Genomic DNA, 72,089 nt, shown 5'->3' with positions numbered 1-72,089 from the left:
CCATAACCTGCCATGTTATTAGTATTGTAACATTCATGGGTGGTAAACTGGCAGCTGGCTTCTCTACGTAATTTAGTTTTTACCCCCAAAAAGACAAGTTTGAGCTCCTGTTTAGAGATGTTAGTGGCACTAGCTGGGTCCGCAAAGACATCAAAACCATGCACATCTTTATATGAAGTCAAGACATATTTAAGCCATGGGATCTTGCTAAATTTATCCAGGCCAAGGCAATCTTTTATTATTCTCCTTGTAAAACCAGTTTCCTCCTTGGCCCAAATTGACCTTCACACCATGAGGGGTCTCAATCCCGTTAAATCAGACAAATATTCCAACCCCACTTCTTTGTGGGCCAGCTCATTAGAGGCCGATGTTGGAAAGCAAAGAAGTCTCTTTAGGAAGACATTTTCGACAACTTGCAGATCCCCTTGTTGGCAATATCCCCAGACGCCCGAACCATAGAGTGCCAATGAGGCACATCTATGTCGGTAAACATTTAGCATATCTGGTGGGCGCTGACTACCTAGTTTAGATGCAAATCTAAAAACCCCTGAGACCGCCTTGCCCATCTTAGCCTTAAACTTGGATGCTAAGGCACTTGAAGGATTTTTAGGTAAATTCCATTGAAATGAATGGGAACTCCATGACGAGTTACCCTTGTCATTAGCATCCAAGTGGTTAATATTGAGAATCTCGGATACCCAAGTGCCACTGCTAGTGAGAGTGATTCCAAGATAGCAGAATTTATCCACAACTTCAATTGTGTGGTCCCTAAAGTTGAATGGTCTCAGCTTTTTCACCTTTCTCCCGCAAGCCATAATAAAGGTTTTAGAGTTATTCATTTTAAGTTTCCTCCCATTTATAAAATCGAAGAAACAGTTCATTAATCTCTGCAGACCTACAGGTGTTCTAGAAAGTAGAACAGTGTTGTCTGCATATAGCAGTACCGGGATCGCTAGGCCCTCAACTTGGGGGGCATCAGCTTGGACCTTCTTCAGCTCGGAGTCCATGGGGTTTATAAAAAGGGAAAAAAGTAACGGGGCTAAAACACAACCCTGCCTGATTCCAGATTTAACCTTAATCTTCCTAGTGCATTCTCCCGCTTGGCCAAAACGAATCTGAGCCGACAACTTATTATATAGTCTGGCCAGGAAATGAATAATTGCAACAGGAGCTCCCATTTCAAGCAATGTGGTCCACAGTAATGCATGATCCACCAGGTCAAAAGCGCTGGAGAGATCTGCAAAGCAGAGGAATAGAGAGCCCTGCTTGGCTTTAGTGTATTTACCAATAATTAATTCTAGATTAATACACTGTTCAATCGTGCCAAGGTCCTTGCGGAATCCAAATTGGGAATCCGCAAGGATACCATTTGCCTCGGCCCATTCCTCCAGACGTAGTAAGAGAACCCTACTCATTATTTTTAACGAAGAGTCAAGAAGGGAGATAGGGCGGTAGTTCTTAGCCTCTCCTCTATCTCCCTTCTTGTAGATCGGTAAAATTATGGATTCACCCCAGGTAGATGGAGTACTCTCTATTACAGATGCATTAAAAACCTGGGTTAGAAGGGGGCTCCATAATGAAAGATCCGTTTTATATAAGTCAACCGGGACCCCATCAGGTCCTGGGGCTTTTCCTCCCTTACTTTCCAGTATAGCCATATCAACTTCAGATAATGTAATCTCGAGGGGTAGTTTGGGCCCAGTCATTTTGATACTAGAACTTATAGAATCCTCTCCAGTCGGGTCAAAGATTCCGGTAAAGTAATGGACCCAACTCTCCTCGCTAACCTGAGCAGTTAAAACCGGGAATTCTTCCTTTTGGAGGAAAGGACTATTAACTGTGCTCCAGAAGAGCTTACTATCTCGTAGCTCCACCGCTTTTGTCAGGTTGTCCCACGCTTCTTCCCTTAGTTCCTGTTTTCTATGATTCAGATGGAATTTGTATGTAGCTCTAAGATGTTTAACGGCTTCCCTATCCCTAGGGTGGTTAGAGAGGGCGTTCTTTAGCTCAGATAGGGATTTCGTACAGGCTCTATCAAACCAACCCACGGTAGCCCTTTTATTTTTGGCATTAGTAATGGTAAGAGTCCTTTTAATAATAGCGTTTAGTTTTTCAAATTCAGAGACAGTACATGACGGAACAGCATCATCGTCTAGACACCGTTGCAGCTCTTGGAAACTGGCCACCATGATTTTACGCAGCAACTTTTTAGAATTGTCTCCACACCATTTGATCCTAATACCATTCTGCCTACAGGGTATTTGTGACAGGGCCAGTAGGAATAGGCAACCAGTGGGTCTTTGTTAACTTCTTATTTATTGTTTGGTACAGGAAATCAGTACATGACTTCTTCCGTTCTAATGTTCGGCGTGGGGAACGGCTCCGATCACGTCTTCGGGATTCGGGTCTTGGGGAGACGACTCGACGAATTCTCTCTCGAGTCCGTCTGGGAGGCTCTTCTTTCGTCTCCGTCTTTGCACTCGGCACAAGTGAGATAAGAGAGTATGGTATCAGTGTATGGTGCTGTACATCAGGTTTAGGGATAAGGGAGTGAGGGTACACACCACCCGTGCTCTGGTTACTACAAACCCGTGAATACGTGAAAGTCAGTGCTCAGGAGGGGGAAGTAACACCGGGACCAGAGATACCCAGGTCAGTTACTACTACTGCCCTTCCGCCCGGCCCAACCCCTGATTTTGTCCCGTACCTGGGAAAGCCACACACCTCTCCTGGGTGTATGGCTGGGCGAGTCGCGAGGTCGTTGGCCTCCTGGCTTTCCTCCCGGTTGGATCCTCGGTCTTCCTCCGTCAGGTTCTTTCTCGGGTCTTCTCCAGGCGTCCTCTTCGGTTTCGCTCCTCGTCTCCGCGTCGCTCTCCTCGCCAACTCTTTCTCTCCGGGTGAACAAGCACACTCCTGATTGGTGGCTACCTGTATAAGACGGTTCCGCCTCCTGAGGTAGCTCCGCCCACTCTTCGTCTGTTTCACAGTTAAAGGGCCAGTGCATTGACGTATTGTCCGGATCTTGAATCTCGACATTGATGTTCTGTAAGGAGCAGAGAGAAGGGGAGGGGGTGGGTGAACGATCATGTACTGTTACTGGGTCTACAATAGGGTTATATGGCAGACCCACGTTGTTACAGTATTATTTCGGCAACAATCCCACGGTTGGCTATAGGCTTTGCTCCCCATATAGATGTCGACAGTGATGGCATTGTGGTCACTGAGGCCTAAATCCACAATTTCGGGGATAATACAATCAGGGCTAATTTTAACTGAAACCAACAAATAGTCTATTACAGATGCAGAATTCCTCCCTACAAAAGTCGGTACTATGTTACCTTCGCTATCATCAGCTGGCTGAAATATTAACAAATCTAGGTTAAGCATGAGTGTATTGAGGGAGTCACCATAAATTGTGTGGACAAAGTGGGCCCGGTCCTCCCCATTTGCCCCATCAAAACCACATACATTTGTAAATGAACGAGGATATGTATGGATATTAAAATCCCCTCCCCATAGGATGTCATAATGGTTATGGATAGCCCGATCAATTTTCATAACAACAGTCTCTAGTTCGTTAACAACACAGGAGCTGGAGGGGTCGAACACATTATTATAATGGTTAATCAGCAAAATATCACGGCCCCCACTTTGCTCCAGCCATAGAACTTGCGAATGAAATCCAATGGTGGTATGGGATTTTACTCGGGCAGGGAAGTTAACAGACAGTAAAATCACCAACCCACTTTTTGCCCTTCCCATGATGGATTCTTGGGCAGGACAATTATAGGGCAAAAATCCATCAAAATAAATCTCTGCCGTGGACCATGTTTCTTGAAGGCAGAGGATGTCATAGTTAGTAATGGACTCCCTCCAACCAAGAGACTCCTCCTTCTGACGCCAACCAGCGATATTCCAGCTCATTAGTTTATAACCAGGATCACAAGGGGCTACCTTAGGGACCAATGGGTCCCTGGCAGGTGCTGGGTTCAATAGTAACCGCTCCATATTATTATTGGTGGTGGGGACTGATGAATGAATGGGATCCCGATGAACTAGAGCCACCAGTGAGTACTCCAGAGAGTTAATGCTAGTAGGATCTAATGGAGGAATTATCCCCGGTGGAGCTACAACTATAGGCAAGCACTCCACAGGGGTAATTCCATTAGGCTCATCAGATTCACCCGTTATTATTTTACTCATGGCGGGAGGTCCCTGCGCTAATAGGGGCTGGGCAGCTGAGGGTAGTTAATCAACTGCATCCAGACAACTGAACCGGTTATAACCACAGAAGGGTGCGTTCAGGGGCATTGGGACCGGTCTCACATCGTATCTTCTATTTCTGCCCTTCCGCTCAACCCTGGTCCAGTCATCCCTTCCTCCACCATAGGTCAAACAATTAGGTGGGAAAAAGGACAGTGGGAGAGTCTGGATGGTTGAGTCAAACGATCTATTAAAGCCAGCACAGATATGGGAAACATTTCTAGGGTTTCTAAAATTTAGTTATACAGTCCCCCATTATGGTCTTAGCTGTTTTACCCAGCCAGGGCACCCTTCTTACCATGATGATTTTGTTATGTAGGTGGGCTGGTAGAGGTCTATTCCAGTTTAGCCACCTGACTACCTTACTTTTTAGGGAGCTAAATGTTTCTTCTTCCCCTTCTTCTAGTGCGGGAGCTCCCGCCAGAACCACCATGAAGCGGTTGGCTTCAGGGGGGAGGTCAGGTAAGCGTGGTCTGGTGGCTCTATGCTCTTTGACTAGGGCCGGCGGGCCTTGTTGGCCAACATCGGTTTTCCCCTGGGCACAACCATCCCCTAAAAGGGGTACAGATATTATCTTAGATGGTACCTGGTTCACCGGGTTAGGCGCTGGAAGGCCTGTGGGTCTATCATTATGGGTTTGGGCCCCACCATCTACTTGAGTCACAGGTCCCCCGGGCTGAGATATTAGAACAGGGGGGGCGGGAGCACTCTGCTTACAGGGTTTATTAGGGTTCGCTAGTATGGCAGATGTAACCTTCTCTATATTTGTTAATCGGAGTTCAATTTGCTCCAGTTTGGCTTCTAACGGGAATAAAATTGATTTAAATAAAGCTCCCAAGCTTTCAATTGATAAGACTTTGCCCGGCTGGTTAATGGGAGGGGATTGGATTAAAACGACAGGCCCGTTTTTAGGAGCTATTAGCCCCTCAGTAGGGATTGTTTGGGGGATACTGTCATGTCGTAGCTTAGCTGATTTTGCCTTACTTCCGTCTTTCTTATTATAGGCCCTCTTTCTTTTTGGAATCGCTCCCTCATTGGCCCCCTGTGACAAAATAGTGACAAAATATTGTTGACGGTAGTACCAGGATCGGAGGAAGTGGATACAGGATTATCAAGAATTAGATTAATTTCCGGTAATATTTCATTTACTAAAATGTCCAAGTCCTGTGTTGCATGTTCATCCCACACAGGGAACTGCAATAACAGTAACAGTATCCTGACACCTTTCGGGTGTTTTGGCATTAGCAATAGTCCCCAGAGAGGATCTTTTAATAGCCGATAGTTCTTGAGACAAACGTTTTTCCAGCACAGTGATTTCCGTATCAATAATAGAATTTGCTCTGATCAAAAAATGTCCCATACCTCTAACTGTAGACCCTCTGGCTAACGACGATTTACTCCTGGTTTCACGCCCAGCCATGATTTACCGTGATTAGCGAATTAGCAGGTCATAGGTAGATACCAAATGTTAGGGGGGTGGCCCGGTCCGGTCTTAGCCGGTCATGAACGGGCAAAAACGGGCCCGCCCTTGGCCCGGGCTTCGTCCCACGCGCGTCCCGCGAGCGCGGTTGTGGGCAGACCTAAATACAGGGGAGGGGGTGGGGCGGGAAGAGTCACAGGTGCGCTGATGATTCGAGCGCTCTGCCTGCTGGGACTCGCAGTCCCGCGCTCACAATCCAGTCAGGCTCAGGTCTCCCCGATGTGCTAGAACAGTTACAGTCCGGTCCTCCACCTCATCGGTTGCTCCGCATTCATCCACTATCAATCCGGCAAGGAGTCTTTCCAGTAGACGGCTACGAGCGGCTCCCGCGAAGCGGGGGCCGCAAGCCGTTATCAACTGCAGGGGAGGGGTGTGGCGGGAAGAGTCGCAGGTGCGCTGATGATTCGAGCGCTCTGCCTGCTGGGACTCGCAGTCCCGCGCTCACAATCCAGTCAGGCTGAGGTCTCCCCGATGTGCTAGAACAGTTACAGTCCGGTCCTCCACCTCATCGGTTGCTCCGCATTCATCCACTATCAATCCGGCAATGAGTCTTTCCAGTAGACGGCTACGAGCGGTCATTCTTTTCTAGTACAATCCAAGAAGTTCAAACAGAAACACTCATCACGCTTGAAGAGCCACCTGTAAAGAATGAAGGACTGAGCAACAATGCTATGAAACTTGTTCCACTTGAAACGAACATTCAAATTCAAAACAAAATTGGAGGGGCGCTAGGTGGCGCACTAGTGAATGGACGCCTTTACGTAAGGCTCCCACATCCTAGCGACTTTAATCCTAAATTTATCCTGATAACGGCTAACGACCGGGCTGAATCTGCTCCCATCAGTAAAGGGGACCCCTCGGCAGCTCCGGTTCAATTTTGGAGGCGATCGCTAGCTGCCACTGGGCGGGAGAGGCTCTCCCGTCCCCAGCGATCCTGATCATCGGAGGAGACTGCGCATCTGACCGGCCTGCCTGACAACTTGAGGCCGGGGCTTCGGTGGTGGAGGTTGGGCCTTGAGTGGCGCGAAAACTCCCGCGGGCTGCGAGACGGCGGCGGAAGGAGAAGACCTCTGTGATCCTGGCCCGTAGAAGAGACCCGCGACGTGGGGTGCTAAGAATCTACTCCTGGTGAGATCTGCCCCTTTTGTGCTCTGTGTGCCTGCAGCCCCTACAGACCCTGGGTCATTGTGCTTCACACCGAGTACTGACGGCGCCCTGGGGGAACCAAGCGATTGTGGCGGCTATCTCCGGAGCTGGAGATCAACTGTTTGCGGAGAGATCTGAGGCCTACCTGATCGGTTTGCCCATATTGCACCAAGGAGTGGAAATAGGCGCATTAAGCAGAGCGCTGGTTCCGAGCGCTGGTGAGGACTGCGGTGACCTTTGCGGCTGGCTGGGGGTGCTATACTGACGCCTGCGGGATACACAGCGCGAGGTGCGCCAGACAGTGACCTGCCCTATACACGTTGTTGGGGAGCAGTGCTGGTCACTCGCAATTGCACTGAGCGTCCCCTGCTTATACTACGTGATGTACACTGTGCAGTGCATGTAGAGGAAGACCTGCAGCGGGAAGCGCGTTAGCCTAAGACTGGTAGCTGTGCACTCGGAAGGCACCTAATAACACAGCCCTCGGAGCCCCCCCCCCCGCGGAATTGGCTTGGATGCGTGCAGTATCGAGACAATACTGGGTGATAGTGTTGTCCACCGGTTACTGGCTGTACCCCTTCTGCTGGAGTGCGTGCTCCTGCCTGCTTGTGACCTGCCTGGTTGGATCGGTTGTAATTTAAAAAAAATTGCTGGTGCTCCAGTTCGGCCTGCACAGGATCTGGGAACTTTGCTGCCTCCTTGTGATATTCTCTGCTGGTGCACTGTGGGCCTAGAGCGTTGTTGGGGCGCTGGGATTTTGTCTGGCCCGGGACTGTAGGGCTATCTACTGCCAGGATAGTCTTCAGATACCTGCCTTACCCACACTCACGCGACCTACGCAGCACCCGGTCCCTGGAGGCGCGCTGGTTGGCAGTGGGGACATTCCGACCAGTCTAGCCTGCATAGCTGAACTTGCGGAGAGTTCTTGGTTACTCAAGGCATTGCGAACTGCGTCGCATCGAACTGACCGGTGGCGAAGATGGGAAGGCCGGATGCGCGACAACCGAAACTCACGTTTGATGCTGCCAAAAAAATGACTCGCACAAGCCCGGAGCCACAGAAGCAGCTGGATGCTAACGGCTCCGCTGATGGCCAGACGTCCACCTCCACGGATGTCCAGGAAATCCTCTGTGAGATGCGCCAGGGGTTCGCAACCATCGCGGACAAGGTAGACAGGATGTCGTCTCGGATGGATGCCGTTGTCCACAAACTGGATGTTCATGAGGGGAGGCTGAAGGAGGCGGAACAACGGGTCTCGGACATCGAGGACACCTCGACGCAACACACGACGCGACTTACAAGAATGGATGACCTACTGCGCACTATAGCGGCCAAGAATGAGGATTTGGAGGCGAGAAGTCGGCGTAATAACATACGCATAGTGGGTGTTCCGGAGTCCACAAATGTGGGTAAAATGGAGGAATACGTGGAGAAGCTCCTGCTGGCAGCGGTTGGTCCGGAAGCGTTCTCGCCCCAGTTTATAGTGGAGAGGGCGCATAGATCCCTGGGACCAGTGCCCTAACCGGGCATGAAACCGAGACCTATCATTGCCCGCTTGCTGAACTATAGAGACAGGGACACTGCCTTACGTGCGGCTCGAACCTCCAAAACGCTATCCTATGACGGCAACAATTTCACCATATACCCTGATTTTACACCCATGGTGCAAGAGGAACGTCGCAAGTTCTTAGATATCAAGGCTAAACTTCGCAATCTCCAAGTGGATTATGCACTGCTCTACCCGGCTCGCCTGCGGGTCACATGTCAAGGATGTCAGAGGTTCTTCACGAAGCCACAACAAGTGGAAGACTTCATCAAACACTATAAACGTACGGCACAGCACAATGGGGATAGAGATGATGATCCTGACCAACGACGCGAACATATGGCAGATGATGAACAGTGACCGCACGACTTTTGAGACTTTTGTTCCTGATCTGAGTCCTGTATGTGAATACTGATTTGTGGCCAAGCCTACAGCTGTAGTTGTGTTCAATTACCTCTCTTCCTCCTTAAGTTGAGATGGGATGGGATGGGGATCTAGCCCTGGGAAGGCTGATATAGATTCTTTTCGCTAGGTACCCCCCTCTCTCCTACTGGCTGGGTATGCACCGCCGTATGGAGCTGGTGGAGCAGAGGGGTGAATGTGTTGCCACCTGGAATGCTACCTAACGGGTATTACCCATGCAGTTTATGTTGGTGTAGGGTATGTTATCACCCTAGGTTTTTGAGGGAGTTGGGGTGGGTTGGGGTGGATGAAGGGACTGGCAAGTTGGGGATGCTTCAGTGGGAGGTTGGGAGGGAATGGGAGAGTGACGGGGGATTGCGTGAGTTGGTTGAGTGCGGTATACACAAGCAAGCAGACAAAGCGGTACGCTGGTTTATTGGTCAAGGAAGTTGTGATTGCGACGTGCTGATGACATGGCTGACGCATGGTAAGATCGTAAAGCTGGACGAAGTTACTATTTACGGGTGCAGGGGATATTAACAAATGTACCTTCATTTCGTGGAATGTACGAGGGCTTAAGGATGCGCGAAAAGGCAGACAGTTGGTGGCATATTGGGATAGACATAGTGTACAGGTGGTTCTGCTACAAGAAACTCACAACTCCCCGTCTGCCGCGTCTGCTTTCGGTAGTAGATGGGCGGGTGTGAGGGTCTTCTCGAACTATTCCTCCTATGCCAGAGGTACTGCTATCCTTATGCATCGCGCCCTTCCGTTTACGCTACAAGGTCAACGAATAGATAGGGAGGGGAGGTATGTGGTGTTGTGGCGGGGGAGATTGGGTGGGGAGACAATCACCATTGCAAATTGTTATGCACCTAATGTTGATGATCCAAATGTTTTTACTGTACTCTGGGGAGTTGTGATGGATATAGGTTCTAGTCATCTAATCTGGGGTGGAGACTTCAATGTTGCTTTAATCCCGGGGATGGATAGAGCGGATGGATGCACGACATACCATCCCAGGGCGAGAGATGTCCTTAGGGGTATAGTGGATGAGGAAGGGTTAGTCGATGGATGGAGACATCTTCATCCTGACCTACTGGATGGCACACATTTCACATCATACACTGGAACATGGGATAGAATTGATTATATTTTTGTGTCAAGAAATCTAGCACCGCATGTCCTGGATGCACAACACCTACCCAGGACACATTCAGATCACTGCCCGGTTCTGCTGACTATAGATATGCCTGGGTATGATAAACCACATCCACCCTGGCGATTGCAACCTAACATTCTTGTGGATGCGGTTTTCCGTGAGGAACTCAGAGAGGATATAGAAGACTTTTTTCCCCGTAACAAAGACACTGTGGATAGCGTGGAAACAGTTTGGGAAGCCTTCAAAGTTACAGTGAGGGGGTGGTGCATTGCAAAGAGCTCTGGGGTTCTGAGGGATATACAGCGCACGCTCCGCAGGTTAGAAGAGGACTTACGGGCACTGGAAAGAAGCATGGTACAGGGAGACGTAGGGATGGTACAACAGGAATTCAGGGCTAAATTATCGGAATACGAGGCAGAGGCGCACAGGGAGGTACATTTCAAGGGCAAACACTGGAAAGCCCGTGCTTACAATGAGGGCGGGAGACCGGGTAGGGCACTGTCGATGGCGGTTCGCATGGCACGGGGTTCTAACACTATCTTAGAGTTAACTACAGCTGACGGGGGATATGCAAAGACTCAGAAGGTATACTGAATACTCTCCAAACGCATTACGAGCAACTCTATACATCACGGGCAGCTGGGGACTTTGACCTGGACGGCTTTCTGGGGGATATCGCACTATGTTGGATAAGCGACGCCCATAGACGGTTTCTAGGAGCGCCACTTGAATTGGATGAGGTTCGAGACGCCATAATGTCCCTGAGCAACGGGAAGGCGCCTGGTCACGATTGGCTTCCCGCAGAATTTTATAAATGTTATGTGGATATCATGGCTCCAGTGTTGCGTGAGGTGTTTGAGGATGCCTTGGAGGTGGGTGTGCTGCCGAGGTCCATGAGAGAGGTCGTAATCACATCTTTACTTAAGCCGGGTAAAGATGCCAAGCAGTGTGACTCGTATCGTCCCTTATCGCTATTGAATTGCGATGCCAAAATCCTTGCCAAGGTTCTGGCCACGAGACTCTCGTTGCTCATGACCACACTCATATTGCCTGATCAATCAGGATTTGTCCCCACGAGATCTACCTCACACAACCTCCGTACTGTCTTCTCCCTAATCCAAACTGTGAGCCCTGAGATACCACTCGCTGCTGTCTTTCTAGACGCATCGAAAGCTTTCGACTCAGTGGAATGGGGGTATTTATTTACTGTATTGCAGAGGATGGGTTTCCCCCCGATCTTTGTGGACTGGGTGCGTTTGCTATACACGGCTCCAAAGGCGAGAGTCCTCGCGAACGGACGCCTGACAGATACCTTTGCAATTACGAGTGGTACCCGCCAGGGGTGTCCTCTCTCCCCTTTACTATTCGCCATAGCGATTGAGCCGCTAGCCTGTCGCATTCGACAGCTACACAAAGTCAGCGCCTTTAATTGCTTTCAGCGTCAACTGTCTATTTCATTATATGCTGACGATGTCGCGCTTTACGTCAAAGAGCCCCAGACCACCTTGAACACATTATTACGGGAATTTGTCTCCTTTGGTTGCCTGTCTGGCGTCTCTATTAACTGGGGTAAGTCCCAGTTCTTCCCACTAACGCCTGCCGTCTCGGAATTCCCGCTCGACTATCCTCTGGAGTGGTGCTCTTCGGATTTGCGCTACTTGGGGATACAGATCTCGAGAGACAAGGGGGATACATTACGAATGAACTATGGCACGGCTATAACCAAACTGGCAGACTTGGTGACCCGATGGATTAAACTACCCTTGTCCATGGCGGCTAGGGTTTCCCTCATCAAAATGGTGGTCTTGCCTCGTTTCCTATATCTGTTCCTCAACATCCCTTATCACCTGGGTGCCTTCTTCTTCAAAACCTTGCGCTCTGAACTTATACGACTGGTATGGGGAGGCAGACAGGCGCGCCTTCGTTGGGCGATCATGACACAACCTTATAATGTGGGAGGTTTTGACATCCCCGATTTTGAAGTTTATTATTTGAGCGCACAGGCGCACTACCTGTATTATTGGATGAAACCTATTGCTTTCATGCCGCAGGTTGCAGCGGAAGACTGGATTGCCCACCCATTACCGTTGGATGGTGTAGTTCATGCCCCCATATCGGCGTTGGATATGCAGACTAACACGGTGACATGTACTATGGAGGCATGGCGTAGAATAGGGAGACGGTTGCAAGCCTCGCTATTGTATACGGCTCGACTGCCACTGTCATATTACCCGCAAATGGCGCTCTTCCAAGAGTTGGGTTTCCGACACATGGGTCGCCGGCTACACATTCAGACATGGGGCGATCTATTCCACGATGGTGTATTTCATTCGAGAAAGTTTTTTGGGGGAATATACGCCTAACCCCTTAGAGGTGTTCTATTTTATACGGCTGCGAGAAGGCTTAAAGGCCTTACTACCGGAATACCCTCGGGAACCCCCCAGTGTCGCCCCGCTTACGGTTGTGATGAATAGCACGGATGGTGCACATCTAGTATCCAATATATATATAAATGCCTCCGGAGAGAATTGCCGGTTGTGCAGAGTACAGCTAGAGCACACTGGTCACAGGACCTGGGCAGGGAGATTACAGAAGACCAATGGGAGTATTGTTGTGATCTATCGGGTGCAGTGATGTCTAGTTGTTGCTTTAAAATCATACATTACAAGTTCCTCCATAGGTTGTATTACACACCTGGTAGAAAGGTGAGGTTCAACTTGGCTGACTCGGAGATGTGCGAGAGATGCGGGCGGGGGGGGGCGGACTTCCTCCATTTGGCTTGGAACTGCCCGCGGGTGAAGGAGTATTGGTCACAAGTTTGTGAGGGCATCTCCCTTATGATAGGGATTACATTGAATTTGGATCCGCTGTTGTTCCTGCTGGGTTACACTGCACAGATAGCGAGGGCTGTTCGGAAATACACTAATGTGGCACTGTTATTGGCAAGGAGACGACTGGCCTGCAGGTGGGGGAGGGGTCGTGCCCCCAAATTCAAAGACTGGTTACAAGATATGTTATACTGTCGGGAGCAATATGGAATATTCTCAGAACTGCAACCTCTGACCTCTAGGCCGGCTGACATCTGGGGTCCTCTGCAGGCATATCTTCTTTTAACTGCAACACAAGGGACGGTGGATGCTGACACTGCGGAGGTAGACAACATGCCCCCTGTAGCAGACTCTGAATAGGCACATGTGCTACATATAGGAACGGGGCGGAGAGGGTGGGATACCGGCTGACCCTACCGTCATGGATCTATTGAATGTAAAGGTCACTGCCCGGCCAGTTTTTTCTGCGGAACTGTAGGACTATATAGCAATGGCAGAACTATGGGGCTGTGCTGGATAGATATCGTAAACTGTAGTGCTAAATTGCTGTGCTTCTCAGCTAAGCTGCTATATACAATGATTGCGATGCCACTAATGCTAGGAGGCGCTTGTGCGCTCTGTGCCTGATTGCCACTGTGGTGCTCTATCAAATGCTGGATTGCACCGATTGTACTTATACAATTCCACAAACTTTGTTTACAAGGATTACCACCTACTTACATGTCGGCTTGTTCTGAGTCCTGTCGCAAATTGACTAATAGGTATTACTGTGATGTTGGGTGCATCCGAATAGTTATACTGTGTTCATTACTGACAATTCTGCCACTGCATTCATGACTGTGTATCGCTGCCGGCCTGATATGGTAGGCACACTGCTGTGTATATGAGCACGAATGACAATAAAAGTTTATAACCCAAAAAAAAAATAATAATAATAAATTCAAAGCAAAATTGAGAATTCACAAGTTGCAATTCGGCCAAACACAGACGTCCACATCAACTTCCTTCATCGAGAGGAGAGTAACATTTCAACCAATCCCGATGCAATTCCTTCAATTGATCGAACAGCATCTGGCTATTTCATTAACTTTGATACGTTTTCACTGGATCCAAGTGAGCCGGAAACGACGCCAGCCAAAACACCATTCAAGCAAGAATTAAAGAACTTTCTTTTCTTTCTTCAAAAGACATAGCTGGTATCACCTTGGATTGAACTCTGGGTTAATTTCTGGGATAATATATTTTTTCTGCCTAGGTTTAGTATTGACTTTTAGTATGCTTATCAATGGACATTATCTTCAACAAGATTCCACAGCCCGAAAGGTAAACATTCTTCTGAAGCCACACACATCGTCATCACTCCACAACACCGGCCCGGCATACCTTAACAACCAACTATCATTCTACGCACCCAACAGAAGACTCCGCTCCGCCGACCTCTCCCTGGCCACCGTCCCACGCATCCACAGAACCACCTCCGGAGGCAGGTCCTTCTCCTACTGCGCCACCAAGACATGGAACTCCCTCCCTCTCCACCTACGGCAGACAGAAGACCTTCAGGAGACTACTCAAGACCTGGCTCTTCGACCACTAGCTGCAGCCCCCCAGCGCCTTGGGACCCTCACGGGTATGTAGCACGCTTTATAAATTGCTTGATTGATTGATCAGTGAACATCACAGCTGGTCCTATACCTCATGGTATAGTATGGGACAAAGTTGATTTTAGCATATTCGGACCAACCGAACTAAAAAAAATTAATCATGTATTTAAAATCTCATTAAGGAATTTCATTACTTCCAGTATATTTTACTGAAACAATTAATAACATGTTATCTGATCTGGAAAAAACTGCAGCATTTTCGAATACTGAAATGTTAGAGGGTTCATCATACTATGACACATTGTACTGACAACACTTTGGTCATAATTTTCTGCACAAATCCATTGCACCTAGGAATGTATTTGAATTTAATCAGTGGGAACATTGCCCAACACCACCAAAGAGTAGTTCACTAATGTTTGTACAAAAATGTGCATACGTTCCAGGGATTAACACCACAGATCAAGCCTCATTTTATTAGATGATTGCACAATCATCAACACTGAAAATTATGTTAACCAATACTAAACAGTTTTATTCTGCTTCCTTTTTGGCTCAATTGTATGAACAGGGTTTTTGCCTATGGATAGACGAAATTGACACAAAATCGATTTTGGGTACAAAGGACTGGCAAGTCCAGGGTACAGAGGCACTAGAGCATACCTCATTCTACAGCAGATCTTTTTAAATGATACTGTGCAATAGACATCCTGTCTTGGAATAGCCAAGATAAAGGACCTGAACACACCAACATTTCCTACACCATCACAGGGGTGGCAGAATTCTTCTACAAAGGAAGTGGCAACATTTGATGACATACTAAAGTACATTAGATCAGACCCCAATTGGAAGGAGTGGGTGGTTTGGCCTTTAGACACAAACATATGCCATAAACGGTTCCTGAACATCACTGAGGGACTTTGTACATTTTGTGGGTCTGGCCTATGTAAACTGAGAGAACATCCAGGGGTAATGACATCCTATAGTGTTGGGAAGTTGAACCTACAATGGCTAGAGGCTCACCACGTGCAGAAGTGAAACAACACTTCTCTTTACTCGCTAGAAATGGATCTTAGGGACTTTTTACTAGGACCTAGGAAACCACGTCAAAAACGTTTTTTTATATACGCAGGTATTTATGCTGCCTATAATGAAATCTGGAAGATTTCCCAACAAGAAGCCGCAGAGAGAATCTGGGAAATAGACCGTATTAACTTAGAAAAAGCTTTTGCTGTAGTGGCTAATGGGTTAATAACTTTGATCTCCAGGGTATATACATTGATCAACATTGTATCTTCTGCTATAGACATGCTGGAACGGGATTTGGCAATCATGGCCAATTTCAGTTACATTCTATTATGTTATTAAGCCGTTATTAATGCTACAATCCTTGCGTGCAGGCTTTGTGCCCTGGCGTTTCATAATCAGTACGTCTGTTTTCAGAATACAATCCAACTGATACACAGATAGAAATGGCACAAAGGGGAGCTAAATATAAAATGCTGCAAATTGAAAAACTGGACAGGCTAACATTGACAGTAGCTGAATTACCAGCCACTCTTCCGATCACTACATTTCAGTTTCACTATTGCCTTGAGCAAAGGCAGGCAGATATGAAAGGTTGGGTAAAGAATACATTAAGAAATCCTGGGATTTACCATAAAAATTTCGATGCCGGAGTGGGGAATCGAGAAGTGTTTCTTAGTTGCACCAACTGCAAGAACGCTTTAAGCGGTTCTCTCATATGCCAAGACATTGTTTTACATGGAGCATGTAATGGTTCTGTTTCGAATCTGTCCTGCCACATGAAAGGAACACCAGCTGCTGTGATTAACAGTTACTTTTACTTGATGCTGAACGATCAAGGTTGTTGTGGCATGATTCCAGGCATTGCATATCTTGTCACCGTGAACACCAGGGTTACTTGCTGTTGGCAAGTATTATTTCCTCTGACAAATACAGCCAGGGAGGTGCTAGTATGGCCTTCACTGAATGTTTTGCTGATACAGTTTGATGCTTTGAGCAGAATGAAAGCCATGCTTTTACAGTAAACCGTGCCGTTAACCTCAGTTCGAGATACCTTTGAACTGCAAGTTGCAAGGACCTCGACAGAAATACAGGCACTAATCTCCACCAACTAGCCCCTACATTTCGTAGAAATGGTGGGACATACCTTTAACATGCCCGATACGAGTGGCATTATACACCTATTTAAGATTCCCTAGCACTTTCCAAACAATCCTCGGAGTTTCTCCTAACTTCATACCCTCCACGTTTGGGCGCATTTTCGAGCGTCTACCTCCGATACTGCTTGATGTAGCTGGAATCCTGATTGTCGTTTACTTGCTTCGCAATGGACGGACCATCTGCCAGCGAGATTGCGAGAGCTCTCCTGGAAAGATATTACCGTGAGTGCATGGTACAGCATCTGGGTGCACCTTGCCTACAGAAACTAAGTGCTTCTTGGTTCCTATCCTTCAGACCAGTCTTTGAGGACTGCGTCGTATCGGTCTTCAGATGCCTGTTCTGCGGAAGCAAACAAGAGTTGGACATCTATCTGACACCTCTGACGGAGACACTAGCGGACGTAAACTCCAGGCTGGAACCACTGCAGTACCATGCTCGACTATCCCCAGAGTATTCCCATCTTGACGCATGCCTTCCTTGAGGAACCTCAGGTGCCTTTTGTCGACAATTAAATTTCAGCTCCAACATTGACACAGAGGTTTCATATTCAGCAGTGGAAGCCCACATGCAAGCTGTTGGCAATGAGGAGTTACATCTATGCGCACTTGCCGTGCTATTCGAGGAAGTACAATGTTTGTCCCCTACGACAGCTGGCAGCGAAAATGTTTCCCAGCCAGGACATTTAATCTAAATCTGGCTCACCATGTGCTGGGAACAAATATGTAACTTTACCTTTCCCTTCGTTTACTCTCAAAATAATTTTTTCTTGCAAATTGACACTTTCTGTCTCAGTGCAAGGCCTTCTAAGTACGCTTACAGTAGTTTAACTTGTATGATCAAACTCATTTAAAACTGTGATTTGCAGAACTTTACCACAATGTCAAACACTACCAAAGAAACTTGTTCCTCGTTTTTTAAACATTCTAAATGACTGCTTGATAAGATTAAGCACTGACACGGTTATCAATGAGTATTTCGAAAATGTGTATTAATATTGTTAAGTATTAGGTGGAGTGGACGTTCTATTTCATTTCGCTACCCTAATATAGGTCCAGGGAACATTGTACACTTTCCCTACATCAGCTTCCGTCACTTCTTATGAACAAGCCTTATAAGGACATAACTCCAAATAAGCAAAGACTGCCTTGTATGGACATAACGCCCTATATGGTCTGCAGCCTTTTATGGACTAAACCTTTCACCTAGTTCATGATGAGGGTGGGTTCTGCCCGATCAATACTGCTAAGACGTCATCCTTAGCACATATGAATAATTAATGAGTACACTCTCCAGGAGGTACACTTCACCTCTCCCATCGACGCACAAGGTTTAATCCCCAAACGTCATCCTCATACTGAACAATGGGTAACACACGTACATAGACTGTATAAATACAGCACCTCTTGCAATGAGTAAGCCAGAGGGAACCGGGACTTCAAGGCCGACACTGACCAGAGACTTTGCGGCTCCGGCATGCCATTGCTCCAGCTGACAGTGGTCTGACGATCCCTTGCGGGGTGTCCAGCTCAGGTCCAGGATGAAGTTCCATACTCTCACTAATCAGGTATGGGGTTTGACTAAAGCCTAGCGGAATTCTTGGCTCTCTAGCACCTACTCACATGCTAGGTACACTTAGGTACATCTAGTCAGGCATCTTAGGAGTACGCACTTTATTTTATAAATGCATTCTATATTCATGTATATGTTCATGACTGTTGCAAAATGGTATAACAATACTATTCCCTCTTAGTGTACTGCTGGTTCTATATCTCTGCTACTGTCGAAACAGCGCACTTATTCTACATGAGAAGAACAACTGTACAATAAATTCTTATTGTAAACACGTCCAACCGTTTCTTCTCTGTATCTCTCTGAGAGCAAGCACAAGCGATTGGGTGAAAAGTAATATATTGTTTCCACGAGTCTCAGGTTATTGTGTTCTAAAGTTGCAAAAACTAATCTCCCAGATAATAGGAGATTCCAGTGGCTCTGCGAGCTAGCTAATGTGAACCATAGGCTAATATATGCGGCTGGGTGTACAGAGACAGTCTGCCACCAGACCCACAGTTTATGTTATCTGTAATCGTGGAAGGTCCTGCATGACAGGGTACTTTTTGGGACTACACTACATTACTTTCCAACCTCCCCTTCAATAACTTTGTCTAAGAGTTTTAATAGTTAGTCTTTCTTCTTCTTAATCGTATTTTATTAATTCTATTGTTTTTTTTTCTTAATCTTCTTAATTCCTGCGTATAACAAGTATTTGCCAGGATACATTCAGAGTTGAGGTTGGTTGGCACTTGGAATGATAATGGTCCACCAATGAAGTAACTGAGGCCCAAAATGACTTAATTGCCAATTCCCCACCCTACTTCCTCTGTGCCTCTAGTTGAGTTTTTCCATTAGCGAGTTACCAGTCTTCATACCTTTCTTGTGAGTGCATATTCCATCTTATTTTGCGCAGTACTGCCTCCTCATCCTCCACTGAAGTGAATAATTATAATCTAGTTCCTAATTGATACTTATCACTTGCTGATAATTGTCACTTATATCGCAGGGTACTATCTGAAAGGCAGCAATTCATTCCAGGGCAAGCAAGACCATTGTGCAGTCTAGGACATTCGCAGATTTTACAACTGTGTGTTGCTGCGGCTGAGATCTGGCATAATTATGTCCGTTAAGGTTCATGTTAGCCTGTTGGAATAGTGTTGCCTAAAACATTTAGCGGTTTCTGCCAAATGATGTAGTATGGAGTATCATATTCGGGATTTTATAGACGTTAAGCTTGCTTAATGTCACATCATGTGGAGACACTCCGAATTGAGCACCTCGTTTAGGTAACCCATTATAATAATTTCAAGATCAGGATAAATCACCTGTTAGCTCTTTACTTAATATATCTTGAGTGGACTTTCTTAATAATTCAGGAGGAGAATTGAGAGTCTGAAAGGAGTAGTTTCTGTCCTGTAACTCCAGTTCTGTAGTAGGGGTATCGGTTATAGTCATAATCTAGTGAATAGTCCCGCTCACGAGCGTGGGCCCTGGAGCAATCAAAAATAAGCTCTTAAGTTGTCTAAAAATGCAGTCATGCACAGACACTTAAGAGAGAATTTAAAGACAAATAATGCAGCCTATATCCACAGGCTACACTGTCCAGTACTTCAACTAGACATTCCACCAAAACCACAAACAGCATAGCCTGCCATGTTATCATAGAGAAAAACTTCCCTTTTTACCAACAAAGCCTCAGGAATGATAGAGAGGAAGGGGAGGACAGACAAGCCCCATAGGCTGCCATTATGTGGCTCTAAAAGGGATACCGTGCCTTTAGGAAAATGTTCTAGAACTTTCTCAGTATCCCAGAAAGCCCTGCAGGTCCCATTTACTTTCAGTTCTTTTTGAAGGCGTACAATGCTAGACCTGTAGCATTCCGAACATGAACATCTTTCTCCACCGGGGAGGAGGGCGGACGCTTATGACTATAACAGAGATGCCCCTACTACAGAACTGGAGTTACTGGACAGAAACTACTCCTTCTGTAGTAGGGGATCTCTGTGTATAGTCATAATCTAGTGAATAGAATGGCAAGCCCATCCCCACACCAAGCGGCGGTGGAGAAACTGAAGTACAACACCACTACTGTGCGAACAGATTTCGCAGCGAAGCCTGCCCAACCTGTGCGTCTGCCCTGGAATCAGTGTCCAGACAGTAATGCTTAGCAAAGGTATGGACCGACTTCCCAAGTTGTCGCCCTGCAGATTTCTGCAATGGGAACATTACATAACAAAGCAGTCGTGGCAGCTTTGCCCCTGGTGGAATGAGCCTTAGGTTTACCCCCTAAGGTCTTATTAGCCTTTTGATAACACAATTGTATACAGGACACAATCCACCTCGAAATGGACTGTTTTGAGGTGGCAAGACCTGTCCTGACGGATCAATAATTGATAAACAATTGGTCTGACCTACGAATATCCTTGGTTTTATCCAAATAAAATTTCAACACCCTCCTGACATCCAGGGAATGTAGACCTTTCCGCTGGAGAGGAAGGATTCTGAAAAAACGTAGGTAAAGTTATGGTCTGGTTAACATGGAAATCAGAAATAACCTTAGTTAGAAATTTAGGGTGAGTACGCATAACAACCTTAGCAGCATGAAATACAGTATAAGGTTCTTGGCAACACAACGCCTGAATTTCACTCACCCTGTGGGCCGATGTAATGGCCACGAAGAACGCCGCCTTCCAGGACAGGTGCTGCAACGAAGCCTTATGAATAGGTTCAAAAGGTTCCTTCATCAATCTGGACAGCACCACATTCAATTCCCATGAATGCGAAGGAAGCCAAACAGGAGGAAACACTTTCTTCAAGCCTTCCAAAAAATCTTTGATCACAGGGATCTGGAAGGAGGTCTGTGAAGGGCATTTCCTGTAGGCAGTCAGCGCAGCGAGATGAACCTTAGTGGAATGAAAATTAAGACCAGACTGCGCCAAATGTAAAAGCTACAGAAGGATGACATCTTCCTTACATGTCGTTGGATCATAGTTCTTGGACTTGCACCAGATGCAAAATCTCTTCTACTTGTACGCATGAGAAGTCCTAGTGGAGGGTCTCTTGGCTTCCTTCAGTATGTCCATACAATCTGCAGGGAGATTCAAATGGCCATATTGCACTCTCACAGGAGCCATGCCGCCAAACTCAAAGACGAGAGATTGGGGTGCACCATCTGCCCCCCGAACTTCGTGAGAAGGTCCTGCCGGCACAGCAGCCGAATGTGAGGAAGGAGAGACCAGTGAAGCAGGTCCGTGAACCACCACTGCCTGGGCCATTCCGGGGCAATCAGGATCATCCGCGCCCTGGACTGGGCCAGCTTGATGAGCACCGCCGGATTCAGGGGAATGGGTGGAAAAGAGTACAGAAAGCTGTTCGACCAGTTGATCCATAACGCATTCCCCAGCGTTCCCTGCTGGTAGTACCTGGATGCGAAGTCTCGTCATTTGCTGTTTTCGGCGGTGGCGAACAGATCCACGTCTGGCGTGTCCCACCTGGCGAAGACGTCTCAGAGTACTTCGTCGTTTATGACCCATTCGTGGTTTTCCTGGATCACTCTGCTCAGTGCGTCCGCCTGAACATTCTGCACACCTGGTAGATGAGTAGCCGTTATCGTCAGTTCTCTTGCCAGAAGCCAGTGCCAGATCGCCTGCGCCTCCTGCGACAGGGTGCGCAATCTCGAGCCCCCTTGCTTGTTGAGGTAATACATCGTGGTCGTATTGTCCGTCTGTACAAGCAGAGAGTTGGTCTGGAAGGACGGATGAAAGGCCTTCAGCGCCAAGTGAACAGCTCTAAGTTCCAGAAAATTGATGTGATACGTGGACTCCGTCTGGGACCACGTTCCTTGGATCTGTAACTCCCTGGAATGCGCTCCCCAGCCGTGGAGAGAAGCATCCGTCACGATAGTCTGAATGGGAATGTCCTTGTGGAAGGGGACACCCTTGAGGAGATTCTACGCTGAACACCACCATTTCAGATCCTCCAGACACTCGTGCAGCGGTCGCATGTGTAGCCGTGCGTGTGGAAGATACAGGAGGCCATCGACCCCAGTAGAGAAGACACTGTCCTCACTGTCGTAGATGGAGCGGTCATAAGAGCCTGAGCCTTCCGAAGGAGTGATAAACGTCTTTCCTCCGAAGGAGACACGCTTGCTGACAGCGTATTGATGGAGGCTCCCAAGTACTGTAGGCATTGGACCGGAGTTGGGACAGACTTGGACATATTGATGTGCAACCCCAGCTTGTTTAAGAGAACGGACGTCTTCTGGAAGTGCGCTTGAGCTTCCGAGAAGGAGGATGCCTTGATCAACCAATTGTCCAGGTACGGGTAGACAAACACCTTGTTCTTTCTCAGGTGTGCCGCTACCACTGCCATGCATTTGGAAAAGGTCCGGGGCGCAGACTTCAGCCCGAACGGCAACACTCTGTATTGATAGTGATTGGCGCCGACTTGGAATCGCAGGAACTTCCGGTGTTTCTGTGCAATAGGCACGTGGAAGTATGCATCCTGTAGGTCTATCGCGCACAGCCAGTCTCCCCTTTGCAGTTGAGGGTAAATCTGGTGCAAAGACAGCATGCAAAATTGTTCTCTGCGAACCCACTTGTTTGCTTGTCGCAAATCCAGAATAGGCCTGAACTCGTTCTTGTCCTTTTTGCGGACCAGAAAGAACAGTGAGTACAGACCTCTTCCCCTTTGAGACAGAGGGACGTCTATCGCCGTTTTCCTTAACAGGGTATCGGCCTCCGCCTGGAGCTCACGCAGCTGAAACTGCGAGCAAACCGGTGGCATTGCTGGAGGCGGGCTGGTGAACCGAAGACTGTATCCATTGCAAACAATATTCAGCACCCACTTGTCCGGAGTAATTTTTCTCCACTCTGCCAGGAAATATTGAACGCTTCCCCCCACCGGAGTGGGTAACAGATGACGTGGAAATAATCGCTCAGGGCCTCGACCCGGCCGGGCCTTTGGTCACGGTGGCCAACTGCTGACCAAACCTGCCCCTCGGACGTTTCTGGAAGGGCTTCCTCTGGAACTGCTGCTGTTGCTGCTGTTGTTGTCCAGACTGTTGACCTCACCCTCTGCCCTGTGCCCCGTACCGTCTATGGAACGGGCGGTAGCTCTTCTTCTGGTCCTTGGGCTTCTCCAAGCCCACCTCCGTCAGAGTCTCAGCCTCCACCTTCATGCGGGCCATTTCATCGTCTGTATGTTTCCCGAATAGGGTCTCGCCCGAGAAGGGCAGGTTGGCCACCCTCTGCTAGGTTTCAGTGACGTCAGTCTGAGCCAACCGTGGCGCCTCTGATTAACTCCATGGCAGTACCCGTGGGCTGCCAGGAGTGATGAGTCTGCAGCTGCGCTGATCAGCTGGTTCGACACCAGCAATCCCTCATTCAGGATCTCCATAAAATCCTCCTTTTCCCCGAGGGAGGAGGTCGGCGAACTGTTGGAGGGACTCCCAAAGCGCCCGATCATAGCGCCCCAACAGCGCAGATGCACTGGCAGCCTTCATGGAGGTAGCGGCTGTCCCGCACACCTTCCTGCCTGCCGAGTCCAACCAGCGACTCTCCTTGTCCGGAGGCACATTTGAGGACGGGGTGGTGGCGTGTTGCTTCCTTGCTGCCGTCACAATTACAGAATCCGGAGTTGGATCCAATCGGAGGAAAGCCGGGTCCGCATCAGGAGCCTTGTACTTCTATTGCAGCCTAGAGGGGGCTGCTTTCGCCACCGCCGGAGTGAGGAAGAGCTCCATGGTGGGCTCCACTAATCCAGGCACTAAGGGCAACAGAGGCCTAGATAGGTGCTTCTTGTGGAGAGTCTCAAATATTACGGAGGTCGTAGGCGTGGGCACAGTCAGTTGGATGCCCAGCTTGCTCGCACCCCTCAACAAGACTTCCTGAAAGGAGACCACGTCGTCCACAGGGGATACCCTCGTCCACAGGGGATACCCTCGTCCGAGGGGATTCTGATAGAGTTGGCGAATAATCAGTTGCGCTGGACGAACCCGTGCTGTACCTAGACCGACCCTTCCTATGGCGTTGTCTGGATCTCGTCGATGAGCGACGGCGACTCCTTGATCTCCCTCTCCGTCCGGAGCGAGATCTAGGTCTCCTAGGCCTTGGGCGTTCCACGGGTGCTTGCGGCAGAGCCTGTGGTGGTGGCCTGACCGGGGACCTCGGCTGAGGTGCCCCCTTAGACGGCGTATGGAGGTTCGTCAATGAGACAGACTTCGGAGGCCGTGGCGGTGCATGTTGAGGAACAGGAGGAGGCGGAGGTGAAGGAGTGCGCGGCAGCGGCTCCTTCGGCAGTGGAGTAGGAGTAGGAGACTTCGGCTTGGGGGTCGTGTACACCCCAGAGAACACTGTTTCCGGTGACTCGCTCATCTTCCTTGGCATAGGCGATCGAGAGGCAGCGCCCCCCGTCGGTGACCGACGTCGCTGTCGTGCCCCGGAGGATCCGGAAGGACTCCCGACTCCAGAACGCCTCCTGGAGGATGATCTCTTCCTCTTAGGCGCCGAGCGCCTCTTCGGCGTCGAAGAACGCCTCCTCGACGCCGACTAACGTCGTCTCGGCGTCGATGACCTATGCCTCGACAACTGGCTTTGCCGCCTCGACGCTGAAGATCTGCGCCTCGATGCTGAAGATATGCGCCTCGACGTCAAACGTGTCCTTCGACGCCAATCGCAGAGTCGACGTCGAACGGCGGTGTCGCCTCGACGGCGAGCGCCGAGTCGACGCCGAGGGCCACCGGCAGTGTCGCCTCGACAGCGAGCACCGACGCAGTCTGGAATCCTTACGACGTTGAATTGTCGACAACGACGATGATGATGATGATGTCTTCGGCGGCGGTCTCGTCAAGTCTCCTCGACGCCAAACGTCGATGTCGCCTCAACCCAGAGCCCTGGGGAGACGAAGAGCAGATCGCCGTCATGCCTCTCGACACCGTCGTCGATGGTATCGACTTCGACGGAGAACGGCGACGCTTTCTGGCCTTGACGACGCTGGGGAGCCCCCCAGAGGCCTCAGCATGGGCAGAGGAAGTAGATCCAGCCTGCCCAGACCCACCGGGACTCTAAAGCCTTCTTTCTTCCAGTCCTTGGAGCCTGATCTTCTTTCTGTCTCTCAGGGTCCTGAAGGAGAAGGTCTGGCAAATCTCACACTTCTCAGGTAAATGAGTAGAAGGGAGGCACAGGATACAGACAGGGTGTGGGTCCAACTTGGCCTTCTTCCTGGAGCCCTCCGGGCATTTATCAAACAATGCTGGCATTTTTTGACAAAAAAGGGGTGCTCAGAATACTAGAAGAGGAAGAGGGCACTAAAACACGTCGAGTGTAAACACTCACACACTTTAAAAGTGTAAAAAATTCTTATAACAAACCCAAAAGAGGGAGAGCTCAATGCTCCAGGGTCCTGCTAGCAGGAGCCGGAAAAGAGAACTGAAAGTAAATGGAACCTGCAGGGCATTCTGGGATACTGAGAAAGTTCTAGAAAGTTTTCTTAAAGGCACGGTATCCCTTTTTGAGCCACATAATAGCAGCCTATGGGGCTTGTCTGTCCTCCCCTTCCTCTCTATCATTCCAGAGGCTTTGTTGGTAAAAGAGGAAGTTTTTCTCTATGATGAAAACTTGGCAGGCTGTGCGGTTTTGGTGGAATGTCTAGTAGAAGTACTGGACAGTGTAGCCTGTGGATATAGGCTGCATTATTTGTCTTTAAATTCTCTCTTAAGTGTCTGTGCAGGACTTCATTTTTAGACAACTTAAGAGATTATTTTTGATTGCTCTGGGGTCCACGCTCATGAGCGGGACTATTCACTAGATTATGACTATACACAGAGATCCACTACTACAGAATATTAGTTGCTAAAATATTATTTGAGGATACTTCCATCAATTACCATGTATAGTTCACTGTTGCTCTGATGCAGTTTGCCAAACCACTAGAAAGCCTGCAGTGCTCATGGAGCTTTACTGCTGGTTTTATTTTTACACTAAAGCCTTTTAGAGACACTTCGCTCTTAGTCCAAGTTTCCTGCATACAGATGACAGAAGTTAGTTAGGCAAGCTTTGAGTTTGTTGTCAGTTCTAAATTTTTCAGCTCCTGCCATTTTCCATGATACAAGTGTCTGCTGGTTACAACCAAGATTTTTAAGCCAGAACTCCTCAGCTAGTTGGAACTTTTCTCTGAAGGGGACTAATATTCCTGGAAGCCTTCCCCATTCTTCTAGGTTGAATGTATGTGGTTCCTCACAATACACACATCCTCGATAGGCAGATTTCCCCCCTCATCTTTTTATTGACTTACAAATTCTCAAACTTGTGTATTGTGCTCCACATGCTCACCTCAGGATGGTCAACCTGACATCCTCAGTTTTGTTCTCAGTAAAGCTCTGTTCGGCTTCAGGCCTGCTTTAATGTTCCGGGGTATTTGTGCTCTGGCTAATGAAGGATGTCTATTCCAGATTAGTGAAACATTTATGCATGAGATGTAATCAAATTAGCAAGATCTATTTCAACACAGCTTACTTATTTCTGACTGCGCTGTTAGCTTTAATGCTATTCTCAATAAATGCCACGCACTGAATGTCGCTAGACGTGAAATTGGATAATTCTGGTATTGCTGCAGAATTGGAGGAGTACCACTGTAAAGTACGTCATGCTGGTCCACTCTCTCTCCCCCCCCTGCTCCTTTTGTCTACTGGTGCTGAATTCATCGTCCATGCAGTTTATGTACTTTTAATTGATGGTTGGTTTGTTGAGAATCAATCCGCTAACAGCCATATTTCTGGCCACAGAAGTGGGATTCACCACTATTTAATTCTCCCTCCTTGTGGTTTCTTTTGCTTTGCTGTTAGGCATATAATTGCTTTTGGTTTCACCTGTCCTCACGGCTCCACTATTGATAGCTGCTTTAGCATTTGATTACTTGCTGCCACGGTTGACATGTACCGCCTGTACTCAGCAGCCTCTACTCTGTTACCGGGGTGCATTTGATCTTCTGTTAACTTAACATCTCTCATTGCCTTGTCTACTTTAACATGATTATTCCCTGTATGGTATGCCTCCATCTTAATCATTTCATGTTGCATCAGGAGATATCTATTGTTCATCAGTCCCCTAGTTCTAAACCGCAGCAGATGGAATTAGTATTGCTGAAAATTATGCAGTTGTCACATCAGCATTGCTTGTTTGAGTCCTAGGAATGTCACCATCTAGGTGTTGATGCGTACTTGCTTTATCTGAGAAAAACTGCAATAACTTTAGTATTACTCTTTTTCTTTTTATACAATGCAAGTCTTTCATTTTTCCTACAGATGGTTACATTTCATTATCCTTAACAAAACGAATCTCTTCTGATGTGCTGAGTCGTTCCTTTTTGCTTAGGAGGCAAGTCTTTTTTCCCCACTTTCCTTAAAACAACCCATCATGTTTTGAGTTTATTCTTGACATCCCAATCGTGATATTCTTACATGTTTCTTCTTCCCAGTTTATAAGACACAGGGTTTTGGTCGCTTGCAACCTGGTAAATAGTTGTTTAGATCCCTTATATCACATTGATACCGATTGACCTCTGACAGATTTTAGTCAATTACTTCTTCCTTTGCGTTTGATCCCTCTTTTTTTGATCCGTCACGGGTCTCCTAATATACCTTTTGATCTTCAGCCAAATCGAGGTAATGGCTTCACTTTCTCTATATCTCCCCAAAACCAGCAAGTGGTTTCCTGACCCATTTTTGCTCAATAATTCCTGCGCCCATGGGTATCTCCACCGGTAGCTTATTATCTAATTCCCATAACCTTAAAACTCCTCACCCACGTATACAAGGTCCTTCACAACATCGGACCCGCATACCTGAACAGCCACCTCTCCCTTCACACACCCAAAAAACACATCCAATCAGCCCAGCTCTCTCTGGCCACCATCCCTCGTATGAACAAGTCCTTCTCCTACCTCACAGCCAAAGCCTGGAACACCTCTGGCAACCTCCCACATTGCCAGATCAGGAGGGACCTGGATCTTCATATGACTCCTGTACTCAACTGAGACGCCCCCAAGCACCTTGAGACCCTCACGGGTGAGTAGTTGCGCTTTACCAACCCTGACTGATTGGTAATTGTGTTGCTATTGTCAACAGAATGTCAATTTAAGTGTCCATTTTGAGAGGCAGCCTGCTCAGAGCCTCCACAGCAGACAGTAATATTGTCATGGAATTTAGCATCAAGGCTAATGGGTCTGATTTTTCTTCTACCATCCTTTCAGGTCTTATGCACCCTTCAAAGCTATTGAGGCTCAATATATTCATAACTCATGGCGAACAAAACTGGGATTAATTTTGGGTTGCACGTTCTCTTACTAAGCCGCCATTGGCTATTTTGGGTAGCTTGATCTTTTTAGGTCTCGTGACCTACAATGCGCGCAAGCGCATTGAGGGATCGAGAATTCAAGTGCTCAAAATCCTCATGAAACCACTAGCTTTTTGCTGCGGTTTTCATGAAGTTCATGTGGCCACAGGCACGCGCTTTTGGGCCATAAACTAGCATTTCTCCTCCCCCCTCCCCAGCCAGCTTCCCCCAGGCCGTAGCAGCACTCCTCCCACACCAGCACCTCCCCTCTCTCTCCCCGCAAACACAGCCTTGCCCTAGCAGCACTCCTCCCACACCAGCACCTCCCCTCTCTCTCCCCGCAAACACAGCCTTTCTACGTACATGTATTCCACGTCCCAGCGCTCCTTTTCTCCCCCTTCCTTGACCCAGCTTGCTTTCTTAGCCTTCCCTTCCTCCTGTTCGGTGTACCCTCTCCCCCAGCTCCTGTCGCTTCCTCCCCCCACCCCTCCCTCGAGCACGTTTTCAGCTCCTGTTGCTTCCTCCCCCCACCTCAAAGGCAGCGGCGGATTTTGGACAGTACACGTAAATCCCAATCACGTGACTGTCTCTCATGCACGAGCCTTCCCATCTGTTCCTCACACAGCTCTGCTCCCCGCCCCCCACCATCACCTATTCACGGCCACAGGCCGTGACTCGTTTGGCAGTGGCTGCGCTGGCCTCCCATCTCCTCCCCTTTAATTGCTTTTTTTTCCACCCTTCCTTTGATCTCCGGCCGCTCTTTCACTAATTTAAATGCCTGGCGGGCTTCGGGTGGTTGGATCCGTGTAATCTTGTTTCACTGGCAGGTGAAGTCTTTCTCCTCGGCCCGAGAGGTGCACGCTCATTGTAACTTGTGTTATTTTTTACTTTTTTTTTTAACAAATGAACACAACCTTCAGACTTACAGGACATTAACTTATTTTTTTAGCAAGGCTGTTCTGTGTGACCGTTTTAAACATTTTCATTTGTGACTGGCACGTTTGTGCATGTTTTATCTCCTGATGATTGGATCTTTTGTTCGCGCCGTTTAATTAGTTGTGAAGAAACATTCCTAACACATCCTAACTTCTCCCTGCCCCCTGCAGTGTTTCATCCTTATTTGTCCCTATTTGCTCTTCATATTGTAGGAGTTGTGAGCAAGGTCTCGCGGACTTCACGATGAGGGAATGGAATCCGTTGTTCCTTTTTATCGGGTAATATGATGTATTTGGGAAGGGAAGTCAGAGAGCGGCTGCCATGCTGCAGAATCGTCTTTGGTGTTTGCAGCGTGCCCAGCTGTATTGATTCTCATCTCTCGCTGACCCCACGCTCAGCAGACGCACTATTAAATTTTAAATGACACTCAAGACTTTTACTGCGCAGTGTAGCTGCTGGGTGTGATGCGCCAGCTTCTTTTCCACCGATGTCTTTAGCTGGTCGTAGAGCCATGACCGTATTAAATAAACATTTTGTCATATCCGGCCAATGATGCTCTAGCTCTGTCTTGGAATTTTATATTCTTCATTTTTACTGAGGTTTGTAGTAAAACCCAGGTTTAAAATTACCATTTTGGCCCGCTTCATTTCATTGTGATTTATTTTTCTTTGATAGGACAAAAATGTAAGCTATTGACATTACAAATTAAATAAATTATTCAAGTATTAATTATTTTAAAAAAATAAAAGCATTGTTATTTGTAATATCAATATATCTAAGTCACGTAAATACAAAACATGTTCCACTCACTCATGCAAAGCCACCCACGCAGTGCCACTTTCAGACACACGCCGCTCACACCCACGCAAGCCCACTCTCACCCACGCAATGCCACTCACCCACACAATGCCACTCACCCACGCAACGCCACTCACCCATGCAACGCCACTCACCCATGCAACGCCACTCACCCATGCAACGCCACTCCCCCATGCAACACCACTCCCCCATGCAACGCCACTCCCCCATGCAACGCCACTCCCCCACGCAGTGCCACTTTCAGCCACACAGCACCTCTTGCAGACACGCAAGGCCAGTCACCCACGCAACGCCACGCAACGTAACTCACCCACACAACTCACACAATACAAAATCAACTCACCCACGCAACGCCACTCACCCACGCAACGCCACTCACACAAAACAAAATAACTTTGACCTTTTACATATCCAAAACTCAAACGTATCTATTGCGAGACCTATTGCATTTCCAATGCTTGTTATTCTCTCCTTCCTCCGAGTAAAACCTCACTTGCTCTGAATCGCTAACTATTCTGGGTCCATTATAAACCATTGTTTTCATATTTGTCTCCTAATTGTAGTCATGTGTTACATTGTAATTTTATTCTGTCCATTTGCTATCTGGCTGCAGGCATGCAGGGTTTAGTAGTCTAGCAGAGGCCGCAGTTATCGCTCGCTGTGGCTTGTGATTTAGACTATTTACATAACTCGAGCGGTCTGATTTCTTCATGATCCAGCTGGTGCTTGTTAAGCAGTCCCAGTCAGTTAGTATTGCGCAGAGAGTCCAATACCGGAGTACAGAATTCCTATTATGAACTTGAGCCCTGACAAAAGACGATAGTGCACGCTCTGGCCAGTTGAAAGGGGTTCATTGCTTCCTTTGGATTCCAAATTGACATTAGAACCCCATCTGCTGGATATCGTCAGGCCCCGATTTACAAATGTTTTGTCTCCTTCTGCTTTAGAATTCCAAGACAGATGGTCATGCAACCTTGCCTGTGGTGTTAATTCACACAGCACCCCCTTGCTATGATGTTGCCTTCTTACTTCTGATGTGTCCCTTATTTGCTTACAGCCTCCACCTAATAAGGTTGTTGGGCATTTCCAGTAGGTTTTACGGGATTCCTTCTTCCTCCCTCCCCCCTGCTCCCCTCCCCCGATGTTAAAGTTGCACGCTGCAGCCCCCCTTCCTCCCCCCTTTTGAAGGTAAGTTTCGTCTCATTCCTGTTGATCCTAGAACAAGAAAGCAGCCAGGGAATTTGAGTCTGCACTGCCTTATATAGTCATCACAATAGATATATGAGAAATTGTTGCCCACCTCAATGGTCAGCTGCCAGTTGACCATACATTTGACACTTTTAGTACAAAAAAAATAGAGCGGCAACACAAAAACTTAACAGAAAACACATTCAACAATAGATATTGGGCATTGAATCAATGATCTTAGATCTTCGTTGTAGAGATATTTCTTATACTTTATTGTGAGTTTTCAAAAGAGCACAGGTTCCATCAATTATTTTAATGATTGCCCCTGACCTTCAAAGCCTGTCCACTTTCCTGATCCCAGGAAATTGATGCCTTAAGCAATGTGTATTATGGGTGCTGTAGACTCCATTAGTTCATATGGCCTTTGGCATCCACAACAGCTGTTTTGTGGTAAGGATTCATGCAGTTACAAGGCTCGAGAGTGCATCCAAACTTACTTTACACCTCACAAGGGTAGCCCCCCCCCCTTCATATCGAACACCTCACAAAGGTAGCCCCCCCCCCCTTCATATCAGTGCACTTTATTAGCTCCATATACTTAATGTGGTTCACACAGACCTCTCCATATATGGAAGGTAGAGGCTTGTGCATCATGTCGATCATCAGAAGTCTATTACACAAAATGGTGTAAGTAATGTGAGGGGTGGGTGCAGCAAAGGGTGCTGTTTAACACCCATATGAATCCTTGCCCTCAGCTTTCACAGGGAGTCACATAGCCACACAGGCCCAACAACCAGAATTCACACTACTGATCTATCACGAAAGCATGATAGGCCTTTTACCTCACTGGGCATTTCCCTGGTGGGTCATAGGCTTATTTTGATGCCTGTCACTTCCCCCAAGCACCCCTAATTAACTGCAGCAGACATGAGGCTTCAAGAGAAAAGGGAATGTAGATCGGAAGGAGAATTAGAGACCGAATGGATGAAAAGAGCTTGCAAGAGGAGACGAAATGAGAGGGGCTAGATTAGAGCATTTTGGCAAGGGCTGCTTTTGGTTCCACAGTCCAGCTCTGTGTACCCTGCATTACCCCACTCTTCCTTCCTCACCTTTTTTCCTCTTTCCCTTACACACATTTTTCTTTTCCTCTAAGAGGTCTCTTTTTTATCATTCGATGTGTCTATTACCTCTCTCACGCAGGTCTCGCATTCCATACCGTTTAGCTATTTTCACCTCTCACATCTGCTTCTCAGTCTCAAATGTCTTTCATACTGATCTGTCTTTATCACTCCTCTTCCCATTCGCCCCCTACAGCTGTTACTCAACAGTATATCGGTCTCACAACTGTCTCCTCCCATCACCCATAGCTGTTTCCTATCACTCATACCTGTTCCTTCCTAATCCTTTCTATGGAAGAAAAAAAACGATCACCCCCCTGTATCTCACTCACATCTCCGTCTCACTATCACATGGCCAGACCCATCTCACTCCGCAATTTCTGTATTTCCTCTCCATGGCCTCTTACTCACCCGTCTCTCCTACTTCTCTCCGATAACTCGCCTGTTACTCACATGCACAGCTGTCCCACCTTTCTTTCACACTTCTTTACCTTTGTCTCAAATGTCCATATCAATACTGGTCACGCTCAACTTTCATGCACCTTTCCATCTCTCGAACTCCGAGCTGTCCCTTTAATACCTCATTCTCACACCAGTCTCCTGACCGGTCTCTTTATGTACTCTCTCATCTGCATTTTGTTCTGGTCAAAAGTAAACAGTGTTGTGGGTCCTCATCTGCTTGCAACATTTCAATATTTTTCAACATTTTAACTTGTGCTTCCTGACAAAGACATGGTGCTGCCGGGGATATACTGTGCTGCAGGAGGCAGAAATAGATAAGGGTCCTCGTCCATGGGGGCCTTGGGTTACACTACTGCCTAAACCGATTAGAAGATACAGCTACAAGCTTGCTTATGACTAAATTCCAAATCCACAGGAAAACACTTCAAACACAGGTCAGACTGCACTAACATACGTGTATACTTCAGTTAGAATGAAATGCTTAAGCAACATCTCATGCTCATTTTCTCTTCAAATTCACAAGCAGGTATAGCAACATTATTAAGTGCATACATCTGTTGACACAGGACTGCAAAAAAAACTCCCCATATGAGTGAATCAATGAACACACACTTCCATCTAAGGCACTCCATGGAGTGGGGTGTTAGCCTTCCACTAATGTGACCGGGTAGGAGTATGACGCATTGTATAAATACAACTGTAATACAACCTCCTTGAGAGCAATTGCACTACAAGGCCATGATATGGGCAATACAGATCAAGGCTACTGTATTGACATATCCGATCCCTCCCTTCCATAAAGATACGTGCACCTCAGTTCAAAGCTGTATTTTAAATTCAGATCCAAGCGCAAATGGATACTTGCAAACAGTAATTCTGTGCTGTACACCAATAATGAGACTCCGCAACAACCTCCTTATAGATTCCACCAGAAAAAGACATAGGAATTCTCAGGATAAAACGCCAAGACATTAAACGCAAAACATGCAGTAATCAGTGAGATAAACACAGGTGGAGATGTTAGGTTTCATTCTGAGGTTGGGTACACAGAAGTTACTGTTACCCACTAAATATCCCACACCAGGCTAGTTATAATTACGGTGTGCACTAATTATCGCTAGAATTCAGTTTTACTTGGAACAAGGCCCTGCATCTCTTGGAAGGTGGGGGGGAAAAAAAAAAAAAAAAAAAAGGAAATAGAATGAGCTCACTCACGTAACAGATTAAATTGGCGAAAAGGGCCATCGTCTTGAAACCGCTTCGTCTTGAAACCGCTTTTCAAAAATTGTTATCTTCAGAAGCTGCTTCTTAGTTGTCAGATTACTCATTCAGTAGCCTATAAACATTGTCGAATTCACCAACACCTTTTTGCTATAATTTTATTAGATTTGATCAATGGTTAAAACGCACAATTTATCACTATTTTCTTGTAATGGCTCCAAGGATAGCATTGTCCCATTGTTTGAAGTATTAGCCCTGCCTCCTTTGTGTGACTTGTTAACCGTCCCCAAAGATCAGGGCTAGTTGCGCCCCTGCCCATTCTTATATGCATTAAATATTACAAAGATGCATCCTAACTGTCCACGTAAGTCACCACACATCCGTTCCTCCACCATAGTCTTCGTCCACAGCAGATTCCTGCTTTCCACATTACTACTCATTTGGCTTCACAACCTCAAATTAGTTGCTGTGTTTCCCGCAGATTTAGTCAGTCCAGCTTCTACCTCCTCTGAAACTGCTCGCCTGCAATTATAGGCCTTCTGTTATCTTCAACTACTTAATAGTTCAGCATACACAAAGCACACAGTTTAATTACAGAACAGAGTCATCACAGTAGACAGCCAGTTGGAATATTTATTTCATGGACATAAAATTGAAGGAAAATGTAATTTCCATTATACGATCCCAGTTCTGGGAGACTTTACAGACAAACCAACCAAAATAAAAAAAAAGTATAGATCTATGCATGGACGAGGATGAGAGCTGGGGCGAGAAAACCGCTATAAACCCCCAAACATATGTTTGGTCCCAGTTTAAATAAGTGCAATCATTAAATTCCATCCTGAGCCACCATGAAATGCTGACTGCAGAGATGAAGGACTCTCAAATGAAGATGAACTCTGGGCTAAAGGCGGCATGGCATGCCCTTGCCACCAGCTGGCTGTGGAAGATTCCTCTGTCATTCTCCACTACCGAGTGACGACGATTCAATCTTATCAACAAGGCAATAAATATAGAGAGGCTAGGCACAATAAATCAAAGGCATAAAGAAGGTCATGCAAGACAGTTATATATAGCTACCTGTGGCAAGCCACGATCTGTGTGGCATGGGTAACCTTCACATGGGGGTTTCCTGCTTAGAACATCTCTGATTTTATTCCAGAGATCCCCAGAAACATACATTTTAAGGGTATTCTAGGTCTAGTCTTTTCTGATCACCTTTTACAATCATCTGCAATTCTGAAGTCTCACAAGAGAGTTCTCGAACTGCTAAGAAGCAGCAGTCTTCCTACCACAACCAATACCAGACGTGACAACGATAAAACAGGACTTATATCCAAGGCTGTAAGATCACAATCTGGCAGAAAGGCTTGAAGATCTTTGAGCATCATTGAAATCAGCATGTAGAATCCTTCCTGCAGTGCCGCAATCTCGGTCACTAACCAAGCTGACATACAAGGCATTCTTACACAAACTGAACCGGTCACAGGGAAGCTATAAAGCTTTTAGATTGGACGCTGATTTGGCATAACAAAGTGCTACTTTAGGGAAAGAATGGAAACAATGGCACTAGGATCCATACGAAATACAAGAGTTGAGCTGGGTCGTATACAGTCACCCGAGGATGAGTGTTGACGCCACAAGCTGCGGATCGTAGATACTGTTGGAATAACCACATGATTAAAAAACAGACCACCAAGCATTCCAGGTCACTGTTGAGGTCTTTATCCAGACATTTAGCGATAAATATCTTAAGATATTTAGCCCAACACCTACATGCCATCGGTATTCAAGAGACGTATACTAAAAAACACAGTCCTCAAGCTCAGCTGTAAAACCGACTAGGAGTTCACACCAAGGCAACACTGGTGTGAGGCACCAGGACAAGGTTATCCCATAATTTCTCAGAAAGGATTAAGCCAATGATCCCTACAAGCCGCCATGTCAGATATGGACTTAATAAGCATTGGTTTAAGTCTAAATACTGCCCCCCTCAAAAGAGAAGAGCCACCATGATTAATTTTCAGGGCAAAACAGTAAAGCCATCAAACAATTAACTATGCCCCCTCCTCGATATCCTACATGTTCCATCTTGTTATCTTACGATTCAACTAACATGGAGCACCCAGATTCCTCATCTCAACTATACAGCCTACAACGAAGAGGCCCTTTTTAATAAAAGTGAAGCTTTACAGGCCCTGTAGGAATTGCCATTTTGAGGTGCGACTTTCAGCCACCACCAAGACACTTTTGCAGATAGTACTGGCCAATTGTGAAAACTGGACATTTAGAAAAAGTAATGCAGACAATTTCAGTTTTTTTAGACAATTTCAGTTTTTTTAGACCATTCCCTTCCCAGGAGCACAGAATTAAGGCAACACGGTAACACAAACAGCAATGGATGAACAGACAGTATCACTAGAAACACTGCAGAGATTACGTAATGTGCAAGAGTAAAAAAAAATACGAATCAGATGAAGAGGCAGCTCCCCATAACACAATATTCTGATAAGTATTCAATTTTCAAGGAAAGGAGGCGATTTGAGAGAAAAAAAGGCTGCTGTGCACTCTTCTCAGTCCTTCCCATTAACAATCAGTGGGAAGGTAAGCAAAATACAAAAAGGCTTGGGACTAAAACACCTCAAAACCAGATGAATTCCTAGGGGATTCAGCATATCCCTCAAACAGCATATGGACAAATCCGCAGCAGAATCAGCAACAGGGGGGGGGGGGGCCTGCGACCACATAGTTTAAGGTTGGGGGAGGGAAGGTTCCACCAGTAGATAATTTTTTTTAACTATGAGGTATCTGGAAGAAGAAAAAAAATCTACTGCTTTCATCTGTGGAAAGGGGAAGCAAGGAAACTAATCTGAGCGCCAAGGGCTTGGGAAAGAGGCGCTAGCAAGGATGACAACGTAGAGCTTGGAATATAGATAGGAAAATCAGACCGTGGTAAGGGCAGAACTTGGAGGAAGGAATACATTTGTACTTTGCAGGAACTGGATTCAGAGTGAGGGACGTCGGCACTCGTAAGCAGTTTGGTTCAGAGGATAGGCATTACTTGTCAGTTGAGCTTGGTACAGCATTAGGAAGAGTGAAAACGGGGGGGGGGGGCTTAAAATAACATACGCCATTAACACTTGTGAGGAATGTCAACACTTGGGATGGTCTGGAATAGAGTCCGAGGATATCGGCACTAAATGGGATGGGGTCTAGATGGGGAACCTGTTAGGGAGGGGTTCCTGGAGGACTGCTAAATTTCTTGCACTCTCTCGCCCCTTGTTGGCAGCTGGAAAATTCAGTTTTTCCATTCCTTGCAGATGTTCAGGTTCCACTCCCAGGAAAGATGGTCTGTTTTGTCGTCATCTGTAAAATAGGATTTGATGTTGTAGCTGCCCCTGGCCAACATGCCCTTCGGTGCTTCTTCTATGGGGGTCAGGTACTCGTACTCTTCCAGGCGTGGCCCGTAACTGCCAACCATGTATGTTGTCTTGTCCACTAGAAACAAAGAAAGCAAAGAATCTGGTTACGTTCAACAAACAATTCTGTCAGACAGAGGACTACACCCTCAGCACTTCAAAAAACCCACACAAGGTAAACAGTATAAGAGGAGATTCAGTGCCTGCAATTTTCTTCCATCACTGAACATTCCCTTCTGCCTGCTAGTCCCCGCTCTAGTGTCCTCCATGGTTCCCGATCCAAACTATGCCCCTTTAGGCACTAAAATACTGATTACCTGCTTTAAGTGTCTAAATCCAGCCAACATTAATTATCTTTTGTAGCACTGGGCTAATTTGCGATCCCAACTTCAGTTCAAGCATGCTGGATAGTGTGTGTTGATGTATGAATACATTTTTGACAAGTATGTTAGACATTTTGTCAGCCTTCTCGAGTAAATAGTTTTGAAGTCTATTCTCATACTACCCAGTTGGAACGCTATTATACTGAAATCACAAGTGAGGTAGAGGGCACAAACCTTTTCCACTTCGGAGGGCATTCTAGTAGAATTTTAAAAGACATCGAATCAGTTATGGTGGACTTAAAATGGGCAGGTCTCTCACAAGTGCAGTAGCACTTCTGTAATTGGCTTTATAGAGATAATCTTAGTAGCACCTGAAACAGAAATCACTCGCAGACTAGCATGAAGGCACCGCTGATTTGCTAGGCTAAACTGAAGGTACAGTTTCTATCCTACTCTATCGCACAGTACTTGATAGTAAGTGGAAGGGGGATGCTCAACTACTGAAGGGAGACAATTCTAGATATTTAGGGGAAAGGAGGGCGGATATATTCTTCTGATAGGAGGAAGTGAAGATGCGCTACTACTGAAAGGAGAGAGCCAATTCTTAAACCTTTTACTGTTCAGCCTCAATATTACCATACCCAATTTGCACCCTCACAGTCCTTCTGAAGTAGCTATTTTCACCCTACAAATCACTCATCCATTCACAGCATTTAAAAATGAATGAGTACATAATTTGAGGACATCATTGCCTAATCACACATTGCAAATGCCCTAAAATACACATGACATTCATATTGCAAGACTAAAATAAACTGGAGAGGGGCTAACATTCAGACGTGTTTTCATGAAAAGAAACAAACATACTGTAGATACATATGTATCTATCTTTTGACTTCACTTACAAAAAAATGACATTAATAGTTCATAGCAGCATTTTAATTATATGTACATCACACCACGCCAATGCCTTCAAGGGGCATCTCAGGACAGAGATTATTCTTAAAAAGAACATTAAATCATGCGCCATACGGGAGCTGTGGCACGTGTGGTAGGGGTTGTGGAGAATAGGAGGGGGTGGGGGGTCGAGGTTTGGCCTTTAATTTCTCCCTCTAGAAGCACGACTCTTTGAGAAACTGTATAATTGGTATGTGTCACTGCTACATCCCTACAATCTCCATGCTGTATAATCGGGCATATGTCAGTCACTTACCTTTAATCCCTTTCCTATAGGTCTGCTGCAGAAACTTCAAACCAGATACAATCTCCTTTTGCACCTGAAGAAAAGAAAATCATAAGAGCGCTGCACCACCTTGATACCTAACCATCACGAGAGTAATATCAATTCACCCACCGACACCAAGACCCCTAGCCACAGTTTGTAGAAACTAGGCACCCCAAAAGTTTTTAGTACCCACATACATTCAATAGAAAGAAAAACAACTGTAAGAGCAATTGAGGTGAAACCTCACGTCTATGCAAATCTGTCAACGGCAACTGACTACTACACGGTAAAATGTCTGCCTTGAAATTGTTAGGGTCGAAAACAACCGTAGCACCAATACAGCCGTACCACCATATACAGTGATCCTGCAGCCAGTCAGAGGCTCAAGAATACATAGAATGGCCCACAAGCTTGTGACATGGCACGCTGACCATCACAAATCAGCAGTCTTATTAGTGTAATAATCATAACCATGGAGAGCAAATCAACTCACCTTAAAGCAGATTTTTATCTTGTATTCTACACCTTCCTTCAGCAGGAATGACTGTTTCTTAAAGCTCTCTAGGTCTCCTAAGGAGAGAAACACAAACATGGCAAATGTTCAGCCTCAAGCACAAATCACCAGGGGCAAGAAGATGTGGGTTAAGGAAGTAGGGAGAAGAAGCATAGTAAATTGCGACGGGTCGGTGTATATAACAAGCATTTACAATGCAATGGTTTTGCCTTTGTTAAAGTTAGAGCTATTGGCATTGCTCTTGACATTATTTTTATTTATGTTTTTTTAACATAAATAAATGGCATTGTCATTTACAATGCCACTAGCTTTATCTCTCGCAAATGACACCCACAAACACACACACAGAGCCCCCCCACACACACACCCACACAGAGCGCCCCACACACACAGCCACACAGAGCCCTCCCACACACACAGCCACACAGAGCCCCCCACACACACAGCCACACAGAGCCCCCCACACACACAGCCACACAAAGCCCCCCACACACACAGCCACACAAAGCACCCCACACACACCCACAGAGCACTCTACACACATTTACACAGCACAAGCAGGCAACAGGGGCACACGGAGGCACAAGCAGGCAACAGGGGCACACAGAGGCACAAGCAGGCAACAGGGGCACACAGAGGCACAAGCAGGCAACAGGGGCACACAGAGGCACAAGCAGGCAACAGGGGCACACAGAGGCACAAGCAGGCAACAGGGGCACACAGAGGCACAAGCAAGCAATAGGGGCACGAAAACGGAGGCACAAGCAGGCAACAGGGGCACACGGAGGCACAAGCAGGCAACAGGGGCACACGGAGGCACAAGCAAGCAACAGGGGCACACGGAGGCACAAGCAAGCAACAGGGGCACACGGAGGCACAAGCAGACAACAGGGGCACACGGAGGCACAAGCAGGCAACAGTGGCACACGGAGGCACAAGCAGGCAACAGTGGCACACGGAGGCACAAGCAGGCAACAGGGGCACACGGAGGCACAAGCAGGCGACAGGGGCACGAAAACGGAGGCACAAGCAGGCGACAGGGGCACGAAAACGGAGGCACAAGCAGGCGACAGGGGCACACGGAGGCACAAGCAGGCGACAGGGGCACACGGAGGCACAAGCAGGCGACAGGGGCACACGGAGGCACAAGCAGGCAACAGGAATCCTTGCAAAATTTGTTTGTGTGCTTTTCGATAGCATAATTTCTATGGGCATGTATTAAAAAGAGGAAGCAGGTTGGCACATAAGACGACTTAAAATTGACTTACATTTTTACTGTATTATGTATATAGATTAAATGATTTTTAACTTAATCTATATGGTAGCACTCTTAAGACTCAGGATTTAAGCTATCTTTTATAACGTCTTTTTTCTAAAATGTGACTGTAAATATTTTTAGGATACTTTTATGATCTGTGTAAGATCGAATAAAGGATTTGATTGATTGACTACTGCTAGTCCACTGAACAACATTAGGCCATGTGTTAGTTGACACCTACTTTGGTATTATAATCCCCAACAGAACTGAGCCAGAAGAGTGTCCGAAGCTTAACTGCAATAGTGGATAAACATTTCACATTAAAAAAATTAAAGTTGGCTCAAAATCAGTGTTTCCTGCAAAGTGTCTTTTGCATAGAGACCATTTGCAGTTTGAGTTGTGCAGACTAACGAAAAAGCATTGGAATAATGAGCTCCAGATCATGCTGGATTTCAGATCCTGTATTTGGAAGGTTATCTTCGATGAAGAAGCATCATAGCAGCATTAAAAAACTTAAATGTGCAAAGAGAAAGGACCCTTCAACTTGACAGCATATTTTTCTCTTTTGCTAAATATGGCGAGTATGAAATGTAACGAGTCTTAAAACTGACCTGAATGTTTACCTAGACAGAAATATGGTAAGGAATGTGTGCCCTCTCCTTGTATCGAGATGAATCTAGTAATATGATCGCACCACCGAAAGACGCGACCTCCGTCAGCAAGCACTACTCTCCAGCCATGTAGCACCTGCGTGACTGTCCCTAAAGCTGGAGCAGCAGCCTATGAGCAAAATATTTATCCGGAGAATAAACTTCTCAGAAGAAAGTTCTCACTCGAGAAAAGCAGCCCATGGGCAGAAATCGAAAAGCACCCTCCAAGTTAAAAGGCTGTTGCCAGAGATTCAGTTCCTGATCATAACTTCAGATCTCTCTGTACCGGAGAGAGAAAAAAACAGGCCAGTCAGCCTGAGGGATTTCACCACCATAGAAGAATCACTTGGCCAAGCTCCCTGCACTCCGTCCCACAGCGGGACTTAAACACCTGAATTATCGATAGCAGCGAGAGCCGAGAAACAGCTCATCGGTAATGAAGGAAAAAAAGCACACCATGGCCGTCATATAGGAGTCCTCTTAGTCACATACGAGGCGGCTCAGACAGAACTCAAAGAGACCACTCAACGGGAGGTCACAAAATATCACGGGAGGGATGCCTGTCCCTATGAACTTCACCTTTAGTTCCATATCACATAAGACACCGAAGATCACAGAAGAGAAGCCCTGAGAGAAAACATAGAGATGAGAACCTTAACGGTTCGGTGCTATGTGGCAACTGCACACACAATGAGGAAGTCGTCTCACCCTCGAAGAGGCGCACGAAGACGGCTGTTCGGCAGCGCCCCTTTGCTCAGCACCCCTCGTCTCCTCCAGCTGAATCCCCAACACCAAGGAGGGGTCCCAGTTCCAGCCCAGCTGCTTGCACATCCCACAGGCAGTGAGGGGAGCGCGAGGCGACACACCCGGACGGCTAAGCCTAGCTGCTAAGCACCTGTTCACGCTCCTGTGCTTCTCACGTGCTTGTTTGTCTCCCCCGTCCCCTCCTCCTTGGCGCTCACACTCCCCTAGGCATACCTCGGTGCACACAGTCCCCTAGGTCTGCCTCTTTCCGTTCCCTCCTGGGGGTCCCGGGAAGCTGCCTCCTCCTCCTCCTCCGTGGGCTCCTCTCCCAGCGCTGCGGCCGCACACCTTTTGCCCAGCAGCTTCTTGGCGGCCTCGTCCTGGCCCAGCTTACAACAAACCGCAAACCGAGGGGAAAAAGGCAGCCAATCACCGCGCAGGTCGCCCGGCGAGCCTCCCGCAGCCTGAAGCAATGGCAGCGCGGCTCCCGGGTGACGTCGGCGGTTGTTCCCTCGGCTTCTCCGCGGCCGCGAGGCCAGCATCAGGCAACAAGCGGGAGGGGGCGGGAAAGGGGGGTGGAGAGACGCAGAAGTGCCGGCAATGCCGGACCAGACTCGGGGGCGTTCCCGGCGTCGCGTGACGTCGGCAAAAGGGAAAGAATGTCAGGAACGCCCCCGTGTCTGGTCCGGCATTGACGGACAGGCCCCTCGTCCAATGGCAAGGCTCCGTTTACGGAGCCAGCCAATCAATGACGAGGGCCGACCCAAAGCACCCTACAGTTCTCAACAGGATTTCGCCTGCGCGAAAAAGCTGCGCAGAGCGCAGCTTTCGCTAGGCAAAACCTAAAAAGGTACATTAGCTTTCATTTTTAAACTAAAATGTGTCCGATGGGATTCAGTTGGAAAAGTGGCAACAATACAATTAAGAACAGGTTGTGGTATTCATTGCACGGAAATGTCACAGCACAGAATTTCAATTACCTCACATCAAGAATAGCCTTCAGATTGTGTGGTAAAAAGTATGACCGTGTTGCTTTACCTCACAAGAAACAAAACTAAAGAGAACACAATGATTTCTACAGTATGGCAGTACATACGAAGATCGTTACGTGAACTAAAAGGCTGTGTGAGGGCTTAAGATTGGTGGAAAGTTACCATGTAAGAAAGAGGTCAAACACAAACTGTATGAATATTTCTCAGTTGAAACCCGTGGAGCAACGCCCATACTTATCACAACCAAGTCATAGACTGCTTTCCAAACATCCACCCTAGGCTTCCAGTCCAAGTAACAAATGTGGAGTCAGAAGTCGCACCTTACCTGTAAGGTCAAGTTCCAATGGACCTGGAGCTTCACTGCATACAAGGACGAGTCTTGTCACCAACACATTAGGGGCGTTCGGATCTAGAGAGAAAAAAAAGGGGGGGGGGAAGGACTATTAGGACCACAATGCATATAAAGGTACGGAGAGTCGCATGCAGGGACACGGGCAGCAATGGAAGTTCAATCAACAAATTGGAAGCGTATCAGAGGAAAAAAAAGCACTAAACCAAAGAAGAAAGGCAAGCCCATGAGAGCAAAAGAGGACGTATGGTACAACACGGGAACTAAGTGGTTAGATTGGTAAACCCAACAAAAAACACTCACCTATTGTGTCTGGCACAGGACCCAGGAGAGCCTCTTTGTATTTGCGAAGGCTCTCATCGTCCTTGTCGAGCTCCTGAATCTCTTGAATGCTTTTCTGAGCAGGTGGTCGGTAGTTAACAGAATGTTCGTCATCCTCGTTCTCGGCTGCAATCTGTGCAAGCTGCTCTGCGGTGGGCTCGTGTTCTGCCATCTCTGAACTGGGAGAGAAAGGCATGTGTCACCTGCAAGTGCATTACAGGCACTAATGTTGTACGTTACTAAAAAAAAACTGCCTGAATCCATCACTTAGCCAGCAGTGGCTTTACAGAGAACCAGACACTTGCAGCAATATTCTCTCCATAATAGCCACAAGACCTTTGTAACACTCCTGTGCATACTTTTTACAATCTCGTTCATCCCCTGCTTGGTTAGGTTCTCCACTGTATTAAGTAGCTTTGCGGAAATGTTGGCAAATCTCTCCACATTCCCACTAAAGCCCGTTAAAATGTCTTCATAAGCAGTGTAGTCTTTCTTTTGTCCAAAATTTTTCATAAAATGAATTTTTCATAGATATTAAACAATACAAAGAATAATACAGAACAGTAAGGTATAGGAACATATTGCAGATACAAGGATTATAAACATCCATTAGCATCTAAATAGAATAGCTATTACAAAACTATTATATACATGAGATATAAATGATAATATAAACAAAAAAGGGCAACATTGAACATATATTGACTGGTAAAGACACAAATATGATAAGCACTGTAGTCTTGATACACTTCCAACTCCCCAGTAGTGAACCACCAAACCAGCTGCTTTCAATTCCAACATAGGACAAGACTTTACAAACCACCTCCTGTGAACCCCTTCTCAAAACCGCAACTAGCCACCCTAACATGCTAGCCTTACCTGGCACTCAATGCATGTCAATATTCTCAGCCTGTGAAGCTACACCAAGTCTATCTCAAGTAGCGGGCAACTTTAGTATGCCTTCGATTCCTTTGTAATCAAATGATGAACTGTGACTGCCTAACCACACAAGATGATTATTTTAAGCTTCTTATTAAAGGTGTCCCAAACACGCACAATAAGGCAAACACAACACTGTACCTTCTAAACTAGCATATGCTAAGTACTTGTTCCACATGCTAGGGTTCTGCCCAATGGATTGCTAGTTAGCTAAGCCATGTGTGCAAGTTCACTACAGAAAACCTGAAGTAGTCTTTGAAGAACAATTATCTTGAATCTGGCCAAAATAAGAGCAGGAAATAACGTGCCATATTGAAGTGTCGGTAATGAAATAATAACTGCTGTTTCTTAAGATAGATCGCGGACAAATAATTCAGCAAATCGAATCAAAAACAAAGACTGGAAGATAAGTTTTCCTGGATACCAAGTTAGAAGCGGGTCTGCAACCTTCAAAAATCCCTGTCTGCATAGCCCTCCTGGACACGTCGCTACAGTAGCAGTTTGCTTTTGGGCGTCTTCTAGTCTAAACAGTCATGGCATGTGCAAACACTACCTAAAATGGAAAAACATTTGCACCCATTGGTCACTGAAAACCTGCCAGTCAAGTTTCCTGCCCCAGGACAACATAGTGGGAGTAGTTCTTGCTCAATAGCTAACTGAAAATAGCATGTTAAGACCAAGTGCCTGCAGTGATTGGAATATTTACAAAAAAGAAAGCAAGGAGAAATCTGGAAGTAGTGTGACAATTGGCAGACATAGCAGAATAAATTAAAGGTCCCTGTGCCAGACAACGTGAAACCAGCAAAAAGACGTTAATTCTGTATAAACACATCAATGCAGCACCAACCTTGGGGGACGCTACTTCCAGGTTAGTTTCAACACGGTTATGTGGTCATTTACAAGAAAACTTTCTGCAATACCCGGCAAAATACTTCTTCCGTTTTGTATTAAATGTACTATTAGCATTTCAGCAAGAAATGTATGAAATGCTACATAAAGAAAACTATACAAAGTCGTGTTGGGATGCATGTTAGAGTGACCCTTGCATCAATCTGCTACCTGCAGGTAAAGCAACTGTTCTGACGTTAGAATGGGCCTGCATACGCAGCCTGGACAACCCTGACTGTTAAACATGGTCTGCCACCGACTCATGGCACCCATATAGCCTTAGATGTCAAATAGCAGTGCCTTGTGACTGGGCAACACGTTAAAGGTAAAGCAAACCAGCAGTCTTAATCCATAAAGAACGGGATAAAAAAAAAAAGCTACAAAAACACCTTGCTAAAATGTCCAGCTAGTCACAGACAGCTCAGAAAACGAGCTGTTTGCATGTTTCTAGAGCAGAAAGTGCCTCAGCATATGTAGGTACAAACAAAAGTGTCTAATTACGGGCAGAAAAGCACTGAACTGTGTTGGTCCATTACTCACGACTTTTCCGCATTACGATATTGGATGATCTTCAAGCATAGTACATCTATCCATTTTCCCCTTCACTGCTACAATGTGTCAAGTCAGACGAGCTACACTAATAAGGCTTTACTTCAAAGTAAAGTTCAGTATGCAAGTGCTTTTTCCTTCATTAATTGTTGGTACGGGGCTCAGTTTTGACGTGTTTTAATACACATTTAAAGGGAGGGTGGGTGGAATTTACGTGTTTTAGTTAAGTTTTTGAGTTCTACAAACTCAAAACAGAAAAACTGGCTTGGCATCCGGGTTCTCACATCTGAGTTTTTTGTTTCTTTACATTACATGGCATATTACGACTTTACTGTTTAAAGAGCGCGTTGTAGGCCACATTTAAGGGGCTTTGAATTTAGAGGACACCCAATATGAAATCCATAAAACAAATATAACGCAGAACTTGTTTATAACTTCTAATTTGCTCTGTAATACCAGTGCTTTGCCTTCACTGGCCTTCAAAGACTCATCACAGGAGCAATAATGGACGTGCAGGCTCTGAAAGCAAAGGCAGCTTTCTGAAATGGACGATTATTCAAGACAACTTAATTAAACAAGCATTTACAATTCAATGGTCTCGGCATCATTAAAGGTAGAGCTATTGGCATTGCTCATGACATTTCTTTTTTTTTTTTAAACATAAATAAATGGCATTGTCATTTACAATGCCAATAGCTACACCCCTACACAGAGCCACCCTCACAGACAGCCACCCACACATAGAGCCACCTACAAAAAAAGCTATCCACACAGAGCCACACACACAGAACACATTCCCTTATTGCACATGGGGATGCCTGATATGCCCAGATACAACAGTTGTTTTTGTCACAGGGAATGCATGATTGCCCCCACTACTACTACTAAATCGGTTCTATGGTTGCAAGAAGTGAAATGTAATATAGCCCGATCGGTTATGTTATAAAAGTAATCTCTTGAAAATGGCTCAGTGGGACATATTAGTTGTTGCTACCCACGAGATGCGGTAACCCACGAGATGCAGTCTCACCCATCCCTTGATTGTTGCGATACTAGACGTACGTGTGCCAGCACAACCAACAACTTGTAACACACGGTTGGCTACCTCTTACATTTTGTTTGCTTTCGATACTTGCACAAGTGCCACCATTGCCTACGTAACGTTTGTTCTTGTGTTTGAGTGTACTCCATTTATTGCAGTATTATACCTCTACGTGTACTTTGTTCGCTTTTGTAACCTGCACACGTGCCACTTTATCGTCCTGTAATGCACCGTTTACTCACGATTGTCACTTTTGCCTCATGTAATGTAACTTTTGCTTTTGTAATTTGTTCACCAGTAATGTTCTCATGTTTCAGTTCTGTCCTATTGTGAAGCGTTCTGACACTATGCTGGGCAGAAGTTACATGTTGTATCCTTTCAGATAGAGACTTGAGCGTATGGTAAGCAATGGGCAGCAGCTGTTCAACAGTGCCCATCTGGTACATCAAGTAAAAAAAATAAAACTGGGCGTGGAGAAGGCACAGAGTGTACTTACTTTGTCTCCGTCCCACACTTTGGCTGTTTTTCCTCGGCCACGTTTGAAGCCACCTCCTCCGAAGCGCCTATTCCCAGAGAAACCTCTCATTCCCTGGAACATGTTGATCTCAGGGTATGCTTTCTGGGAGAAGGGGGTCGGGGGGAACCGGAGATACCAGAACCGTGCAGGAGGGCCACAAGGAGACGATACAGTGGGATTTGCGTGGGTCAGTACAATTGGGGGTCAGTGCAGGGGAGCTCACACATGACGGCACGGTGGGGCGCAAAGGCGGGCAAAGCAGGACGCTTCACATGGGCAGTGTAGTGGGGGTCAGTGCAGATGGGTGCCCACGAGACGGTACAGGGAAGTAAGTCCACACGGAAATAGAGCAGGCAAGTTCGACGAGATGGCTCAGGGGGGCTCAAACGGGGCCAGTGGAGGTGGTTCACACTAGACAATGCAGGTGGCCCACAGTAAGACCCCGGAATGGGATTCAAACAGGGTAAGTGCGGGGAAGTTCACCGGAGACAGAGGCGTGGGGAGGGGGGTTGAAACGGGGTCAGTGCAGGGAGGTTCACCGGAGACGGGGGGGGGGGGGTTTCAAACGGGGTCAATGCAGGGAGATTCACCGGAGACAGTACGGAGGGCTCATCCGAGATCAGTGCTATCAGTGCGAGACAGTGCTGCTGTTTGGAAACAGAGACTGCTATGCTTTGTGTGTAACGCTTTCTTCTGTCTACAGAAATCTCATGTGAGATCACTGGGACGGAGATACTGTAGTAAACTATGTCCAGAGACAGGAGGTAGTTCCTACAGATTTCTTTATTCAGGTAGGAAACAGCGTAAGAGCAGACCATCCACAGCAGCATCAAACAGTCAACTGCCAGTGTATGGAACTTACAAGGGGAAACTAGAAGTAGAACATGGAATATAGAACATTACTATAATAATTCCTAATAAAGACTAGACTAACAACCTGTATGTACTACACATCTTCTTCCTTTCTGTTTGAAAAAAAACTTAACAAATAAAGTCTTGCAGTAAGTGGGAGGCCGCCGAGGCCTAAGAGGACGTACAGAAAGTGAAGCACTTTGAACAGAAACAGGATCCTGCAAAAGAACTGGTGCATCACCCCCACCAGAAACAATAACTTCGTCTTGTGCTTGAGAAATACTAGAGTCATCATTTGAAGGTGAGTAATCATCAGTGTCATTGGCTAATAAAAAACCACTAGTAACAGAATCATCATTATTAGGAGTGGACACAGAACCATCAAGGTGAAACGAAGAGGAGGAGCTCAATAGAGAAAGATCCTTTTGTCTCTTGTAAAGTGCAACCCTCCTGAAGTTCCAGCACTCCCCATTATTTAAAATAACACAGTGATTGAGTACTTTCTTAACTTTAAATGGACCTTTGAATTTGGACAATCCTTTTTGCAACCTACCCAATTTGATTTTGACCAAATCCCCCACAAGAAAAGGAGAAGAAGTGGATTGAACAACATCAGTTTTCAGATTATCTGGAAGATTACCCTGCACTTGTAGAGTAACCACATCTCTCATCCAGGACGGAAATAACTTCAGACCAGGATCACGTCCTCTCATTAACTGAAATGGAGATAAATCCCCACTAGCTAAAGGGGTTGTGCACCAGCTAAGAGAACTTGCGGTAAGAACCTGAAGACACGTTGTCCCTCTTTTCCAAGGGAACCCAATAGGAGTGCCTTTTTGCGTTTGGCAGAGAATTCCTGGGCGTCTAACGCATCAAGGTAGTTCTCAAACATGGGGTACCAGTCTTCCCATGATATGCTGGGCTGGCCAGGCGAGGAAAGAAAGCTAGGTGGTAAGACAATAGAGCCAGACTGTAAGGAAGAGTGCTCAGACATATTTTTGAGTTGTGGTAAGAGGCAAAAAAAAAACGTTTTAAATATTGTTATTTGCAAAAATACCACAAGAACAAAATAAACGGAATAGTTTCAGTACTATATAAATAGTGAATATGTTCCAGGCAATAGCGCTACAAACAACAATGTAATTAAAGGTTTACTTGTGAAAAATGCGCACAAGACGAGCGCATCGTCGTTGCTGTGGTGGAGTTGAATCGGTGACCATGGAAACACAAAATGGCTCCTAGCGTGATGACGTGTGCACGCAAATGCGCCTGAGGCTGAGAGGCGCGGCGTGTTAGAATGAGTCACGCACAGGAAGAGAAGCACCCACCTTCGTCACAGGGAGAATCGCTAACACTCTCGGAGGATTCTAATGCGTCATCAGAGTTGAGACGGCAGCGTAGGAGTAGGATGCGGTCTGAAGAAACGACATGAGAACAAAATGCGGGGAAACGGAGGTAGAAGCAGGTAAAAACTTGCCGGTTCCGTTCTGGTGCGATGTTCAATGTGAAGTCGTCGGATCTTCTTGGTCCAGATATGGAAGTGTAGAGTATATTCAATTCGAACCGGTCTGCTCTTAGGTCTGAAGTCTCTCTGCTGTAATGAGGTGATAATAACTGCAGGGGTTCAAGAAGCGTCGCCAAAATACTGTAGTAAACGATGTCCAGAGACAGGAGGTAGTTTCTACAGATTTCTTTATTCAGGTAGGAAACAGCGTAAGAGCAGACCATCCACAGCAGCATCAAACAGTCAACTGCCAGTGTATGGAACTTACAAGGGGAAACTAGAAGTAGAACATGGAATATAGAACATTACTATAATAATTCCTAATAAAGACTAGACTAACAACCTGTATGTACTACAGACAGCTCTGCGATCTACAGCTAAAGTCGGAATATTCCGACCCCCTTCATGTGCAGCTCCTCTGAGAGGCCTGAGCTTGCCGCCTAAAGACAAATTGTACCTGTTGGAAGACCGTTTAACAGGGATGCGCATTAGGCTGCGCTAGTGAACTCCAGATATGACAGGGCCCTGGTAGAATACATGTGGAGGGTTCGCGTTTAAGGTGTTTTTTACGCCACTTGGGAAGAATCGTAAATGATTTCTTTATTGTCATTCATTGCACAATGGTAGTAATTGATGGCGTACTGTTGGCACACGTGACATGATAGTGCCCTTCCATCCACCATCTTCCACGGGCCATTAAAGTGCCATTAATAGTGTAATTTACGAAAGTAAACTACCATTGATGAAGCAGTTGCCACCACTGTCCTAAACAACTGCAAGGCGATGACGGGTGGCTAATGGTCGTAGGATACATATTTTATTTTTGCCTCCAGATTGTTCACACTTCGCTCCTCTTGCAGCTATACCTACCCGCATGAAACAGCCAGGTGCGCTGCCGGTTAATTATCCAAGCAGCATGAAGATTAATTGCACAGTGTCTTTCTGATACTTTTGCCCCTAAAATAATTCATTGGCGATCTTCGACTATCTGCCTGTCCCAAAAAGAGCGCAAAGGAGGAAACGCTTCAACATCTAAAGTACACCATCGGCTCCAAACGTCACCCTTTAGCTCCCCTCTCTTTCAAAAATGCATATCTAGGAGCTCTAGCTGTCCCACGGGGCGGCGTGAGCACCAGGGCTCGAGTCGGGGTACCACGCGGGTGGACGGCACCCCCCACTTATTTTAAGGGGTCTTACCGGGTGGACGCCGTCCCCCCTGCGCAAAAGCTGGGCTTTAAATTATAGCGGTATTCGCCCTCACGGGCGGCCGCCCCGTCGATCTCCCAAGTCAGTCCTGCAGAGATTTACTGCTCTGATGGGAGGCTCTCGGCCGCCAGTTGTGCGTGTCTGTGGCAAGTGCTTTGTGACGTTCTGCTTGGGAAGGCGCCACGCCGGTCTGTCAACTCCTGTGTGCTGCAGCAAATGGCGCTGCGGATTCTCTGTGAGGTAGCCTTCGGGTGCACCGCTCCTACACTCTTACAGGGTGTTGAAAATACCGGGCCTCTCTGCATCAGGGACGGCCAAGCCCCCATAACAAGGTCGGTACAGACAGCCATGCTTGGCATCTGGTATGAGACGGAAAACTAGGCCACCGGATGCTCTGTCGCCGTCTTAACAGTCAAATAAAAGATGCAATGGCCAATAAGCGAATGAACACCCCTTTAATAACCTCTGAAAACACATACACCATAAAAGCAAAACAACAGCAGAGGACCACAAAGTGTAGATCAAGTGTTTTTTTTTACCTTTCGTGACGTCACTTCCGGTCGTGACGTCACTTCACGTATTTGAGCGCCCCCCCCCCCCACTTCTAGGTTTTTTACCTTCCGTGACGTCACTTCCTGTCGTGACGTCACTTCCTGTCTCTGAGCGTCCCCCCACTTCTTTATTTAGGACTTGTGCCCTGGGCGTGAGCGAACTGTGCATTGAGGTTTGCCGGAGACAGCCTTGCACTTCTAGCTGTTTACTTAGCTGCCGCTTAGTTATACTTTTATAGTGCACCAATAACGCATAACAGGCCTCAGTTTGACTGTTGTTGCTCTCTCCAGGGGTCCTGTCACCGGCATTTAATTTGTGACAGAAAGAGTGCCGGGGCCGAGGCACTTCCCAGGAGCCAGGGGCGTGCGCGCCGAAACCAAGGCTGTGCTTCTTCAATTCACTGCCAGACACTCCCCACACATTTTTGTCACTCATGCAGGTTTCTGTCTCCTTCCTTTGCGACGGGTTTCCCATATTTTCCTCCCTCGTCTTTCCAACCTGAGCGCTTTTCCTTCTCTTGCACGTTAATTATCTGATGCAGGGAAACAAGTGTCGGTCACAAAAAATGTGTGCCGCTAACACTAGCTCAAATTAAGCACTGCCTGCCGACAAGCACTCATTGTTTATGAAGTAAGCGTAGGTCCCCTGCCGTTTCTCTTTTATTGAAGCATCACAGATGTGACTCTAAGCCCCCACCTCCTTAGACATTCATTAAGATGTGTCAGTCGTGCCTTGCATGTAAAACTACATTTATTAGAAGATTTGTTTTCATTTTCAACATAAAATAAGGTATATTTAACTTTCAGACATTGAACCACCCGACGCATCCATTCAGACAGCCATGAAACTAACAAACATGTCTTTGCAGTGTATTTATTATTGTTTATATATGCTCACCTACAGAGAGTATGTCCTTGCTTTGCTTTCTGAGGTCCAGCTACTACCTACTCCCCCGCCCTCACCCCCCCCCTGTTTAAGTGGCTGTCACTGAGGTGTGTCTATGCCTTTACATCTGCCTTGAGCACACCCTTCCCGCTGGAATAAGTACAAACCGCTGTGTTCTGGGACCCGTTATTGTCTGTACCTAGGTCTGATCCCTGCACATTGAAGACTTTGTTTGCATGGCTCTCGCTCACACATCCCCTTTCTGTCTCAGCAGAGAGGCCTGCTCAGCAGAGGGGCGCCAAGTACGAGCTGCAGGCAGCTGCCGGGGACTCTGAGATCGACGTGGAGAGCCTGGAGCTGGACGAGGAGAGCGACGCGCCCCCCAGCCTCAGCCCCCCGCCGGCCGGGGACACCTGCGAGGAGGTGCCGTCGGGGTCTCGCCCCCCGGCACAGGGCACCCCGATGGGCACCGACAAGGGCTGCGGGGAGCAGAGGAAGCTGAGCCGCACCCCCAAGTGCGCGCGCTGACGCAACCATCAACCACGGGGTGGTGTCCTGCCTGAAGGGGATACAGGAGAGATTTTTATCACCTCAAAGTAGAACCTCCTTCCTGCACTCGGGGTCAGATTTTGTGAGCGAGGCTTGTTTTGGCAGTTAGGTGTATGCACAGTGCTTTAAAAAGAAATATAGAAATGCAAGTCAGGAGACAGGCGATCCTCTTGGCTGGCTCTGGCAAAATGGCAGCCGCCTGAAAATTTCGGATTCGGGGGCGTGTTTTGGCCGTTCTGAGTGACTGATGACGTCACAGTCGAAAGAACGCAAAAAAACACGCCCCCGAATCCGAAAGAGACAAAGCTTTATTGGAGTGACGCCCTTCTCCTCCAATGGCTGGCCTCCGTTTAGGAAGCCAGCCAATGGAGGAGAATGGAGGAGAGAGGCGGGTTCCAAGCCCCCTAACTCCAAAACATTAAATCTTCGGGGCTCCGCCCTCACTGCTTCGCAGTGAGTGCAACGGTCCCTCGACCTAAAAAGGTGTTTAAGTTACAGCTTTAATACTGTAGCCATGTTTAAACCTAAATAAATGCACAGCCTTTGTCCAGGGGATTTAAAGAACACTGCAGTGGGGGAGAGAGAAGCAGTAGGAATGTACTTATAACTTGTACTTGAGATTTATCCACAGTGCTGGAGCATGCACTCATCACCTCACTCTTCAAACTATAGGTGGCTACACCCTCACGGAATCACATTCCTATACCAAAGACACCAGACAACTTCGCATTCCCCCTCCGAGCAAGACTCTCCTCTGACCACAACTTCTCAACCACTTTTCAGGTATAAAACAAGTTGATGTGAGAAGCACCTAGTCAAACATCATTTTTTTACAGATATGTAATACTTCTTCCCTTTATATGCTTCATATAAAAAGGACATACATTCATAAAAATTGATACATAGGCCAAGTTTTTCAATGCCAATCCATAAATGGAGGTACAGTTCAATAGTGAAGGGCCAATATGTCCACTTTTGATACTAGGACCAACTGAGGTCATATGGCGGTCATTAATGGGAAGCACAAACCCTCATCCTCCAAAAGGTGACATTCTTCATCATTGAACATGCTCCTTACCCTTTATGACCTCAGTTGGCCCCATCACCAAAAGTGGACATATTGGAAAATCGCTACGGAACTGCACACCTATTTATGGATTTGTATTGTTAGGGAGGACGTGTGCTGGACCGAAACCCCTCTCTTTAAGCAGAACATGTTTTTCAATTGACAGTTCAATCATAAAAGCTTTCACAGTAAAATCATGTAGGTCTTCCACAAATTGAGTAGATCTGTCATAATCTTGGCTGTGTTGCAAATCGTTTGTCCTTTCAATGATTAACGGACTCTCACAAGGTACAACCAAAACGTGTTTCTCGTAACAGCACTGCTACTTCAGGGTTATCATAAATTAACGGAAAGTACAACTAGCGAAAGGGGTTGGTCCCAGTAGTGCAAGTCCTAATAAATGGCTATGTTCTGTTAAAACAAGATGCCCAATGGAAGACCCTTACCTAACCCATTATTATAATAAGCCTGAAGTGATGAAGGACAGAGGTGAAACTGTTGCCTTCTCCAGGCCTTTTCAGGACGTAGAGGTAATATCTATTGAAGGCTTGGATAACTTCCCGATTTTACATTTGCTGAGACTCAAGCTATCCAGGACCACAGAACTTGCCCTTTTCTCCCAAGGGAGATAATCCATTATTACCACCAGACATTTTTACTGTGATTCCACATTCGTACCACAGGTCAGAACCTTACATCTACGCCTTGAAATAGCCCCAGGCCTGCGTGCCACATGGGGGTGGGAGGACACGTGTTCGCTATTTTACTTTTGTTCTTCACTTTGGATTACCAAAGCATATTGGATTAATAATAAAAAAAATCTAGAAAAGGCAACACCATCTGTCCCTACTCTGGATCACCAGCCTAACTTGGATCAATATTAAAAGACTGACCCATTGTGGTAGAGGATTTTTCAAACATTTATATTGCCAGCTCTATCCTTCACCACTTCAGATCATAAATTAATCACTTCTCTCCTATCACGCTACACAACTGATTTTTGATATTACTCAAAATAGCGTTTTATGGGTGTGAGTTCATGTATAATTACTAGAACCTTGCGGATCATTAGTTCTTCTTTAATGTTTAGTTAGTGCACTTCAAAATCAAACATGTTGGTTTATTATATTCTAAGAGTCTAAAAATAAGTCCATACCGGAATTCCACAACAACTAACAAATCGCATTATAAGACATATCCGCGATGGGCTAGATCTTTATGGCCCGGTCAGTTCCATATCAGTTAATTGGTGTATACTTTTCAGATGCCTCAGCATAGCGAGACTACAACACCTGCCAACAGTTTCAGAGTTGAAACCCCATCTTAAGTATAGCTTAGAGGAGGAGCTTGGCGGGCATCCGAGATGGCCGCGTGAGCACAGCGCTCCCCGGACCCCCGCCGCTCCCGGCATAATATCCTGTATGAATCCTGATTTTTCGCGAGGATTTATATAGAGGACGTTGGGCTGATCTACCTGGACCTTTCAGAAATTGATTTGGACACCGGGTGCCTGAGTTATGATGAATTGAACTTTTGGGCTCCGCCCTTGAGGTGCGCCCGGGACTGGGTGAGGTTCGGTGGCCGTCTTGGAGTTGAACAACAACGGCAGGGGGATTTGACTGGTGGGTCCCCTTCTTAAGTTTCGGTTTCGATTCTGCCTCAGACTGGGACATTGGTGAGAGGGTCGGGCCAGAACTGGTGCCAGGACACACGTTGGCTGTCGGGCCTTTGGCTGGACTTTTTTCCTCGTTTGCTGCCTCTATCCTAGTGATACCCCTCTGGCGGTCCTTTGGTCCCGGGGTCTCCATTTCTGGTGCCCGGTCCGTTGACCCTGCTGAATCTTCTTGTGACGCATCTTCAAAATGGCGGGCAGAGGGGACCGGGAGACGCGCAAGACGAAGACACCTCTGCGCGGGGGTCCGGTCCAATCTAATGTTATGGACCGTTATACCCACTCTAAGGGGTCCCCCGGAGCTGTCCTGCCCGGTCCCAGTGCATCTGACCACGTAGTGGATGCGTCGACGGAGCCCTCCTTGCAGGACATCATGGGCGCCATTTCTGGCATGAGGGAGTCAATAGGCCAACAGTACGAAACCTTGGCCCACAAAATTGACACTGTGGCAATCGAGGTGAATCTGATTCGTGCCGATCTCTCCAAAACGAACGAAAAGGTGAAGTCATTGGATATCAAATCATCCAGCCTCACGACGGACGTCTCTGAGATACAGACGGAGATTGGCAATCTCCGTAGGGTGAACGATTTCATGACCCGGCGCTTGGAGGACTTTGAGAACAGGGCACGTCGCTGTAATGTTCACGTGGTTGGTGTGCCGGAGAACCCAGAACCCCACTCGGTTGATCTCCTGGTTGAAGACCTGATCCAGAACCACCTATCTCCATCTGGCCTTAGTAAATTTTTCACAGTGGAGCGTGCACATCGTGTTCCGGGGGGCCAGGGTAAGCCAGGCGCCCCGCCGAGACCTATTGTTGCGAAGCTTTTCCACTATAGAGATCGGGACGCTATCCTGCAGGCTTCACGGGTGAAGGGCCCGGTGGCCTTTGAGAATGCCACGGTGAATTTTTATCCGGACTTTTCCCAACAGGTCCAGAAGCAGCGGATGGGATTTCGTGGTGCCAAGAAGCGTCTTAGGAACATGGGGATGCGTTACTCTATGCTCTTTCCGACCAGGCTGCGGGTTGAGTATAATGACCGAACTTTCTTCTTTGATCGGCCGGATGCTGTGAATGACTGGCTGGACTCCCTGCCTAGCCGACCTCCAGAGACTGAGTCCGATGCCCACCCGGGCGGTGCTGAAGGTGGTGTAGAGAGCTGAACATTTCGTCTATACCTGGTGCCTTGTTTTGAATAACTTTTCCAGGGGTGTACGCCTATGTTCCTCTACTGCTTATGTGTTTGATGTATGTTCTTTTTCTCGTCATGGGTCTTGATCGGGGGCGGGTGGGACAGAGCCTTTCCTCCTCCGGGGTCTTTGTGTAGAATAGGGGTTCTTGGGCGACAGGCACACTGCAGGTTGGGGTGGCTTTTTAGCTTTTTGCAGGGGTGCAGGGTGGGGGGTGTTTTCTTGTTATTTGGGGGGAGGGTGGTAGGGAAGTTTGTTGTTTGTGTGTTCTGTTTTCAAGGCGACTTTATCCTGTATTTGAAAATGTTTTTGGTGTCATGCTCATTGGTGGGGGGTTTCCGCTTTGTCGGGTGGGATGGGGGGGTAGCGGGTTGAGATTTGTTTCGTGGAACGTTAACGGTCTGGGAGATCGTATCAAACGAAGTGTGGTGTTGAAATGTATACGACGTTTATCTCCTGATATTGTTTTCCTGCAGGAGACTCATTTGGTAGGCAATGTTTGTCATGCAATGAATAGGTGGGGCTATCGCCTCGTGGCACATTCGGGGTTTACCTCGGGTTCTAGGGGTGTGGGTATCCTTGTTCGGGCTTCCCTCCCCCTAGCTATTGATGATGTGATTCAGGATGACCGGGGGCGGTATGCTGTCCTTGTGGGTCGCTATGAGGGTCGTGCCCTCTCCTTATTCACTGTTTATGTGCCCCCCGGCTTACAGACTTCTACCTTTTCAGATTTGGGCCGTGTCTTGTTGGACCTCCCTGATAGTACTCTCTTTCTGGCTGGTGATTTTAATTCGGTGTTCTCTGGTCTCCACGATCGCCACCCCCCTAGAGATACTCCTGCGGCCCAACAGTGGTTGGGTGGATTTTTGGATACCTTTGGCTTGGTGGATTGCTGGAGGCTTTTGCACCCCACTCAGCTTCAGTACACCTTTCATTCTGGGGCCCATGGGAGTGTGTCTAGGCTGGATTATTTCCTGATGCCTGCGGCTCAGTCGCCAGCGGTGCGTGAGATTGTACACCTACCCAGGGGTATCTCTGACCACTCTCCGCTCTGGCTTCGTTTTGAGGTTGGAGTGGAGGCAGTGGGCCGGGTGGCTCCCATCAATCCGTGGTACCTTACCTCCCCCGAGACCCGCAGCCTTTTGCTTAAATCTTTGGACGCGTATTTTCTGGATAACGAGGGGTCTGTTTCCTCAGCTGTGTCCCTATGGGAGGCCTTTAAGACGGTGATTCGTGGGCAGGCTCTCTCCCTTATTGTTGAAGCTAAGAGGGCGAGGAATAGAGAGGTGGTGGATCTTGAGGGAGAGATTTCTGCATTGGAGGATGCTTTGGAATCTGGTGTCACGTCTGCGAAACTCCATGCCCTGGGTCTGAAACAATTTGCCTATAAGTCCATGGTCACAGATGCTGCTAAAGTGATGTTTCGGGAGCAACAGGGACGTTTGTATGATGTGGGTGACATAGCGGGTAAATTGCTGGCATGGCTGGATAAGAAGGAGAGGGCTAATTGTGTGGTACCCGTGATTCAGTCTTTGAGTGGTGAGAGTGTGACGGACCCGATTGGAATAGTTGACCGTTTTGCTGAGTATTTCCGTGTGGTGTATACCCCTGTGTCTGTGAGGGATGTGGCTGACTCTCGCCTTCTATTGCGTGATATAGCTCTGCCCAGTGTTTCCGATTTGGATCGTGTGGCGTTGGACTCCCCCTTTACTGTTGATGAGATAGCTACTGCCATCCGTTCACTCCGTTCGGGCAAAGCATTGGGCCTGAACGGGTTGCCAATTGAACTGTACAAATTGCGTCCCGACAGGGTGGCTCCGTATCTTCGCGCCATGTTTCTAGAGTCCCGGGAACGGGGTATTCTCCCTTATGATCAGCGACTGGCCACGGTAGTTGTCATCCCCAAGGATGGTAAACCGCGAGATCTTTGTTCCTCCTACAGGCCCATATCCCTGCTAAATGTTGAACCCAAGGTATTGGCGAAACTCCTGGCGTCCCGCCTCCTGACGGTCATTAGTGGCTTGGTCCATCCAGATCAATCCGGATTTATCCCGCATCGCAACACGGCTCTGAACCTACGTCGTCTTCACGGCGCGATTGCGAGGGCGGGGCTTCTGACGGAGCCGGCCATTTTGGCATCGTTGGATGCCTCAATGGCTTTTGACACGGTGGAATGGCCTTATCTTTGGGCGGCTCTTGAGAAATTTGGTTTCAGGCCTGAGTTTATTGGTTGGATCAAGTTATTATATGCGGAACCTCTGGCACAAGTAGTGGTCAATGGTAGGGTTTCGGCTCCTTTCACCCTTGGTAGAGGTACCCGTCAGGGATGCCCCTTGTCTCCGTTGCTTTTTGCACTCGCCCTGGAACCATTGGCTGCTTGGCTTCGGTGGGAACCTTCGCTCAAGGGGATTCGCTGGTCTCCGGACTTTGAGGACCGCTTTTCACTTTACGCGGACGACATTCTTTTATATCTCACCTCCCCGCGCAAATCTCTGTCTGTTTTATTTGACGTTCTTGCTTCCTTTGGTGCCAACTCAGGCCTCGTTATTAACTGGGCCAAGTCCTGCGTGTATGTTCTTTCGGGTGTTTTTCCCCCGTTGCCGAGCAGACTTCCTATCCAGGTGATCCAGTCTGGCTTCAAATATTTAGGGATCTTTATTACGTTGGACTCCTCGCTCCGCTTTGAGCGTAATCTCCTCCCCCCGTTGCTTAGATTGCGACTGGATGTGGCCCGTTGGCGTAAGCTTCCTTTGTCTCCTCTGGGCAGGGCGGCCCTGCTTAAAATGATGTCCTTGCCGCGGTTCCTTTACGCGCTCCAGAACTCCTATGACGCAATCCCCAAGACCTATTTCCGAGAGATCGAGAGTCTTCAAAGGCAATTGATTTGGGACGGGCGTCCACGTATTGCCCTCGCGAAACTCACCATCCCTTGGTACGACGGGGGCATGGCGCTCCCCGATATCAAGCGATATTACTGGGCTTCCCAGTTGTCTGCTATTAATCACGTGATGTTTTCACCGGGTCGGAATCCTGCGTTCGAGATGGATAGACTTCAGCTGCCGGGTGGGGACTTTAATAGAGCGCTTTATTCTCGATCAGCCGGGCGCCATCTTGTGGGCCCATCCAGGATTGCAGTAACTGTATGGCGAGCCGCGAATGTGAGTTTGGGATGGGAGGATCGACTGACGCTGGCGACGCCGCTTTATGCCTCAGAACGTTTGGGCTGTCTCTGGTCTACCAAGGGTTTCGACCGCTGGGATATGATTGGGATTTGTAAGGTGGGTGATGTATGCTCGAAAGGTAGTGTGAAGTCGTTCCAGGCCCTCCAGGCGGAATATGGTTTGAATGATAGGGAATTTTTTCGTTATCTGCAGGTCCGGCACGCCCTCGCCTCAGTTTTGACTCCTGATGAGGCCCTGCCCGAGTCTTCCCCCCTCGAAGATCGTGTCCTTGATGGGCACCTGCCTGATAGCACTATTTCCCTGATCTATAAGAAGCTGATCAATAATCGGGCGGACTTATTGGCCCGACTTCGGGAGGCTTGGGTCAGCGATGGGTTGGAACTGGACGACGAAGATTGGCAATCGGCACTCTCTTCTCCCAAGGAGGTAGCCATTCCTGCCCGTCTCCGTTTGGTTCAACTTAAGATCCTCATATATCAAAACAAAAGGAGAGGTAGGGTAGTGGGATACTCTAACACCCCAGTATCAATCTAATAAACAAAACAAGAGTATTCCAAGGCAATAAAGGAGACCATCAATATGGAGCAAGGAACGACTTCACTTAAGGCGTTTTAGAAGAAAGCCCTCACTCACCACCTAGTGATGACATGCTTCATCATCGGGCCCCACAGAGGGGATCTAGCATCCCCTCTGTGTGCTGCAACGCCAGATCTACTGCGGAGCGGGTAGTGGGTAAGGACAGTGATGTGCAAAGAATATTAAGTGAGTGATGTGAGGTTTAAAAAAGTCTGTAGTGTATCAAAATTAATTTTATTAGGATCACTAAGGACTTATCAATAAAATGATGTGTAGGAAATACGTCCACAATTATTCAAGTGGTAGTTTCCTTAAGTCAGTCGACATGTTTCAGCCACGAAAACGGTGTGAATTTACCTGGCATTCTTCAGGACTTGGTGTGAGTAAACCCTGGCGGTATGGACTCGCTAAGGTCCACCCTTACCTAGGGACGTGAAAGTGAAAATAAATAATGAAAAAGTGCAAAAAATTTAGAAAGAAAAGCTGTCTTTCTAATAACTCCTGGTTTAGGAGGCTTCCGAATTTACGGTTTCTGCACCTGTTAGGGAAAGAAAGGACAAAGACAAACAAAAAGACAAAACATACAATCAGTTGTATTGATGATTGCCTATTTACAGTCCATTGTGCTCCAGTTGGTGGTATCAGAGACATCATGTGGTCGAATAACAGTATAGTTAACACCACCTTGGTCCCCAGAGTATAGAGCGTTATGGGTAGGTAGTGCTAAGTGCTATACGTGCTATGTACAACGCGTGATATTTACAGGGGTTGTGGGTTTAAAACGCTATCAACCTAAAAATATTGGCGCGATCAAGATCGTGCCGAAAGGTTAAAATCAGGGTAATTTCTCACTTTGATAGTGTGATGATTTCACACCATGGGTCACAGGAGGGGGGTGGAGGCGTAATCGGCACACCCTGCGCTCATCAGAGATAGAATAAAATAAGATAAGGCAATTGCGAGACTCAGATCGGTACTTAAGATCCTTCATCGAGTGTATGTCACTGGTCCGCGTCTGGTGACGATGGGCTTTTCCTTGGATGGGTTATGTAAGCGTGGTTGTGGGTCGAGTGCTACCTTTTTACACATTCTTTGGGAGTGCCCGGTTGTGGCGGCCTACTGGACTGCTGTGCTTGAGGTGATGACTGACGTGACTGGTGTGGCCCTGCGGCCGGAGCCTCGACGATGTCTGTTGAATGTGTGGGAGCCCACTGACTACTCTGTGGCCCAGACCAGATGGGCTACCTTGGGTTACATGATTGCGAAACGGGATGTTGCGCAACTCTGGGGCGCTTCCAGGCCCCCTGAGGTCTCGAAATGGGAGGATAACATGGACTGGTCCATGTTTCGTGAGAAGACTGTTTATGTGGCCAGGGGCAGACCCAGGGCGTGGACGAAGATTTGGGGCCAGTGGAATGAATATCGTGGGGATATCTGTACCCCTCCCCTTGTAGGCACTGCTGAGGTTATCTTATCTCCCTAGGCGAGCGTTCCCAGAACCCTTTCATGCTGTTTTTTTGCATTTTCGATTCTCCCCGCTGCTCCCCTTCCCCCCCCCGACCTTGTTGGAGCCTCAGGGCTCTGGGTATGTTCTCCTGTCCGTGGACCATCCCCTCCGTTCTTTGGGCTGACCTTAATTACCATGCATTCGCCTTTTTAGTGTTTGTTTTGCTTTTTGTATAAAATAAAAATGTTAAATGCTCTGTGACATGTGAGGAGTAATGCTTTGTGCTGGATTTGTACCTGTCCACGGGTGTCCATTTCTAATTCATGCCTTGTGCCTTATTAGCGGCCAGCCCGTGAGGTTGTAGGCCCATTCTTGTATTTTTCTATGCTTGCTCAAATAAAGGTTTTTGAAAAAAAAAAAAAAAAAAAAAAAGTATAGCTTAATCACACTGGACCTTATAACCTTTTCCACTTTCCCTTGACACAACCATTGTATTTACTCACAAGCTTACACCGTGCAGGGAACTAAATCACCCAAATCCTATCATTTCTGCCCTAGCTCACTTCAAAACATACCATGGTGTCAACTTGCCGCGATCAGTATCCAAAGACAGTCATCTCTTCCCAAACACTATACACCAAACGATACATGATCCTTTTCCTCACTCAAAATCGAATAGCCCACCAACACTTTTTTTAAATAAATAATTTGCTTATATATAAAATGTTACTATGCAATTCTAACATTGCCTACAAACTTACATTGTCTTATGGGGTGCATATTCCACACACTTCCAATATTTAAATATCGCCTCAAAAACACCTTCAAGAATAGCACGGTGGTGCTTTAGTTGTTCCACAGTTAATAGCAAACATTTAGTGTTACTTGTCAATTTTGTCCACTAAATATTTCTCACACCAACCACCTACATTCTCATGTGCCCACACATTCTCTTGGTCATCAACGTTTTCCCCAATTTTTAGGTCAAAGCTTGCCAGATAGCACAAATGTCTTGTTGCGAAGGACTTATTGGGGACGTGTCAATAGCGACCTGGAAATTAATTCTGCCGTTGCTTTTCTATTTAGCAGAAGACAAATTAAAACGGTAATCTAATACACAGAAATCAATTTAATGAATGGACACCATTACCGTAGATATTTGAAATGACTTTACACAAAAACATAACATTCTCAATGACTTCCATTTCTAAAGTGCAACATGCAAATTAGTCATCCAGAGCAGTACTTGTTTAAAAAATGTGAAATCTGGGGGTACCCCAAAAAAAAGCTTGCTCCGATCACCACACCTTGTTTGGACCTCCTGCCAAGTAATACATCTCCCGCCGACTATAAAATGACCCAGCTCTTTAAAACCGTTGGCTTCCCAAAACCTTAAATTACTCTTCTGGATTTGGAGGCACAGGCTTTTACAATCTGTAAGCTGCAAGTACTCACGCCCTGTGGAATGAGCCTTCATAGAGCAGAATGCATTGAGTCTGATGGAATACTCCTGCGATGTCTAGCTTTCCATTGGCTTTTGTTTTGTCACTGTTACTTGCTTTATGTTTACTGATATTGATTGAACTTCTGAAGCACTCGAATGCCAATGGCGTCTTGGCGCCAATGTCAAACCTCTGTTCACTAAATAGTTCTGGGCAAAGGCCTGCTGAATAAACTTATCATAATGGGACAGAAAATAACCATATTTTAGGCGCCTTCCTAAATCTAAGCAGATTAGGCTGGCTTCTCAGACGTTCAGGGAGATTGTTCAACAATTGAACTATAGTATGGAATAAACTCCTGCTGCCCCACGTCTCTTGATTTTATGTATGATTATTGTCCGGGAGTTAATTGATCGTACCGTCCTGTTCAGTCTATACCAGGAAGGATTCTTTTTCAGGTATGCTGGGACATTTCTATACAGGGTTTTATGAGCCAAGTATAGAGCCTTGAACTTGACTTCTTCACTGGAAGCCAGAGGAGTTCTCGAAGAGACATAGCCACTGACTCAGATTTGGTGCAAAAGTCTTGCCGCATCATTTTGTTAAACGTGAAGCTTTTTCAGAGAACGCTGATGAATGCCCAAGCAGAAGGCATTACAGTAATCCAGCCTCGATAGCGCTACGGCTGTGACCAGTAACTTTTTTTTTTAATTCAAAGGGAATAAAAGGAAGAGTCTTCTTAGTTTTGTGTAGAAGAAACAGGAAGAAGTGAGCTTGTTAATCTGAACCTTGAAGGACAGATCAACGTTACCAGGATTGGTCCCAAGAGACCGGATTCTTACTAAATAGAAGGACCTCAGTTTTGGCTGAATTAAGCACAAAGCTCTTGTCGTCCATCCATAGGTCGATGGTTGACATACAGCCCTTGAAGCGGTATGCACTCATCAAGATCATTTGTGATAGCGACCACAATTTGTTTATCATCTGCATAGGCGACTGTAGCAAAGCCAGAGGAACGGATTCATTTGGTGAGAGGGGCTACATATATGTTAAATAGCATGGGGATCAAAGCAGACCTCAGGGGAACCCCACATGGCAAAGAAAAAGGCTTGGAGGGCAGGTCCCACAAAGCAACTGATTGCACTCTGTGCGTAAGGAATGACCGAAGCAGCTCCAGGGTGGACCCTTCAATTCCTATTTCTGCCAGGCGATCTATCAGAACCTTGCGGTTGAGAATGTTGACGGATGCCGAAAGATCAAGCATTATCACTGTAGCCTTCCCTCCACTGTCTAAAACACTTCTCAGCTTCTCAAGCTCCGTACTATAATTCGGTCTAAAGCCGAATATAGTGCAAAGTCTAGGATACTCTTCACCTCTACCAATTTGGACAATGCCAGGTTCATGCGTTTTTCAAGGACCTTATCTGAGAATGGTAACCTGGAAATAGGACGATAATTCTTTGCACTTTAGGGTCCAGCGACAGTTTCTTCAGTAGTGGGAGAATGGAGGTTTCTGTCTACTGTGGGTGGGTGGGAGAAGTAATTTTAGAATGGAGTTGAGTAGCAGAGTGAGGAGAGGTGCGACTGCCCCAGATCTCAGAGTATTTTGGGGGGACAAGATCAGAAGGAGCCCCCAATTTAATTTGACTTCGGGCCTCAGCCACTCTGCCCTTCGTAAGCAAGGTAAACTTGTTCAGAGTCAATTTGTCTAAAACTGCCCTATTTGGTACCTTAGGCAGAGATCTAACATTGGTATTTAATTTCACATGAATTTCCGCCACCTTATTTTTAAAGGAATCCGCCAGTTGATCATAATAGTTGACATGCAGCAGGTAGAGGATAGACTAGAAAAAATCTGTTTCAAAGAGTTCTCTTGAAGAATTCTTAGCGGAGTATATTTTTGTAGAGAAGTATCTGGACTTTTCAATCGCAATCAAATTTTTGTATTCTTGAATACGTTTGTTGTATTTGATCTTTTCCCCCCTCCTATAGCGTTTCCTTCACAATTTTTCTTACAATCTGCATTTTTGTTTTAATTCTTTGATCTAGGGGGGAAAAACCAAGGGGCAGAAGGTCTACTTATGCAGTTTTAAACAATTTTGATAGGAGCTAGTCTGTGCAAGTACATTCACTGGGCCATAGTTTCGTTATGGGCAGCAGGTGCATTAGAACTGTGACCCAAAAAAAATTCCACCAGGATTTTAAATCACAACTGAAGCGGGAGCCCATTCCCTTAACCACTTGGGATGCTAAGGCCAACTCTGCTGCTTCAATGTAATTTCCATTGAAATGAATGGGCACTCCATGACGAGTTACCCTTGTCATTAGCATCCAAGTACACTACATTCTATGACACTGCCTAGACCACTGCGCATTTGAAAAAATATTTTGTGGCTTCTGTGTTCACCTGCAAACAATGCGGATCAGTCCTTCTGTACGAATAACTACCCTCTAAGACTGCTCCTCTATGGCCCCTCAACATACTCCAATGGGCATACTTTTAATCTGTGCAGCTGGTTTCCTTCCTTGCATTAGGGGATAAAACACTCTGCCTACTCTACTGCACACTTCATAAATTTTGTACTTGGCTCTGATGTTGACTACAAAGTATGCTGTTTGTTGTCCTTCTTTAAGCCCCCACCTTGCCTCTCCAACTTCCCTTTCCACTTCAAAGCTTCACAACCTCTCTTTACATTTTTATCAACACTCACGTAATGTATATGTTCCAGCACTTTACTTTCACCAATTGTTGAATTAGGTTTTATACCAATTGCACTCCATCTTTCATGGCATTCTAACGTATTCTAAAATATTAGGTATGCTCTTTCCCAGCTGTGTCCTTTACTTACAAACCCACCTAGCAAGCTGTGTTCTTGTTGGATCTCGTCAGAGACAGACATGATATATCTTGAGATATTTTGCTCACATACAGTGGCTTAGAGATCGCTTATTGGTTGGCTTAATGTAGCTCATGTGCTTGTCTCTCATTTTATAACATGTATAGTAGCATTAACTTCCACTTCTGGTGTTTGTCCCTCCCTTGGAGCTTGGCCCAAGTACTTGTATCCTTTCACTGCTCTCATTTCAAGCACTAATCTTTTCTTGTACTTTAAGCACTCAACTAATGCATGTCTTTTCAAGCAGTCTCCCTTGTGTACTCTTTCCCCTCCACTGCAATCCTGATGCAGGTGCCCCCCCCCCCAAAGTGGTTCTCCCCACTGTGTTCCACATTGCGATCCATTTTCTTGCACCCTTGGTGTTGCTTGCCCCCAACCCCAGTGTTTCTTTACCACCCCCAATGTCCTCCATGTTGCTTTGCCCCCCTCCTGCCCTCAGTGTTTCTTCGCACCTCCAAAATTCACTCCCTCAGTGTTGGTTCTCCCACCTGCCCTACTTTTTTCTTTTTTGTCTACCAACCCAAATCAGCAAACAAAATGAAAGAAAAAAAGTGTTTGCATCATTTTGTAGGTGCGTGCCTGCATTGTGCTTGCTCCTACAAACAATAAGGGGGGGGCCTGTAGTAGTATTTTAAGCCATTCTGCACAGCATCATGGGTACTCTGCACATGGCTATAACGATTGGCAAAACAGATCAGTCCCAAAGGCAAGTCATACATGGGAGAACAAGCATTTTCAATGTCAGTAACATTACCCCACTCGGTAACTTTCCAAATTGCCCCATAATATATTACCAATTTTACTCTATTACCCCATGCATTTCCTACTCCGCTGTGTTTACCAATTCCTACCACAGCACCCTAAAGGTACACTGACAACAAAAAGACACAAAAAAGGACATCCGGATACCAGTTCTCTAAAAATGTTTTTAAAAAGGAAAAGTTTCTTCTAGAGCGCTTCTTCGGTATAGTAGTTCAGACCCTATCTTACATACAGATGGTGGCAATACTACATCATAGCCTCCCAATCTACTAACTGGCAACCCCTAAGTGCATCTCACAGCCACCAAGCGACAAAAGACACCTAATCGCATCACCCCATCCGGACAGAACTCCATTGGCTTCCTTACTGGCGGTACTATCTTCAAAACCAACAGCATCGTGAACGTAGACAACGTCACCAGCACTTCCTCCTTATATTGCGGTTAGCTCGCCATGTCTGATAGCTCTCGGCCACACCCACTGCCAGGCCACAATCAGTCTGGAAATTTAAAAAATAAAATGAAGAATAAGGCCGCAGGCCTTTTCTAGGTAGGCATCCGATATCTGGACCAACGTTCCAAGGCTGCTTCCAACTTAATTTAAGAAACCTCTTTAAAAGAACAATACATCAAAATGCAGTAACATCTAATAATCAATCTTGCACCACTTGCCCTGCCCTTCTGCCTAGGTTCGCTTTATACAATATAGAGAATACATAAGTAAATTCGGTACAATGAAGCTAGTCATTATCCTCTCCTGGGCCATTAGGCTATTCTATTCAAATACCTCTTTTTTTCGAAAACAGTTTCCGCCCACGTCGCTTCACCACAGCTTCACTAACGTCCGCACTTTTCTGGAGTAACCTGTGGCCTTCTTTCTTCTGTACTATGTGCATTTCCGCATTCTTGCCCCTTATCCCTCTACGAACCGTTTCCTCTTGCAACGCACCCTTTGCCCCACTGGCCTTCTCTACCGATCTCTAGCCCTTGTTCACCCTCGACCTAAAGTGCATCGTCATATATCACATCCATACCCCAATCGCTCCCATTAAACAGCTCACCGTATTTCTCAGGTTCCCACTCGCGTACTCGCTGCCTCCCCCAGGAATGGCGAATGAAAGCCGCACCCGGTCCCGCCCGCAGCGCGCGCGCACCCAACACACTTCCGGTGTATGCGCCACTTCCAGTGGGTGGGGCTGCGTACCAGAAGGACCAATCATTCATGTGGTAAAAACCTCTGCTGCAGCCATCGTGGCGAGAAGCAAACGTAATTGGTGGTGATACAGCGGTTAGAGCGCTGCGTAGCACGACCAGACTTCTAGCGGTGGCCGCTAATGCCGAATGCTGTGGACGTGAAAAACACAATACGCTTATTCGTGCCTATAATGAAAACCACCCTCCAACATGGCCCTTGGAATGCTTTTACCGCACAAGGAGAGAAGCGCAATGGAAATAGAAAATGGACAAAGAGCAACACCAGAACCTCAGACCTGACAACTATATTATAATAATCATAGAATGTAACAATCAGTAGGAGATCTGAAGGCCAGGTACAACGCGATGTCAGGATCAGAGACGACTCCTTTCCCCCACTTTATTGAATAGCAGTAATTTAAAAGAGCATCAACTATTTCAATAAAAAACATGAAACTACACAACCCAGCAACCTCTGGGAACCATAACCATAGTAACAGTCCTCCAATCACAGTGCAGGTATATATATATATATATATATATATATATATACATACATATATATATATATATATATATATATATATATATATATATATATATATATATATATATATATATATATATATATATATATATATATATATATATATATATATTCGCTCCAGAAGCACCAAAATAGCGAGTCACTCCCCAGACGGGTGCTGTTACACGTTGGTGCAGCGCGTTTTGTATTATATATATATATATATATATTATCGCTTCGATTATTCTCCCATTCACCAGCGCGAGTGCAGTTTCTCTTTTTTCCTGGTGAATGGGAGAATAATCGAAGCGATAATATATATATATATTGACTGTGATCAAGGGCATCCGCCCGAAACGCGTCAGTTTTCGCTTCTGTTAAGCGCTGCTTAATAAATGATCTCTTGCCTCAGATTGGAATCGTGGAGTCTTCTGTTCTGCCTGGGGACCCGGGACGGCAGTTTGGCTTTTTCTTGTTTCTAAGATAGATATATATATGTATATATATATATATATATATAATATATATATATATATATATATATATATATATATATATATATATATATATATATATCTTGCTCTCCCACTCTCGCAGTTGACAGTAGGAAGTTATAGTTAGGACTGTGCTTCTATTCAAAAAGCGTTTTTTTCTTTTGCCAATATCTTTGGCGTCGTTTGACAAATCTTTGCAATTTTTTTTTAACTAATGGCCCTCTCCGGTCAGCTCCTGTATTGAAAGTTTTGGCGTGATTTGTCAACCGGGGGCAGAGAAAAAAGGGGGGCCCCAAAACGCGTTTTCTCCATGTTAATTTCCATAGGAAACATTTGTCGCAGCAACAGCCCGAACTGCTGAATGATTGGCTGCCAACATTTCAAACTAGGAAATGTTGGCAGCCATCTTGTGACTTAGTTGAATCGATTCACAAGCAAAAAGGTTAAAAAAGAAAAGGGGGCAGGGTAGAAACACCCTGACCACCTAGGCCTGCTCAAGAGCCAAAAAAGCATTAACAAAAATTCAGGGGGATTCGCGTAGGGTGCGCGAATACATACGAAATAAAAAAAAACTAAGTGCGGTCTCGCACGCTTTGTTTCTTCTAAGCCCACGGGTGCGCCAGGTCCCGGATGCAAACCTTAATTATGTTGTGGGGGCCCCTGCAGCCCCGGAAATCGCCACCTCCCTGGGGCTATGTTAATGATTTGTGGAGGGCAACGCGAGCCCCCGCAGCCCCGGGGACCGCCACCTCCCTTCAGCTTTAATATTTAAATGCAGGAGACCTTGCGCCCCCCACAGCCCCGGGGACAGCCACCTCCCCGGGGCTTCAATTATTAAAATGAAGTGTGGGCCCCCCCCCCACACTGCCCCAGGGACCCCCCCCATCGCTACACTGCAGCACAGCGGTGGAGTCGCGACTCCAGAAAATCACAGAACCAGTTTGGGCACTATTAGAAGACAGTTAGAAAGGGTTAATATGTCTAACCAATAAAAATGTGTTTCACAATTTGAAATAATGTAGGAAGCAATGTGCATTGTTACTTACATTTATTTCTGTGCAGAAAGAGAGGGAATGTTTTCCATTGCTGGTTTTACCTTGTTGAAAGTGGTGCATTACATTTATTGTGTGCAAAAGAAAATCTTTTATGAGTTTCTGATATTTCATATTCTGCAATACTATTGGAAAGGTGAGTTACAAATGTGTAAGGTGCGTTATGTATCATGTAGTAGTGCTTCACTATTTTGTAGTGATATTTTTAGATTTGAAAAGCATTGTTTTCAAATTTTTGAAAATATTAGAGCAGTGTGATGTTTGAAATAAGTTATGAAATGTACAGATGTGTATTGTAGTTTGCAGCGCCAAGACGCCCTCGGGCAATTGTTCGCGCTCTATAAATTGCATTAATAAATAATAAATAAATTTGTTTTATAGTACTGAAATGACGATTGAAATAGTTTGTGCATAGTAATATGTGTACATTGGTAGATGGATTAGTGAATATGGTAGTTTGTATGTGTCTGTGGAAAGGTACAGTTGAAGTACTCCGCATAATTTTAGGTGTCTCTTTGAAATGGGAAATGCAGTCTGTCAAGTTTTAAGGTCTGCATGGTCTTGTGACTGAGGTATGTCTCTCCTTGCACATGTATTTGTCATACGTGTTATGCATCTGAAGATGTTAGATGTATAAAACAGAGGTATACTTCTATTTGTATGTTTCTTTTATATATAATAACACTAGCAAAAGGTACAAACACATGCATACATGCTTTCAGTAATACGGTCAGACTTATAACAGAGACATGCAAAGGGATGCTTGCTTATATTTGCCTATGACCAAGACTCTGAGTAGTCGCAGAATAGTGAACCTACAAGAGGAAAGTGAGGTTTTAGACATGTTGGCAGAGGGATTACTGACTAGGGTATTTTTATATGAGTCTGTGGAAAAGTACAGTTGAAGTATGCCGCATAATTTTAGGTGTCTCCTTGAAATGGGAAGTGCAGTATGTCAAGTTTTAAGGTCTGCATGCTCTTCTGACTGAGGTATGTCTCTACTAGCACATGTATTCTCACAAGTGTTATGCATCTGAAGATGGTATACGTATGAAACACAGGTATAGCTCTAT

At 46.5% G+C, this 72,089-nt stretch overlaps 1 protein-coding gene across 4 annotated transcripts; it reads right to left on the bottom strand.

Moving 5' to 3' along the window:
* Positions 1 to 34,860: 34,860 nt before the first annotated feature.
* Positions 34,861 to 68,957, bottom strand: ARHGDIA (Rho GDP dissociation inhibitor alpha). 4 transcript variants are annotated; one of them, XM_078653812.1, is made up of 6 exons: positions 68,812 to 68,957; positions 44,019 to 44,210; positions 43,692 to 43,775; positions 39,702 to 39,778; positions 39,197 to 39,260; positions 34,861 to 37,739 (listed from the first exon to the last, which is right to left on the bottom strand). In XM_078653812.1, the coding sequence occupies exons 2-6, from the start codon at positions 44,206 to 44,208 to the stop codon at positions 37,540 to 37,542; spliced, it is 615 nt and encodes a 204-aa protein (XP_078509938.1). In that variant the 5' UTR covers positions 44,209 to 44,210; positions 68,812 to 68,957; the 3' UTR covers positions 34,861 to 37,539. The 4 variants fall into 4 exon arrangements, with proteins under 4 accessions (XP_078509938.1, XP_078509940.1, XP_078509941.1 ...); XM_078653814.1 differs by having other exon boundaries at positions 44,019 to 44,215; positions 68,812 to 68,949; XM_078653815.1 differs by having other exon boundaries at positions 44,019 to 44,215; positions 68,538 to 68,821.
* Between the last annotated feature and the right edge of the window lie 3,132 nt (positions 68,958 to 72,089).

This window comes from Lissotriton helveticus, chromosome 7 (assembly GCF_964261635.1).
Source record: "Lissotriton helveticus chromosome 7, aLisHel1.1, whole genome shotgun sequence".
Lineage (NCBI taxonomy): Eukaryota > Metazoa > Chordata > Amphibia > Caudata > Salamandridae > Lissotriton > Lissotriton helveticus.
This window is presented reverse-complemented; position numbering and strand designations above follow the sequence as displayed.

Coding starts and splice junctions, on each gene's coding strand:
- ARHGDIA (XM_078653812.1), bottom strand. CDS start 44,208: ATGGCAGAACACGAGCCCACCGCAGAGCAGCTTGCACAGATTGCAGCC. Junction 43,776..44,018: donor TCCTGTGCCAGACACAATAG/GTGAGTGTTTTT, acceptor TTTTCTCTCTAG/ATCCGAACGCCCCTAATGTG. Junction 39,779..43,691: donor ATTGGAACTTGACCTTACAG/GTAAGGTGCGAC, acceptor TTCTCTCCTTAG/GAGACCTAGAGAGCTTTAAG.